General features: G+C 39.7%; 5 protein-coding genes and 1 pseudogene across 5 annotated transcripts; all 6 read left to right on the forward strand.

Moving 5' to 3' along the window:
- The first annotated feature begins 3,978 nt into the window (after positions 1 to 3,978).
- LOC131420307 (trace amine-associated receptor 2-like) lies at positions 3,979 to 11,404 on the forward strand. The gene is made up of 3 exons (XM_058566153.1): positions 3,979 to 4,002; positions 8,854 to 9,495; positions 11,363 to 11,404. The coding sequence occupies exons 1-3, from the start codon at positions 3,979 to 3,981 to the stop codon at positions 11,402 to 11,404; spliced, it is 708 nt and encodes a 235-aa protein (XP_058422136.1).
- Positions 11,405 to 19,396: 7,992 nt separating this feature from the next.
- LOC131420308 (trace amine-associated receptor 3-like) lies at positions 19,397 to 19,990 on the forward strand. The gene has a single exon (XM_058566154.1). The coding sequence runs from the start codon at positions 19,487 to 19,489 to the stop codon at positions 19,988 to 19,990; it is 504 nt and encodes a 167-aa protein (XP_058422137.1). The 5' UTR covers positions 19,397 to 19,486.
- A 9,384-nt stretch (positions 19,991 to 29,374) lies between these two features.
- LOC131420363 (trace amine-associated receptor 4) lies at positions 29,375 to 30,421 on the forward strand. The gene has a single exon (XM_058566250.1). The coding sequence runs from the start codon at positions 29,375 to 29,377 to the stop codon at positions 30,419 to 30,421; it is 1,047 nt and encodes a 348-aa protein (XP_058422233.1).
- A 15,129-nt stretch (positions 30,422 to 45,550) lies between these two features.
- TAAR5 (trace amine associated receptor 5) lies at positions 45,551 to 46,565 on the forward strand. The gene is given in 2 exon segments (XM_058566251.1): positions 45,551 to 46,027; positions 46,029 to 46,565. Coding segments are annotated over 2 exon segments (1,014 nt in total).
- A 4,224-nt stretch (positions 46,566 to 50,789) lies between these two features.
- Positions 50,790 to 60,365, forward strand: LOC131420309 (trace amine-associated receptor 6-like; annotated as a pseudogene).
- A 7,415-nt stretch (positions 60,366 to 67,780) lies between these two features.
- On the forward strand, positions 67,781 to 68,796 carry LOC131420310 (trace amine-associated receptor 7a-like). Its single transcript, XM_058566155.1, is given in 2 exon segments — positions 67,781 to 67,991; positions 67,994 to 68,796. Coding segments are annotated over 2 exon segments (1,014 nt in total).
- The last annotated feature ends 3,293 nt before the right edge of the window (positions 68,797 to 72,089 follow it).

A 72,089-nucleotide genomic window follows, 5' to 3' on the forward strand; every position in this document is an offset into this window, starting at 1 on the left:
ACCACACAAGCTTTCTTTTGATTTATATTTGTTCGGAATATGTTTTCTAGCTTTTTTACTTTCAAAATTTCTGTATTCTTATGTTTTAGGTGTATCTCTTTAAGACAGTTTACAGTTGGATTTTTTTCTATCAAATCTGATACTTTCTTTCTTTGAAGGAGAGTTATAGGAGATGAGGTCAAATAGATAGCCAGAAGCCAGATCATGCAGACCTAACCAAAATTAGGGTTTTGAATGTTATTCTAAGAATGCATGCCATTGGAGAGTTTTGAGCATGATGGTATCATGCGTGTCTTTATCCCTCCATCCTGCCTTCATTTCTTTTCTTCCTTCCTCCCTCCCTCTCTTTTTTCCTTCTTGCTTTCCTTCTTTAATTCCTCTCTTTTTTGTAGTATAAAAATTCTTTGTTTAAAATCTAATTTATTAGTGTGTGTTTGGCATAGAGAAGGATGGGGTAAAAATGAAGTGAAAACAGGGCATAATAGTGCAGTGGAGACTGAAAATCTCAATACGGAGCATTTGAGCGACAAGGAGAGCTGCCACAAGGAGGGCTTCAGGAATTCAGAGGGGTAGGAAGTCATTATCAGACTAAGGTAAAACTAATCCTATTTTTTGCAGATTAAAATGGTTAATACATATTTTAAGAAAACTCTTAGTGTGAATTGCATTTTCAGAAACAGTAAAAAACATTTCAAGCAAAGTCTCAGTGATTTGATTGGGTAATAAACTGTGGTATTTATTGTTTACAAATGCACATAAGCTACAATAAAAGAGACTAATTTTTTGTGTCCGAGTTAAAGACCGGCAGAAAGGAGTTCCCAAAAAGTTTTGAGTTACATCATCTCTAAAAGACTTCTTAAGTGTCATAAGAAGTATGAGTTTTGTTTTAAAAGGCAGCTTCATCATTTTATAATTATACTTCAATCGACATTGTTCTAAAGGTCACAAAAACATAAACGATAGACAAATTCAGCTATATGAAGGAACTTCTATTTATCAAAAAAATATCTGAAAAGAAAAGAAAAGGCAAACTATCCATTGGGAGAATGTATTTGCTATATATATAACTGATAAAAGGTTATTATCAAGGATATAAAAATAACTTCTATAAATCAACAAGAAAAAGAAAATGTGCAGAAGAAATGACAGGATTTGACAGAAGGAGAAACAAGTAAGGATGATAAATATATGAATAAATGTTCTACCTCAATGGCAATCAGGAAAATGCAAATCAAGACTATAATAAAATATCACTTTTCACTCACTAAGTTGTCAAAAATTTAACTCTGACAATACCATGTTTTGGATGTAGGTCAATAGAATTTCTACATATTGATTGTAAGAATGCAAATCAGTACAGCCATTTTAGAGTAAAGTTGGTCTTGTCTTGTGAAGTTGAATATTCATATTCTGCTTGACTCCTCAATTACTACCTCATGTATATTTCCAAGAAAATCTCTTGAATGTAAGCACCAGGAAAATTGCACCAGAATGTTCAAAATATCACTGTTCATAATAGTAACAGAACTAGAAATAATTCAAATATGTATTACTAAGAGGAAAAAGAAACAGATTATTATATGGCAGCGAAAATGAGTGAACTACAGCTTCATATAGTATAAAGTTGACTGGACAAATAACAGCAAAATAAATTCCAAAGGACAACAAAGTGCATGATCCCCATTTTATAAAGAGCTCTAAAAACAATCAAACCTAACAATATTTTGATTTAATTATACAAATACACATGATAAAGCTATTAAAGGAATACAAAAAGTGATACACACAAAATTCAATGTAGCAGCTACCTAGGGCCATGGGCAGAAAGCAGCATTATAGGACTATGTAAGCTGCTGCCAATCTAGTTCACAATCGTGGAGGTTCATGATGTCACAAACAAACAAGCAAGCAAATAAAGCAAGCAGGCCATGTGTGACATGATTAATTGTGATTAATTCAAATTCTGCACACCTGAGTTCCATTAAAAACTGTGAATACTTATGTTAGTGGTATATCCCTTTTCTTCAGCTCGAGGTGCAAAGATCATATCTCTGTATTATTTAAATTAATTATTTAAATTAGTTAGCCATCTGTCCCATTTCCCTGTGGGTCTTTTGGTTATATTCTCTGGGGACTGAATCCAAAGGTTCAGTTCTCCCAAACTGCCACAAGGTGTCACTGTTGAAAAATAGTTGGCCTCCCAGTCGGGTGATACCTTTCCATCTGCAAGATGTAGAGATGTGGGGCTACGAGGAGACGCTCTAGTTTCAAAGGGTTTAGAAAGAACAGGGGTGAGCTGGTGCTCCTTACACTTACATTCGCTAAAGACTTCTTACTTTCAGATCTTGCCCTGGGGATTAGAGAGGCTGGGTCAGAAGGCTCAGTCATATATCGTTCCTAGACTTTGGTTTTAACTTTGCACCGTCAGTCCTCCTTCTGCCCTCCCTCATGGCCAGTCCTGCTCAGGAAAGCCCTAGTGTCCTTTCTTGCCAGGTGATCTCAAGTGGTATATTTCAGTCTATTAGATATATTCTAAGAGCAGTGAGCCTCAAAAGGGAAGAGGACATGACTCATTCCTTGTGCTCCATGTAGGCTCCTTACCTCTTTAAAAACAAAAATTTAAGTTCTAACTTTCTCCTGCTACTTGTCTCCCAACTACAGAATTAAAAGAGAATGATTAAGTAATTTTTTACAGAACCAAGAAGGTTAATTCAAAATGACTTACTGTCTCCCCTAGAAGAGACAGAAGTTGCAGGCAAATTTTGAGTAATAACGTCTTCTGCTATTAAAAAAATTAAATTCTACCTTCTTGGCAAATAATTGTGCTAATATTTGTAAAGTTTTCTGTAAAAAGACTTTCATATACATTTTCTCATCATATCATAATATAAATATGAATATGCTCTGAAATGGAAAGATATTTTTTTCTGTTCTTCTTCAAGAAGAGCTCCTGAGAGAGATTGAGCCAGGACCAGCTACATAATTTGTGGGGCTCATCACAAAATGAAAACGCAGAGTCCTTTGTTAAAAAATTATTAAGAATTTCAAGAGGGTGACAGCAGAGCGTTAAACAAACGTGGGCCCTTTAAAGCTCGGGTCCCCGTGTGACTGCACAAGTCACATGTCCATGCAGCAGGCCCGAGCTGAGCAGATTGGGATCACACAGAGTAGGTATAACTTTAATTCATGCAGGACCCCGATGTCTTCTAGTGACCAGTACTGTATTTCATCTACATCCAGGGTATGTCGTCTCCCAAGGCTGTCCCATCAGGGAAAAAGAGATTTCACATTTTAAAAGAACACGAACAAAAAAGTAGACCCTTTCATAAATGAGTAGGTTTAAGCCAGGAGCATCTGAGAAGATTCTGGCATCATCAGGTGTGTTCCTTAAAGAGATAATAATTAGGCCCCATTCCTCCAGGTCTAAGAGGGTTGATGAGATTTGTTCTTTCAGTCATTTTTAAACAAAGGAGAAAAGAGAGAAACAGTGGGTGGTAAGATGTCTTCGCACAGCCTAGAATGTGAGACAAAATACGAACTATGACAGTCTCAGATTTTCCTAAAGAGATAGAGGGCACATATCCATTTTCTAGTTGAACCACTGACCCCATCTATATGCGGTTGGGATCAGGTTCCTTAGGGCCACCCCTGACTCAATGGTCAGATTTGCTTTACAGTCGTTATCTAAGAGTGGACTGAGAGCCTTCAGTGCTGTAGGTGAGGAAAACGTGAGCAGAAACTCCTGAGAGGGAGGAGGAGTGGTTTAGGCTCATTCAGCTGTTAAACTTTAGAAAGGCAAGGATTTGTTTTTGCTTTTTTTTTTTTTTTTTTTCAGTTTTTCAGACCCAATTCCCTTGAGACTAACTGTTAAGTTATAGATCCGCATCATTCACATAATTCAAGTCTTCTAGTTCCATATAAGCATCCACAATAGTTAGAAAAAAAACAAAGTTTCTTCGGTAAGGACTGGAATTAACAATGGCGTCTTCTACAGTGCAACAGGTATGTGGAGAAGGGATTAAGAAGGAAGATCTGTGCTTTCTCTTCCTCGAGGTTTTCTTAAGACATAAATTGTCACCCTAACAATGCAGTAGCATTGCTGGTGCATCGACTCTTCTTTTTTGCATTTTGGTCATGTGCAGAGAGAATGGGTAGGAGTGTGGAAGACTGTAGGTGCAGGACTTAATATGAATTGGTAATAAAAGGCAGAGCCTTTTTAATATGTGAACAGGATAGTGTGCTGCTTTTTGGCCAGTGCAGCATGTTTCCTGGGAAGAAGATTTAGCATCCTGGAAAGAGTTACCTCTTCATAAGTGGTTGAGTGAACTATTCATCACTTGTGTTCACCTAAGAGAAGCAGAGGGCTAAGGCAGTCACTGGGTCTTTTTACACACAATCCCATCCCTTTCTTAGGAGTAATCTTTTCTGGTCGAATGTATTTTTCAATGTGGTGTTTATCCCAACAAGGAAGGAAGGAAGGTAGAATGACGAGAGGAAAGTCTCCTTTGATAGTGCTCTTTATATGTCAGGCATTGGGCTAAGACTGTTCATAGGTATTATTTAATATGTTAAGATTAATTAACATTGAATATTTGATAAAAATTGAACAACTGAAAGAAATCCATAGGTTGGGTAAAAGGCAAAATAATTCAAGGAAACCAGAAAGAATGATTAGCAGGAAGAGGGACTTTGTAAAGTCCCATAAAAGTCTTACAAAATGGTTGCTAAAGCAGAGACATATTTAATATGGAAGCATTAATCAAATTTAATGAGAAGGTAAAAAGAAATGAAACCATATTAGAGAAATCGGAAAAGTCTTTATGATTGTGGTCATGGTCCTGCAGTTTAATCACTTCCTTGGGGATGTAGAAATCACTTTTATGTCAACAATTTAGTAGAATAAAGTTAGACATTCATAAGCTGGATGGGCAAGCAATTCATTATGTTCTAAATCTTTAATTTTCATGCCTGAGCTTTTTGTAGAAACATAACAGTAATGGAGAAAAGGCCAGGCTTTCTATATAATTCTGTTTCAATCCTTGTATCTGTATGTGCTTACATTAATAGATTTAAAAAATAGGAAAAAATGACACTTGAAGAATATAGCCATTGAAAATATTGTTTTTTGCATTTAGCTTTCCACACTCAACCTGAAAGATGTGGAAGATATGGCCATTGAAATGTATAAATAGATGACGGATCACATGTAAGAAACATGCCAAATACACCATGGAGAATGATGATGCTTAAGTGGAATTCATTTAAAAGTATTGTTTGATGAACTCACCAAATAGTCATCTAATGTGCCCCTTCCTGCTCTGTGGCCAGTGTATGAGGAACACAAACTTGTGCATCCTATTATGTGTTTCAGAGAACTTTATTATAGTTCTTAGAGTTGATTGGCTAATCAAAGTTCCTGAATGCTAGAAGGGAAGAGAGTCAAGCTGCATACCCTATGATTTGAAACTTAGAAGAATTGACTAAAACTTTTCCTAAAGTGGAATGATAGGATAACTAATAATATCAAAGTCCCTAAGCTAGGAACACAAAGAAGTTTGCAATTAAATGTTAAAATGTATTGTTGTAGAGTTGCCTGTAGCACAAGAATATTATGTGTGTATGTGCGTCCCATTTTCATTAAAATGAAATTATTTGTTATTTCTCTTAGCTTTACTTTCTAAGAACTCAAGTTATTTAAAAATAAACCAATAAAATTTTCCTTGGCTCTCCTGTGCTTTTCAATGAGCTTACTGAAGGTGCTTAGAACTTTCATTTCTATTTTATAAAACTGCATTTTCTCCCAGTATTTTCTTCTGTGCTGGTGCTTAACTGGTCAGCAAGTGGCTAACAAGGAATTGTAATTAGATGAAAAACTTGATACAGGATGGGGGAAAATTCCTCCTCTTGTTTTTTTCTCCTACCTTTTTCCCTGTGAGGATGTGAGCAGGAACAGGAGAGAAATGCTATACACGTATTAGAAACCCCTATTGTAGCTGCTGAAAATGAACACAGTTTGAAAAGCAGTTGTATACATTTTAGAAATTTTGGGATAAAAGTGTTTTGGGAAAACTATTGTCGGGGGAAGAGGGGGAATCTCCCTCTGCCCTTTTCCTTAAGGTTCTTATGGCTGGCCAAATAATTAACAAGACAGGTTAACAGGAGAAAATAATACCAAGTTTAATAACATGTATACATGGGAGAAAGCAGGGACACTGCGTTTCTCAACACAATAGCAGAAATTCTCGTCTTAAATACCATGTCCAACCAAAGACAAGGAGAATGTTGGGGGTGGGGGTGTCAGTTACAGGAGATTATCACTAAAGCACTGTAAACAAGAGTAAGGTTTATTATGCAGTTTTAAGGCCTCACCTTCCACATTGATAAGTCTCTAGAAATGAGGTCATCCCCCCTCTTCCCAATACAGAGAGGGAGATACTTTTAGAAATGGAGACTTCCCTTGTAAATGATTGTCTGGCAACTCCTCGCAGGGCCATCCAGAGAATGTGGCCAGAGAGATAGAACTTCCGATAAGATGGGCTTGTTGTTGCCTTTCCTATTGTAACCTCTATCCTACATTATCTTTATAGCAGTCATGACAATAACTCCTTCCTGAAACAGATCTTTTGTTTTAAATTCTTTAGGCAGTTTGGGAGGGGAAACTCAAATATTCTTCCTGAGTTCTCTGAGTCCTTATTGTCTTCAGCTCAAAATAATCCGCATACCAGAGTGGTGCCTCCTAGGGTAGCTTGCCCTGAGCACCATCACTATCCTTCAGGAATAAGTCTAAGGAATAAGTCTGTGTAAACAGCATTAGTTAGCATAGACCCCAAATGCAGCTGGGTGGTGTTCCTATTATGTGGTTGTAATCACTCATGTCCCAGATGTAAAGATGGCTCCTCTTCCGTCTTTAGTTCTGTTGCTGCAATGTGTGCTGTCACACAGTTAGCCATTAGTTCTGCACACGTGGGGACAGGACCCCAGACGAGGAAGGATAAGGAGGATAAAATTGCCTTGGACTTGACACTCAGAATCAGTTGGAGAAAGATTTTAATTTCAAATCTGCACTCAGTCTCCTGTAGCTAACTCAATTTCTTTAATTTTTTTCTTTTTAAAATGGCTACATAAATTTGAGGACAAAGTGGGAAAGCTCCTTTGACTCTATGCTGGCTGAGAACACCAGTTTGGGGAACAGTGAAACTAGAAACCTTCCCTTTCCCCACTCCCTTCCCTCTTCAACCCTCTTTTCTCCCTTGTATTTCAAGAATCCTGAGAATGACTTTTAAACCTCTCAGAACAACCTTGTGTCTTTTCTTCACCCTTTCTTCTACCTGGAATAGGCTTTTTGCTTTTCAGTTCAAATCCTACTCACCCACTGAGAGCCTGATCAAAAGCCCCACCGTCCCCCGAGCATTCTTGTCTAACCCAGCCTGAAATTCTCTTGACCACTTTTGATCTTTGGTGGCACATTTGCCTAGACCTCTCCTTGGTCGTTAATCTCCACCGTTGCTTTCTATCTGTGGTCCAGAATCATTAGGGTTTAAGAATAGATGTGTTTTGTCTCTTCAGTTGTTTTGTAAACTCTGTGGCCAGGGACTAGCTCATGCTCTCTTGTTTCTTTCATTGTGTCTTGTGGGCACTCAATAAACAGTTATTGATCTGTGTGTCATGGTGCTCTTATATCACAGAGGCTGAGAATTTATTGATTTGCTCAGGTCTGATATGTGTGAAATCACGGACGGCTGAAGGCTTTCTGCAATACTTATAGTTAAGCTTTGTATTTAGATAATGATTTTTTCCTTAATGTACATTAAAAAAGAAAGTTATCCTAATTCATGAACATGTTACGTTCCAAATATACATATAAATGGTAGCATGCCGATTTTTATATGCAAAGTGAAGATACTCAGCCAGCACAGGGAGGGCAGGTGCTGTTTGTTTTTCTGTAGTAGAGACGGCTTGCTTTGCTAGAGCTCACTACCCACCTGCTCCTAGCCCTCTGTGTGACCCCCACGCTGGGACTTCTCAGGCTGCCACTACTGCCTGATGTGGGTTGCGCAGGGCTTTGAGGACAGGCACTGGGGCGCTGCACTTGCTCTTCGCAAAGAAGGGGGGAGTCCAGCTTTGGCCTCCGCCCACCTCTGATTTAGCTGCTCTGGCTGGTAAGATGCTTATCAAGTCTCCATGATCGGCTGAAGAGGATGATTCTACCAGATCATCAGACGGCCTTAAATGATTCTTCCCTCTTCAAACAACCTTAGCATGAAAAAACTGAATCACACTAAAAATATTAGAACACGTGAATGAAAAGGTTCTCAAATAATAACCTCCTGGTCCCGCAGGGCAATAGAGTCCAATCAAATCAAATCTGCTTATGTGTTCCAGAACCATTTGAAGAAGCCAATGTACTGTCTGATAGAGATCTATGTGCGTAAGGAGGATCAATTATACGAAGCTCAATAATTAACTTGCTTCTCCCTTTTCTCCTGTTCCTTCTCCTCCTCCTCCTCCTCTTCCTCCTCCCTCTGCACCCTCTCTCCCCGCCTCGCTCCCCTTCCTTCTCCCCGGCTCCCTCCTCCTCTTCTTCCTCTTCTTTCTTTTTAATTTCAGGCCCTGGCATACACTAAGGGCTCACTAAATGTTGGTGGTATGATTTCAATCAAGGCAAGTATAGAAGAAATAATGAGCATTTAAACTCATTGAGTTAGAATTCTATAAAGTTGCAAATAAAGGTTATGATAAATAAATGAAAAAGATCATAAGTAATATTTCAGCCTAAAGAAATTATCTTCCTTTTCTTCTGTGTCTTTCTTGAGTTTTTCTGTGAAAACTTCCATCTTCTTGCTTTTTCTGAAGGAAAAATTGGATTGTTCTGAACATGGAAACAGACCTTGCTCAGAAAATGAGAGGGCACTGGGCGTCCCAGCCGCCGTGTATTCGTTTACGGCGGGAACCATATTCATCACGGTGTTTGGCAATCTTGCCATGATAATTTCCATTTCCTACTTCAGGCAGCTTCACACACCAACCAACTTCCTCATCCTCTCCATGGTGGTCACAGACTTCCTCCTGGGGTTCATCATCATGCCATACAGTGTGATCAGATCGGTGGAGAACTGCTGGTATTTCAGGCTTACATTTTGCAAGATTCATTATAGTTTTGACATGATGCTTAGCATAACGTCCATTTTCCATCTTTGCTCCGTGGCCATTGATACATTTTATGCTTTCTGTTACCCTTTGCATTATTCCACCAAAATGACGGTTCCAGTCACTAAACGGTTGCTACTTCTCTGCTGGTCAGTCCCCGGGGCATTTGCACTCGGAGTGGTCTTCTCAGAGGCCTACGCTGATGGGATAGAAGGCTATGATATCTCGGTGGCTTGTTCCAGTTCCTGCCCAGTGATGTTCAACAAGCTACGGGACACCATCTTGTTTATGGCGGATTTCTTCACGCCTGGGTCTATGATGGTGGGGATTTATGGCAAAATTTTTGCTGTATCCAGAAAACACGCTCGTGCAATCAATAACTTGGCAGAAAATCAAAATAATCAAATGAAGAAAGACAAAAGAGCAGCCAAAACTTTAGGAATAGTGATGAGTGTTTTATTATGCTGGTTTCCCTGTTTCTTCACAATTTTATTGGATCCCTTTTTGAACTTCTCCACTCCTATAGTTTTGTTCGACGCTTTGACATGGTTTGGCTATTTTAATGCCACGTGTAATCCTTTAATATATGGTTTCTTTTATCCCTGGTTTCGCAGAGCACTTAAGTATATTTTGCTAGGTAAAATTTTCAGCTCACATTTCCGTGATACTAATTTGTTTACTCAAAAAGAAACTGAATAGATGTATTTTGTATGAGTGAATTGAAGCAAAAGGACTGGAGCTTAGAAGAATGAAGCTGCTTAAACAGAGTGTGTGTGTGTGTGTGTGTGTGTGTGTGTGCGTGTGTGTGTGTGATTTTGGCTATCATGGAAAGATCTTAGTTTCTAAGACTTGAGGACAAAAAAGAAATCTTCTCTTTGAACCCAAAACTTCTCCTTTTCAGAGTACTTCCTACACCCACTATTTCCAGGGGTAGAAAAAAGAAGAAAATTAGAAGGTAAAGAGAAGATGAGGAAAAGCCAGGCATGGGATGAAGAGGACACGCAAAAACTTTTACACTCTTGGGAAGGGATCAAAACACAAGCCGAGCTTGAGGATTTCTCCCCCTCGCACCAGTACACACACTGTGGGATAGTCTCATTTACTTTTTCTTCCTCGGTGTCTGAACCAGAGATATTTCAAACATCAACAACTAAAAACGATAGGTAAGTAAATATGGAAATATTTTCAAAAAAGCATATTCTGTCAGGAATCAGTCATTTGTTAGCAGAGAGCTAGGCCTTTAGAAGATTTTACTGTTGCAAGATACAACGTTTCTTAAATGAAGGAAGAAAAGGAAACTGTGTAACAGAGGCCACAGATTTCACATGCATTTTCAAGTATTGTCTTAATCGTAGCCTTCTTAACAGCAGCCGCTGGCAACGTTCTGTGTTACTAGCAGGAGAATTCTGCAGTGCCTTCCTTTCTTCCTCAGGCTCATACGCATTTTGTATTGGTAATTGGTGTTCTGATTTTTAATAACTGCAAAGTATATACCAAAAAATATTGTGTTTTGAACCCAACATTCCTTTTTGCTTAATATTTACACACATATTTTTGAATAATAGAGTGGTGGGAGGAGGAAGCAAAGAAGAAAACTAATATTTATGTGGGGGGTGCTCTGGGTACTAGAAACTTTATATTTGTTATTCGGTGTCTTTTTAACTGTAAGCTGAGACCCATTAATAACTTGCAAAATCAATTGAGTCATCTGCAACCAGCGGTGTCCTGGTAAATGTTTATCACCTGGCTCTGAAAAGGAAAAAAAAGCCCTGATTTGTGGAATTTGATGATTTCCTTGGTATATATTTAAAAAATCTTCAGTTAGCTGATTTCAAGCCAATGTAAAGTCAACTAGCTCTCAAAATTCCTGAAAAGTTAACAACCTACTTTGCAAGTAGGCACAAGTGGCTCCAGTATGTCACTGGCTTCAAATAACATTTTCAATGAAAAACAAACTCGAATGGAAGAAAGTAGATAATCTCGGAAGATATCACTTGCTTTGAGGGTAAATATTGCCTTATGAAGTTTTAATTTTAGTTATATATGGGTATTTATTTATGTGCCTGCGTATGTGTTTTTGTATATGTAAGTGAAATATTTTTTTTCACCTTCTTCTTTTGCATTTTATCGATGAACAAATTAACATTTTTTTCTCTTTGTGGAAAAGTTTACACAATTGCCCACAAATTTGCTTTGATCTTAATTCATTGCACAGATCACAATTAAACAAACAGTGACCACTCAGCAGTCAGCTTAAGCATCAGTCTTGCCCACCTGCCCAAAGATGGGCTGGCACACATTGCCCCCCCATCCCTGCTGGCCTGCTGATGGGTGAGTCCCTCCACACAGCCCAGAGGGTAGAGAAGGAATAGTAGGGCTTCTTTGAAATGGTGAAAGAGACTGCAAGTACAAAATAAATGGAAAAGTGATTTTCCAAGAAGATAGTAATGAAAGCCAGGTACAGTTATGAGAGCTAATATGGTGTGTGGGATACTACTGAGTCTCTTTGGTAACTCTCCTTAAGGAAATGATGATGTTCATGCTGTTTTGCTATTTAAACACACACACACAAAGACTTTCTGTCTTTATTTTAAAAGACCGATTGCTAAAAAATGAGTAAAATGGATTTAAGCCTTACTGCAGAGTAGATTATTTTGAATTAATATTTATTGAATTTACCTCCCAATTCCTTAACATATGACTCTAGAAAATAAAACTAAATAGTTTTTGGTAAGGCTGCCTGTTGGCATTTGTTGAAAAGGAGTTCATAACTGTCTTTTTTTTATAGAATGATAATGTCTGCGGTGGCGGTTACTGTTTATGCTGGTTTTTACAGAGGAAATAAAAATTTGGCAGTCCTATATGGCCATAAAGTTTTTTATGATGCTTCTTCTCTCTTTCTATTAGAATCTTTTATGTATTTAAAAACATCATTCAAACAGCCCCTCTGTAAAGTTCTACTCAGTTATTCCCCTTTCATTGAAACAGCTAATTTTCTCCATACTTTGTCATGGCATGTTTTAGATTCAGGATGTAGGCATCCTGCTTGTTTGCTAGTGAAAGTAAGAGAGTGATCCAGCCTCCTGTGTACTGTCAGCTTTCCATCATTCATCCTGCTTTCATTTCCCACAGTTAGTAAAAAAAAATATCTCCCCTCCACACCCAGAATTTTATAGGAAATTACAGACGACAAAACTGAACCCAGAGAGAGTAATTGATTTGCCCTGGATTATACAGCTAATTACAGAAGCAGCACTAAATCCCAGCTCTCTTGACTTCTTATTCAGTGTTCTTTGTGTACTGAACTAGTTTTTTCCAAATTTGTGACACTTGAACTGGCTTTTTTTCTTTTTTTTTTACTAAGCGTTTTAGTCAAACTGGTACAAATCACTGAAGCAAAAATAAATACTTCTCTCCCACCCTCATATCTCCTCATTACATTTGGGAATCAAATTGTAAACAGAAACCATCTGTGATTCAGACAACTTTTCCTCTTTTGGATATCAGCCAACGTTTAATTCAGCCTACACGTGTCTATGTATTTTTAATACCTTATCCTCCCAGAATGAAGCCCAAATGACCACGAAATTGCTATGAAATTGTTTTCCTTCATTTGGAAAAAAAGAAATTGAGAACTATTGGGGACATTAAAAATAAGCAGAATATTTCAATATCCCCCAGGAAAGAGAGTTAAAAGAGCAATTCCACTGGGGTTCTGCAATTAGTTCCTCTCTTAGAGCTCCAGGATCTGAGTTCTCCACTTCAGTTCTCTTGAGAGCAGAGGGAAACTTATATGAACCAGATTTCTTAATCCTTAACACTGCACTTCCTAGAATTTCCTGACCTGAGGCCTGCAAAGCCACCGGAAGAGACTCAGTGATTCACAACTAACTTTTCAGGAGAGGGGAGGCACTGGGTATATAAAAAGAATTGGAAATGGACTATCTTTCTTTTTTTTTAAATTGCTGATTTATTCTCTTCTTCTAAATAATTGAACAGCAATAATTAAATTTTATAGAAAACCAGAAATTATCACAAATAGGATGCAATAGAGAAGGCAAGATGTTTTCCTTAACAGGAAAACAATTATTATGATATTTAAGTGAAAGAAGGTCTTAAATTTTCCACTGAATTTCATTTGGCAAAGTTTGTAAATTTCTATGAAGTGTCAATAAAAAAATGTTTTTGTAAAGTAGAAGAACTATGCGAGACATGATTTAGTAAATGTAAGGTACTTACCTATTTCAATAATGCTGAAATGTACTCTCCTCTTTGATAGTATATCTTCTTAATAAAAAATTCTTGTTCTCTGCTACTTAATTCACTGTCAGATACCGCATATTTCATTGTTGGTATTTTGTCTTTTGCAAGCAGCATTTACTTAAGATAGTCTGTTGTTCTTTGCTCCTCAAAATTATTCACTCATTTCAGATACAGAGTACCCAAACTAAAAATGCAGGTTCTCTATTGTCAAGAACTGTTCTTCTCGAATTCAATGGGTGTACAAATAACGTAGGCATCTTGCTAAGAAGCACATTTTGAGATGAGTCTGAGATTTTCATTTCCAAAAATGTTCCCAGGGGATGATGATGTGTCTGGTCTATGGACCATACTTTGATTAGCAAGGACTGGTTGGGAGAAACTATAAGCAGATGAAGCCATAGACTTTCTTGTTATCCAAATAGACCAGAAATGAATTGTTCCCCATTATTAGAGATGGTAAGGGGTGGTGGGAGGTTTACTGGAACAGGAGCCAATAGACTTGGATTATATTGTTGGTTCCAGCATTTAGTAGCAACAGCTCCCTCAAGACCTTAGTTATTTCATATACATAGAACTGTTGGGAGGATGCAGTGGAAATGTGCTTTTCAAGTAATTTAGAAACTTTAAGACACCCAGAATTTTTATTGTTGACTGGATTTCATTTGGAACATTGTTTGTTTTGAAAGGGGGTTTATTAGCTATTTTCTAAGCAGCTTTTACTATTCTCCTAATATTTTCATCTTTCCCAACCAGATGTCTCTAATACCATGAGACAAGATGCCTATTAACTGGGTTTCGTGATGCATTTGGAATTAATTTCTTTCCATTTAATTCAGCAAGTCGTTACTGTTTACCCACTGTGTACACGGCTCTGTGTTAGGGGTCGCAAGGGTTAGATGGTTAATGCGATGTTATCTCAGTAACTAAATTTCTTGAGAAATTTCTTAACTGTAAATTTTAAGATGGGGCAGTTTTAAAAAATGCTGTGCTAGAAGAAGGAAACGAAAGTATTTGAAATCAAAGTCAGCTGTAAGATGAGGCAGTGGAACCACCTCTCTAAGATCTCTGGCCACCCCAATGGTCTAGAATTGCATGAGATTAACTCCAACTGGGAGAGTCAAAAAAGGTTTCTGGAAGGAAATGATACTTGAGCTGAACTTTGAAGTGGTCAGAAATGAAGGGACTGACAATCTGGTGGAGGAAAGGGTGTTGGCCAAACCACATAGTGGGCATTTGCAGGGCAATGTAGAAACCACCATGGCTAAAGGTGGCTGGAGTGTTGTAGAATGAAGGCAGGAAAGGCTACAATCAGGGTGTTCATGCAAACGGATGCTGAAAAGACACATTTATAATATGCAAGGCTGTGCTCTGATGTTCTAGCCAGGGCGTGTTTTCCCAGCCCATTTGCTGGTGTCCACCAAAAACATATATGTGGGCTCGATAAAAGATTTATTTAGATCAATTCTTCTTGAGCCCCCTACTTTTAACACATTCTCTGATACTTAATTTTAGTAAAGACTCTTTGCTTGGTTTTAACTTTCACTCTCCTTTCTGCCCCTGCTCTCGGAAATGGAGGTTGCTCTGCCTATTCTGTGTGTATATTTATTGTCACTTAAAATGATTTTCCCACTCCCAGCTGCTTTCAAGAAGACAACATTTTCAAGACGTCATCTCTGCCCATTGCCAACTGCCATGTGGTTTTATAAGGTTTACTTATGAACTCAAGCTATTTGGAATAAATCAGTCATTTACATGCCAGATACTATTTTTACTTTTTGATGTCACTATGTGTAAACTACTATATATAGTTATAATGTAGATTTATGGAAGAAATATTTTTCTTCTGTTTATCTTAGTTTTCAGTGCTACATTAGAATATGGTCTACTTATTGTCATCCCTGAAATGGCTCCCAAGTAGTCTTTCTTAATGTAGTCTTTAAATATTCATTATCATCTATATTAGATATTAGAGAATTAACCAGAAAAATCCAATATAGTGAATTTTCATAAATTTCAAACCTTCGCTTATCTTCTCTATTATACTGCATACACCATTTATACTTTTGTAATAAGATACTAGTCTAAATTATGAAATTACTCATGAAATTGCACTGTCACCCCATTGTTTTTATTTAACAAGTTTAATAGAAAATTAACAGAAATCTGCCCCTTGGATGAATTTACTTTTAGTCTAAAAATGATTTTGGAATTTTGAAAATAGTATTTATGTTCGAGACCTTGTAGTTTAAGATCAATTTTTTTAATAGATTATATAAAAATTGACATTATCTTCTGACCTGTGGCAAGAGAAATGATGGAACCATCTTTGTCAATGTTAGTTCCAGGTCTTTAAATTGGTGCTGGTTTCGGGAAGAGACTTTTTCTCACCTGGCACACCATGAGCGGGCATTCCGAAGGGGTCAGAGAGGCTAGTTTGAAATTTTATGAGTTCTCTTAAGCAGTTATCTAATCAGTTGAAATACTTTAGACTGCAGCCTTAAATTCCAGGAAGCATGGAACAGCCAGAATTTAAAGGAGAAAAAGAAAGCACATTATTTATGGACATTACTCAAATTTGTGCTCAAATAAGAAAACTTTAAAATTTGCTTCTTATTACATTTAATTTGAGTCACTATATTAAAGAAAAATAACACTAATTGTTCATATCTTCCTTTGCTGATCATTCTTATCTGGTGTTTTTTCAACAAATAAAAATGAGAAAAATCACAATTTGGATTAATTTATATATCTGTACATACATACATACATAGGTGGCAATGGTAGCCTTAAGTTGTTTACCCAAATAGTTAGGTTCTAGAAGAGGGGAACGTGTTTTATAGCAATGGTGACACTTGTATTTGTTTGTGCCATATAAATAGCGTGTGCAAATATTTGTCTCCTTCTGTTAGAGCCATGGATTGTAAGTTTCCATTTTATGCCACATCTTATATGACATTCACACTTTAAGGCTATGAAAATTAGATTCTGAACCTAGAGTTTGCTGTTGGGCTACCTCTACCTCCTACTGAAATGAATGTGTCCAGCTCATTGAAGATTCTTTCCAATAATTTTTAGTTCCATGATACAATCTTGCATTGAAAATCTACTTCTTGCAAATGTATGTGACTGGAGATATGCCAACCTCAGCATCAGTCAGTACTTGAAACTGAAACTTGAGAGGGAAAAGGAAAAGATCCCAATGGGAAATTACTTGAAATTACTAGTGTTTGAACATTTTAACTTACAAAAAAGGCAATTGCATATAGGCTGTGTGGTTCAATGTAATAGATTACATGGAAGACTCAAAAAAAGGCAAAATTGAAGGAGATGCCATAATTCTTATGAGGAAACACAGGGAGGAAGATACGAATAATGCTAATGGCTTTAAATGTCTTCGTAGACAACTTCCAAACTTATAAGCACGTTACGAAACAAAGTTCATTTGAAAATCAGTGATTTGGAAATCAGAATATAGTTTTCTAAAAGAACATTGTTAGTTTGTTAAAGCTGGTTAATGTGGGTTTCACTGAGGGCTCGTTGGATGAATGCCGTGATTTTCATACATTATCTCTGATCTTTAAATCAAATGTGTGAAGTAGGGCACATTATCCCTATTTTATAAAGGAGGAAACTGAGGCTCAGGGACACTGAGAAACTTGTCCAAAGCAATACGGTTAATAAGTGGTGGAACCAATAATCAAACACAGGTCTGCCTGATTTCAAAGCCATATTGTGGAATGAAGACAGCCGGGGGCTGGAAACTGCATCACATGATAAGTCTTTGTAAACATTCCATTCGAGGTCTTCTCCGGTTCTGAAAGTACATGGACTTCCCCCTATATTAGTAGGAATTCACACAGTAGAAGATTTGATCTCATGTCAAAACACCTCATAGAACCCTTCCAATGCTTAAAAAATGGAGCAGTTACTTGTATGCAACGCTGCTGTGAGGTTGTTTCAATGACGCGGCTGTGATCGTTGAGATCACACGGACAGTTGAAGTGTGACAGAGTTTCCTGGATAATGATGTACTTTAACTGCATACGTCTTCATGGACTTGAATACTGTACAGGTTTAGTTGTAAGTCTGTGCTCTCCAACACAGTATTTTCTTTCATTTTTGAGAGTATGTGAGTTTCAGCTGGAAGAAAACCCCCCAACTCCCTTCAGTGGTAGGTGAGGTGCTAAGCATTGCATAAGGGACTGGAGAGAGCCAGTACAACCCCATCTTAACACAGCTGTGGAACCCTGAGGGGTCTCTTAGACCACCTCCCAAGTGCGTTTAGCTGAAACACTGGGCAGCTCTTTTTTCTTTTCCTAAAACCTTTGTATCTCTATCTGGACTCGGCGTTTTTAGTTCTCTTCTCACTAGCCTAAGGGATCAGCAAAACACGTCTACAGCAAATCTCCCAGCTCTGCCCATCTAAATGCTACTCTGGGGGATATTATTTTATAGCAGCATCAGAAGCAATTTAATATGGGAATATTTTGTGAACTGTGTGCCGAGCATGAATCCATTCATTTATAGCAAAGTTGCAAGCATTTTGAATCAATTACTTTTATTGGAACAATGCAAATATTTAAACAAATGACAGTAATTTGCCATTTATTTTTATATATATTCATTCAAAAAAATGTATCTATTGCCTGCTACAAGCATTAACCTGGGTACTGAGAATCTAGGGGTGAACAAGATAGACAAGTTCTTTGCCTCCTGGTAGTCTATCAAAAAGACAGGCTTGTGACCAACAGGAGTCATGTGAGATCTGACTGGGCCGAGTCTGAGAGTGTGAAATTTGTGATCCTCATGAGTCACTCAGGGATGGAGTATGTGACATGGCTCCACTAGTTAGAATTTCAGATAAGCAGAAAGACTCAAAAAACGCAGAGAAAGGGAACAAAGAGGAGAGGAGAGGTTGGGAAGACAGAGGAGAAGAGAGAAAGGGAAGAGAGAGTGGAGAATCTGTGAAGTGTTGACGCAGCAACACGGCTTAGCCCACAGGTACATGGCTCTCTGTATTTCAATAGCCATATGCCATTTACAGCTCTTAAGAAATCTGCAGCCTTTTTACAACTGAAGATTTCAAATTATTGAAAGAATGCATAAAGGAAACTTTGTGATTTCACTTAGCTTTTATGGTGAAAGAGATGTTAGCTTGTTGTAGTTCAACGGAGTTTCTATCAAAGCGGCTGGTCAAGGTGAAAGTCGACCATAAATTCTTTTTTTTTTTTTTTTTTAAAAAACAGCTTTATTGAGGTATAGTTGATAGACAAAGAACTGCACAGTTTGATGAGTTTGGACATATGCAAACACCTGTGATACCATCACCACAATCAAGGTCATAGACAGATCTACCACTTCCCAGAGTTTTCTGTGTCCCTTTGTTTTTGCTTTTGTTTTTTGGGGTAAGAACATGTAACATGAGATCTACCCTCAACAAATTTTGAAGTGCACACTACCATATTATTAGCCATTTTGTACAGCAAATCTCTAGAACTTATTCATCTAGCTTAACTGAAATTTCATGCCATTGAACAATAACTGCCCATTTCCGCCTCCCCCAGCCCCTGGTAACCACTATTATCTTCTCTGCTTCTATTAGTGTGACTGTATTAGATACCTCATAGAAATGGAATAAACTCTGGAAAAGCTTCTGATACAGTACCAGGAGTAAAGCAGTCGATAGACAAACCCATGTTGAATGAATAAATGGAAATAGATAAAATAGAATAAAACACACTAGAACATGAAAGATACACAGTTGAGATTTTTCATTTTCTAAGGCAGCAAATAACTCAGAAAGCAAGCACAATTGATCTAATTTTAAATATTTAAATGAATTATAATTGAAGTGAATTAACAGGTGACTTTGAACTTTATTGTACTATTAGGAGCTGAAATTTACTGGAATCATTTTTAAGAAATGAAGAAACATAAACTCATCTTCCTAGAAAGGAATTTGAAGATATAAATCACCACGGATATAACTTATATTCCTGAGGACCTATCCAGTTGTCCAAAATTTGGAAATAAGTCCTGTCCTCCCACCAACCACCCTTTCCACGCTCTAGTGATAATGTATTCGGTTATGACTGGAGCCATAGTCCTCACAATCCTTGGAAACTTGGTCATAATGATTTCCATACCGCAGTTCAAACAGCTTCATTCTCCCACAAATTTCCTGATCCTCTCCATGGCAACCACTGACTTTCCGCTGGGTTTTGTCATCATGCCTTACAGCATGGTGCGGTCAGTGGAGAGCTGCTGGTTCTTGGGGGACGGCTTTTATAAATTCCATGCAAGCTTTGACATGATGCTAAGCCTGCCCTCCATCTTGCACCTTTGTTCCGTTGTTGACCGATTTTATGCTGTGTGTTGCCCTTTGCACTACACGACCACGATGACCTCCTCCGTGATCGAGCGACTCCTGGCCCTTTGCTGGTCGGCTCCTGCTCTTTTTCATTTTGGTTTAGTTCTGTTCGAGGCCAATGTTCCTGGTATGCAGAGCTGTGAGATTCTTGTTGCTTGCTTCAATTTCTGTGCTCTTACTTTCAACAAATGTTGGGGTAGAACACCATAGTTCCAAATGCTAAGCCTCAAGGAGTTTATGTTGATAATTTCATCATCCATCCCGGCCACAGAATCATGATATTTAAACACACAATGCTTTGGAGGGCATCAAAGATTAAGTATTTATAAAAGTAGAATCAAATTATCCATATGGAAACTAACTGGTAAAAACTAACTTTATTACGCCCTCTGAGGATTTTCTTCATAAAATGAAAAGTCTTGGTGACCGGGAATTGTTGGAAGATGTTGGGTTTTTCTTTTTATGCTCATCTGGCTTTACAAAACTTCTCTTTCCAAACTTCTTCCCAGATAGAGAACTGATAACTTTGCAGTCGATTTTTATAAATTTTGACTGCATCAGTCAGTGTCCAGTCAGGAAAACAGAAAGGAAAATTGTTATTTTAACAGAAAGAAATTAATTTAGGAAATTGTTTTAAGAGGTACTGGGGGACTTAAGACCAATTAATGGCTTTAGGAGTCTGCCCAGGCTCGGGCTCAGGAAAGATGCTTCAAAGGTGTTCTGCTAAAGAAAATTATTTAGAATGAAGATCACTGCTCAGTGAGCTTCCGAGCTGACAAAGCACAAAGCACAGACTCTGGCTGTCGCAGGCGGACCCTGAGCTCCCCACCCCACCACCACAGCCCTTCTGGGGCTCCACGAGGACAAAATGACTTTTGGAGTCCCAGGACTTAATTATTACTAAAAATAGGAACTTCATTTGCAAAAGGAAAACAATTACTTGCTTTTGACATTAAAAAGATATTTTCTTTCCTTGACATTACTCATAAACTGCTCTCAGCTGCTCCTCCTCCGAGACCAATTAAGAAATATAGAACAAAAAATAAAGTGTAAATGAGAAAGTAAAATAAAAGAAATAAGAAGAAAGTAATATAGAATAAAATAAAGGTAAAATAATAAAGTAAATAAAGAGTAAAGTAAAAAAAAAAGAAAACTCGCACACCGGACCAACAGGTACTTATCAACTGAACACTAGAATTTTTAATAGGATTTTTCTCATACGCTAAATAACAAACAGATCTAAAATAAACACAAAGTTCAAATGGTTCAAGTCAGATATTTATTCTTCACTGGTCAAAATTCTTGCAAAATATATGTTAATCTGCCCACATGTTTTATTTTCCTGCACTAGGGTGCAAATTTCTAGAGGACAGGGTTTATTCTAGTTTATCACTATGTTCTGGGCTATATCCCTCTGGGTAGGCATCAATAACTAGTATTGCATTCAAGTGACTAGATGTGGAAATACAGACAGCCACACAGGGCTTTATAGACTTGATGCCTTTGGGGAGAATTTCAAAACTTTACCTCAGAGCAATGCAAAGCCACATTCATCAGGTGCCCAGCAGGGAGCAGCACAATCAGCCTGGGTGATGGAGGGTTTACGAAGATGTGGGCAGCGTTTAAGGAAAGCGGCAAGAAAGAGTTGAGTACCCAGGGGCAGCAAGAGCAGAGAGCCACCACCCTGGTTGGGCCCAAAGTGACAGGGGAGGGAGCAGTCATGGGAACTCAAGAGGAGGGCTGCATGGAGAGGACCCCATGTGGTCTTTCCTGGAGAAACACTGCCAGCCCGGGGCAATCTGGCAGGGAGGTTGCCTGGGATAAGCACCCCGATTGCACCCTCCTTCCACCCTATGGTCTCCTGCAAGCACTCTCATTGGCGAAATGCCATAGGACACCCCAGGGCAAGGAGCTCCTTAATCCCAATCCTGACCTGTGCCTCCCAACAAAGTGGGGGAGAAGGCTAGGGAAACAGAAGGGATCTAGCGCAGAAACGATGTAAGATATTTAAGGGGAAGTATCACCTTCAGATTACTGTGCAGAGTAGATTGGAAAGCTGTGAAATGGGAGTCAAGAACACTAGTTAACATGGGTGGGAGGGGAGGCTTATGTACAGACAAATGCTAAATAAATATTTATATTCTTTACTGAGTACTCAATATTTATCTCAACGAATACGGACAGTTTTCCTATATACATACTTCATACAGCTAGCTAGCTAAGTCTATTCGAATAGATTACCCCATTTATATTCAGATAGATTTATATCTGCATACAGTCCTCAGTCTGACAACTGCTTGCCAGTGTCCCCCATACTAAAGCTGCCGTCCCTATACTCTCCCTTTCCCCTTTGAAAACCTCTCACACTGCTTCCATGGGAAGCATATGGACACACACACACGACAAAGACTCCATTCTCTGACCAAAGTTTAATCAGGCTCCTCTGAGCCCTCTGCTTGACCATGCCCGACCTCGGGCTTCCCTCTCAGCCCTTGTAGCATCCAGTTTGAGCAAGAATCCTGCTAAATCAGTTTAGCACAAATCCCCCACCCTTGGTATCCAACCAGCCTCAATATCTTGTCGCTCTGGCCTGCCTGGAGCAAAAACTCTGTTGAGTCCGTCTAGCAAGAATCCTCCTTTACCCTAATGTTTCCTCTTAGTCATTTTCTATGCACTGCCCCCGCCCTGGGTATAAATCTCCACTTGACCTTGTTGGAGTCAGAGTTGAGGCCCATCCCTCTCTCTTACTGCAAAACCCCCTTGTCATAACCTTCCTTGAATAAAGTCAGCCTGACCATCTTTAACAAGTGTCATGAGTAATTTTTTCTTTCGCACACATACACCATGAAGTTTTTAGGGTAGAGACATAGTTCGGAAGTAGAGAAACAAATGAGACTTTTTAAAACAGGAACTGAGAGGAAGCCAAAAGCAGTAGAAGGATCACTGGACATGAAGTGTCTGTCACCACCAACTGGGGCAGGTCAATTTTGACGTCCTCAGCTGTGAAGAAGAGTTGTGATTGGGCGACATTCAGGGTCCTGTGAGATCTCTGGAAGAAGGAACCTGGTGGCACTCTCACGCTCTGTATCTCTTCCGGGACTCAGCCTAAAATGTTCTCCTCAAGACCAGCAGTTAGTAAGTACCCTTTGGTAAACGTGAAAATACTTCATGGCCGTCAATTATGCATTCATTATGCACAATTGCTTTTCTGCTAGCAAGTACAGGGAATGAAGACGGTAATGACAGTGAATGGGAGTAGTCATTACTGAATCATATTGTCCTTCGAGCCACAAGTTGAGCTGAGTAATTTTCCTTAGTTGGATGTAGGATGTAGGGTGTCCAGGGATTTGGAGAGAAGGGCTTAGAAGAGAGGAGGGAAAAAGCCAAAGTTAAATTTTTCTATTTGAGGTTTGACCTAAGACTGAATTTGGATTCAGTAACAAGCTGCCATCCATCTACTCCTCTTCCCCCTCCCACAGTGTAATCCCAGGTATGAGAGGACGAGGACGTGATTGTTATGTTACTTCTGTATTTCCCAACCTGTCAAATAAAAGAAAGGTTCTATTTGTCTCAATGTTTCACAGAAAAATCACTGGAAGGATTTTCACCAAATGTTAATGATCTGACTTAAATAACAGGCATTGTGGTGTGGATGAAATTTATCTGGTGAGACCCGACGGCAACTTTCAGAGACAGTAGTTGAAATAAGTAAAAGAAGAGGCCTTGTGATGCTGGCCAATGGTGTAGATACCCCAAGCAGAAGGAGAAGCTAGAGACAGGAAACAGGAAGTCATTTCCAATATAAACCACAGAGTGAAAACTCACAAGAACAAAAGGTCAAACTGCAGATGATGCTGTGTGATCAACTGCTTCTCCTGCCAGCAGCTCTCTGTAGTGAGCTTCAGGGGGTCACGGAATAATTGAGTAATTTATATCATGATGGCTAGTAATTCTCCCAAACCAAGTGATAAGGTGGACTGCTAGTTGGTAGTGAAGACCAACCTTATGTCACACTTCCTCCGTGGATCCACAGTCACGATGACCTTTCCTCTTCTGAATTCCTAAAGTGAAATCAGATAGGAGTTAAAATCATTAGCACTTTATTTTCTTTATTCCTCAGTCTTTAATTGTCTCGTGTGTAAACTGAGGCGAACCTGTTCTGACCTACGTTTCATATTTCTTTTGTACATTTTTTCTCACAGTCAGAAGTGAGTGTCGATTGGATACAGAGTTCACGATTAATAAATGATTGATTGATTGACTGGTCAAAGAAGTTGAATGTAGCTTTTGTGCAAGTTACAGAACACTTATCTGGATTACTGAAATTTAGTAAAATAGTATTTGCAGTGATCTGGGGATGTAAGGTATGCGCTTCAGGTCAGAATAATAGTCTCATTTTCAATATTCTATTTGCTTTTGTGCTGGGTTTTTTATTAATGGGCTTCAGGAAAGAGATTTGCAATTTCTGAATGGGAGCTAAATACTTTTCCTGACACTGTGTACTTAAGTGCTTTCCGAAACCATGGATAAAAAAAGCCATGAATGAGGGGGTTGCAAGTGGAATCGAAGTCACCAAGCCACACTAAAAGATCAAGTACTATTACAGGAGTGGAGTAGTCTAAATACGGGTTGATCAAAACAACAAGAAACAAGGCAACCAGCAAGCCAGAAACACCCCTATTAATATACCAAGGGTCTTAGATGCCTTCCTGTCCTTTTTCTTAGATAAGGTTTCTGCACTTCACCCTTTGTGTTTTCAGGCATGTTGCTGATGACTCGAGCATGTTGTTTGGAAACGATAAAGATTTTGCCATAAATACCAACCATGATGGAGCCAGGAGTAAAGAAACACGTCGTGAACAATATTGTTACCGGAAACACCTCCCCCAGGTGGATCCCCAGGGCTCATGAAAATACCTACATGGTGATGGAAGTTTTCCCTTTTCATTTGGTCGGTTTGAAGCATGGTTCTTACTGCTTTCTGTTTGAGCTAGGAAAATTATAGACTTAAAGAACTGCAGTGTGAATGAATATCACTGACTTGTGCATGGTGCAAGGAAAAGGTATAAATGAGTCAAATTCTCTCTAGGGATTAAAGAACTCACTATTCAAAACATCTAGCATTTGGTAATAAGTGGAGTGAGCATTCGCTGGATTTGAACTAAATTTTTTCCTTCTTTCCTTCTTTCTTTCCTTGCTTTCTTGCTTCCTTCCTTCGTCCCTCACTCCTTTCTTCCTCTCTCCCTTCCTTCCTTTCACTTTTTTAGTCTTCCCCACTTTGGCCTTGTGTGAGGCTGGTCGCTGTGGTCCCTCTGAAGTCACAGGGACGATAGCACAAAACGGATTCACCCTCCCAGAGCCAATTCTCCTGTGACTTGCTGTCATCTCTTTGCTGGCAGCCCACTGCAGGTTGTTAAAGGACACACCTGTCAAAAGCAGGACACAGGTGATGCAGCCTCAGGAGGCATGTTCTGTGTATAAACACTGACGACAGCACAGCCTGCCAGGAGCCACCTGTAAGAGCTTGGGCCTCCGTGCCTTTTCTCGGGGGGGAATCAGCAGGGAAGATAGCGGTGGAGAACAATGCTCACATGCACATGGTAAGAATCCTTAGCACAACAGGTAAGCCACCTTTCAGTGATTTTAGCTCCAAATTACCTAATTAGCAAAACAAATTCTGGTAAACCAAAGGAGAATATATTAAGACATGAAAAAGATCAGATAGATTTATCTTTTTTGTTGTTGCATGTTGAAAGGAACCAAACTAAAAATATTGATTTACAAAAATAAATTTACATCATTTTAAAAAATCACTGAAATTCTAAAGATACAATGATAGGAAGACCCACATCAGATCTTTCTTAAATTGAATTCAAAAGTAATTTCCTTTACCTAAGAAAGTATTGTATGAGTGAGCTATATCAAAGCAAGATAAAATCATTATTTCCAGAGAAAGAGTCTCAGGCGGAGAGTTTGAGCTATGCAACCAGTAAGAGAAGAAAAACTCCTGCCTGATAAAGCAGTTGTGATGTGTCCTCTCCTAATTTTTCACTTTATTTACAATACATTATTGAGCTTGTTGAATATTTTCCTCTTTATTTGAGGGAAATACATATACATTAATAAAATTTTAGGTATTTAATATCTGACGAAAAATTATTACATAATTGCCTTTTCATTTTTTCCTTGAAATTCTGAAGATCTTTTACATTTTCAAAATCATTATTTTGGAGTCCTCGTGTCTGTTTCCTTATTCTGTAATCTTTTTCCTTAAAGAACTAAATTTGAACTAAAAAACAATGCAATTCTTGCTCTTCTCCAGAATTGTCCCCACATGTTTCTTTTTATCTCCTGGCAAAAATAATTAACATTTTCTATGCTTTCATTTGGTGATTGTTCGAAATGTTGTCATTAATTTGGTCCTTTGTTGAAACGCTATTGGTAAAAAGAAAAAATGGTGTAACAACAATGTCCCATGATAAAACTGAGATGTCACAGGAGGGTTAAGTTTATTTTATTGTATTGAAAAATTACTGCATGTTTTTTGGAGGAGAATCTTTAAAGGAAAGGAATCTCTATTTCTGTTTAAGTTTTAAAATAACAAACAAAACCCCAACCACATTTAATTTCATGACAATTTCCTTTTTTAACAGAGCAGTGGACTGGTAGTCCTATTTGTGTGTGCTTACTTGTGTTTGTAATTTTTGGCTGAGAGTTTAAGATAGGGGCTTAAAGGTGTTATCATCTTCACCACTACCTTAACAATCCACCCAGGTAATAACTTTTAAAATAAATACATGTGTCTTACTTTATCTTTTTCTCTTAATCTAACACTTAAATGTTTGACTATTTCCCTGATATCTATAACCATGCATCAGAAACATGAGACAATGCTGTTAATTTCTAGCAGCTGTTTCATACATGTTTTCTACACACAAAAAAATAAATAAATAAAATAAAATAAAGGAAATTCTCTTTACAAACCTAGGAGGTTAAATTACATCAATCCTTTCAGAGATTAGGTTTTCAAAAATTAAACTTAAAACTCCAAAAATTATACCATGGCACATTGAAGGGGGTACTATTTTGGGTGAGGAATGCTATCTCTATGGAGATTTGGTGACAAAGGCTTGAGTAATTTTGTGGTAGTTGTTAGCTATTTTTAAGGGTAATTTTTAAAAGATTTAAAGAAAAAAATTGTTTTAGTTCACAAAAGCAAGGAAAATAAAAGGTAGAATAAAGTTAACTTAAAAGAGGTCAGGTATTTAATCAGTATCTTAGAAATATCGATACAAATAATCCATAGTCAATCTATAAATCAAAATTGGGGTAAGTTTATTATGAGCCAAGTTAGAGGACTATATCCAAGGGCCTACCTTCCCCAAGGAAGGACGGGCACCGAAGAAGTGGGGTGTACAGAGCGGTTATATACCGTTTTGGAATAAAGAGCATACATCACATATGACAGGAACATCCCTTTCACTACTGTCAAGAGACGCTTAGCTGGCACAGCAGGTCGGTGGTCACAAGGTGAGCACAGCAAGCTGGTAATTAATTCTTGGTTTCCAAGAAGAGATGCTTATCCTTGAAGAAATACCGATATGTGGGGAAGCTACATCCCTATCTTTAAAGGCATCATTTTCGTCTTTGGGACATAGGAAATGTTTAAAGCAGATGTACAATGCATGCTTGACAGGCCACGTCAGGCTCTTTTGGGAAAATGAGCTCAGGCCGAATTAGTTTTACGCCAAATGTCTTCCTCATATACTCCAACATATCCCATTGCTTTTCATTTATTTATCAGAGCTTAGGAACCAAAGTGATAAGTAATTAAACAATTTGTACTGTGTGTTCTAAAACTGATAGTTTATAAAGGAGTTGCATAAGTCTTTGTCCTTTTTACATTTTACTTCTGTATGTTTTGGTTTCTCAAGTTCAACTCAATTGAATAGTTTTTGACTGGTACAATTAAAATATATCTAAATAAAAATGCTAATCTGAGAATTTGTTACTATATCCAGAGCAAATAAAATGTGCCATACTGTTAAGATTTCAAATAATAAACATTGGAAAAAATTGCTGAGCTATAGCAGTAGCTACTATAAGTATTATTTCCAAAGGTACTTGTATTCTCATTAATGTCTTTTCCAAGTAAATCTGGTGAGGATGTGCTTGTGGGTTCGTGTTGGTGATGGACTAGTGAGTTTTAATCTATTCTCAGGCCAAAGTTCACTTCTCGAAACTGGCCTTAGATCTGACTAACACTTGTCATTGGTCATCAGGGCTGCGCATCCAGTCCCAGCACTGGAAAAACAAACCAAACCCAGGTCATATTCTGGGTGATTCAGTCCCATTATTTTCACATTTTAAAGGCAACAGCATGAATTATATAAAGTGACAGCTTAAACAATGAGCATGCCAAATTTGTAACCAATGTAAGATGAAATCTGTGGACCAGACCACCTCAACCTGAGTTTGAGTTCATGAACGAATGCAGCTCTTAATGAAAGGAGACAACCCATGAGATGTACAGAGTTAATCGTTTGAGATATTTTTCCTTTTTCTGAGATTATTCATGTATAATCTTGTAGGCTTTAGCATAGTTTTAATTTACCATATTCTCTAAATTCTAAAAACTATATTGTTGACATTGCATAGAGAAATGTTTCCTTAACTGAACAGTATGTATTAAGTGGCAGGAGCCAAAGCATTTACAAATACTCACAGGAGAAATTTTAAAAAAAAAAGAAGCACAATCTTTAGATTGCAATTATCATTTAATCTAAACATTAAATAATAGTTCCACAGGTGCTGGTAATTCTTGAAGGACTTTTATTCAGCAAATTGGTGAATAAAAGTGGGACAAGGGAAATTCTTGACCTGCCTACAGATGGAATCCCGAGTAAGGGTTACACGTTCGTGCAATCAGATCATGCATTTACCTGGGTTACTGAGGTGGTTTTATCTGGGTTACTTAGATGTTGGGTGACAATATACATTCAGTTGTCTTTAGTCCCTTCCTAGTCAGGGGATGGTCTTAGACTAGCAGCATGGGCATCTCCTGAGAGCTGGTGAGAAATGCAGACTCTCGGCCCTCACCCCAGAATCAGAATCTGTGCTATAAAAAGATGTGTGGGTCGGGCCCGGCCCGGTGGCGCAAGCGGTTAAGTGCGCACGCTCTGCTGCGGCGGCCCAGGGTTCGCTGGTTCGGATCCCGGGTGCGCACCGACGCACTGCTTGGCAAGCCATGCTGTGGCGGCGTCCCATATAAAGTGGAGGAAGATGGGCACAGATGTTAGCCCAGGGCTGTCTTCCTCAGCAAAAAAAGAGGAGGATTGGCGGATGTTAGCACAGGGCTGATCTCCTCACAAAAAAAAAAAAAAAAAAAGATGTGTGGGTGACTCGTACGCACATGAAAATTTGGGAAGCAGCGTCTGGTTAATAGAGAGTTAACCTGGGATTGGAAATGCAGCTAGCTGGGCCTCTCTGAAAAGTTGCACCGCCAGCGATTTTTATTATTTTTCCTCTTTCTTTCACAGAAAGGAGAGGAACACAGTACTTTTGCGAAAGACTCATAGCACCCACGGGATAAAGATGATGAATTCATCTGACCTTTGGAACCCCCCAGAAGCACAGTTTTGCTTTCCTTTGGTTAACAATTCGTGCCCTAGACATGTGAGGTCTGTGCTGAGTGTCTGCGCCATGTACGTTGTCATGACTGGTGCTATTGTGGTGACCATGCTGGGCAACCTGGTTGTGATCATTTCCATCGCCCACTTCAAGCAGCTCCATTTCCCGACCAACTTCCTGATCCTCTCCATGGCCACCACTGACTTTCTGCTGAGCTGTGTGGTCATGCCCTTCAGTATGATCCGGTCCATCGAATCCTGCTGGTACTTTGGGGATCTCTTTTGCAAAGTCCATAGCTGCTGCGACATCATGCTCTGTACCACCTCCATTTTTCACCTCTGTTTCATCTCTGTGGACCGCTACTATGCTGTTTGTGACCCTTTGCATTATGTCACCAAAATCACCGTCCCTGTCGTAAAGGTGTTTCTATTCATCAGTTGGTCTATTCCAATATTTTTTGCCTTCAGCCTGGTATTCTCAGAATTAAACATAATTGGTGCAGAAGATTTTGTTGCAGCCATTGACTGCACGGGTTTGTGCGTGTTGATATTTAACAAGCTCTGGGGGGCCCTGGCCTCCTTTATAGCCTTCTTTCTCCCTGGGACAGTGATGGTGGGGGTTTACACGCACATTTTCACAGTAGCCAGGAAGCATGCTAAGCAAATCGGCACGGGTCCCGTGATGAAACAGGCTGGATCAGAAAGCAAAATGAAGGCATCATCCAAAAAAGAAAGCAAAGCCACCAAGACTTTAAGTGTAGTCATGGGAGTGTTTGTGTCATGCTGGCTGCCCTTTTTTGTCTTGACAATTACAGACCCTTTCATTAATTTCACAACGCCTGAAGATTTGTACAGTGTCTTCCTCTGGCTGGGTTATTTCAATTCCACTTTCAATCCCATTATATACGGCATGTTTTACCCTTGGTTTCGCAAGGCATTGAGGATAATTGTCACAGGAATGATCTTCCACCCTGACTCTTCCGCCCTAAGCCTGTTTCCCGCACATGCTTAGACAGTGCATTCTCCAATCTCTAGAATTCTTTCCTGATGGGGAATCTTGGATGCTCTTTCCACCCAAAGATAGGGACATGGAGAGATGAGATAAGGGTATTCTTCCAGTTGGTGTAATAGACACCTAAGTAGGAGCATTAGATCTCGCCTGCTGGGTATACCAAAGCTACCAAAGTGGCCAATTTCTGGGATTCTGGAGAAGGCACCTCCAATAATAAGAAACTCTCTCTCAAGGCTTGCTGATTCCTGAATTTCCAAAATAAGAGACTTAAAATTTCACTTCTTTGGTTTAAATCAAATAAGAATAGTCTCCTTTTTTTCTTGTAAACATCAGAAGAGGAGACACAGCTGGTCTTCACACTCATTGACAGCCATGTATAACTGAGTTTATCTAAATCTTTCTGGAGATTGTTGTTACATCTTAGAGGAGTGGGGAGAGGCCTTGGGAATACTGGGAGCCTGAATTATGGAGCATGTGAGTAACACGGAAGGGGAGAAGGAAGCACACAATTATAATTACTTCCAATTTAATTGGTTCTGACTTAAACTTGTTTTCAAAAAGAATTAATGTGAGGTTTGCAATATTTTGATAACATTGGACTGTCATTAAATGAGAAGAATGAATAAAGAAAGAGTTTAGAAATATATATTCTTTCTTTCTCTCAGTACATACTTTTGATCTATGTGTACAGGTGGCCTGAGTGTGTACATACAGGTGGCGTGTCCATCTCTTCGGGCGTGTGTGCACATACCAATACTCACCAAGACTGAGCTTCATTCACAAACTGAAGTTCTTTCCCTCCCCGGAGTTTTAGGACAATATTTATTGCCTCAATGAATTCTGTTCTCTTTGTCCTTTTGTCTTTCTCTTCCTTCTCCTGCCCTATCAATTTATTTCACCAAATTTTGTCCTTTACAATCTTCTTTTCATTCTTCACATCATCTCTCTGTCTCTCTAATCTACTGGTCCATGACCAGGGATGGTTTTGCCCCTTGGGGACATTTGGCAATGTCTAGAGACATTTTTGGTGTCACAATGGGGAGGGAGTACTGCTGACATCTAGAGAGTAAAGGCCGGGATGCTGCTAAACATCCGACAATGCAGAACAGCCCCCCAACAAAGAATTATCTGGCCCAAAACTTCCACAGTGCCATGGTTGAAAAACCCTACTCTAATCTTATCTAACCTCACAGCTTCAATTATCACCTCTATATGGATTTCTCTCAAGTATATTTATTTTCAGCCCTATCATTTCCCCCAAATTTGAGTTTCTCATCTCTCACTACCACTGGAGTATCTTTTTGGATGCTCCAGCAAGATCTTAAACTCAACATATCTAGTGTTTTCCTTCTATGCCCACCCCACCACACCACACCTGGCCCTTCTGACTCCTGCTTTGTACTAGGGTTGGGTGTACACTGGTATGTTGGTTCCTTGTCTAATCTATAAGCTTATTGTGTGTGAGACTGTGTCCTGATATTATTCATCATTTCATCCCACAGTGCTTGGCATGGTGCCTTTCCCATAAAAATCTCTGAACATAGTCACTGGATAACTAAAGCATAGAAACTTTGAGGAAAATGGGAAAGAATTACTCAAATTCACAGTATAACAAAGGATGTTGGACAACAGAGACTCTTTCCTCTGGGAGGGATGATGAAGGAAAGAGCCTATTTGTAGGGAAGAAATTGAATTGATTTGAATTCCTCTTCTAACGGGCTTTGGTTATACGTGCACAATGTTGTGCTGGGGAACCTGGGGACACGGCCAGCAGAGACACATAGTGGAAAATGACTCACCAACTCATAAATCTTTGCAACAGTCAGAATGAACTTCATGCTCATATAGTGAACTTTCTGAGGATAGAAATGAGGTCTTCTCCTCCCTTTCCTAATGCCTCAATAGTGCAAGTGTTTTATAGAAAGGTTTGGTCATATAGAAATATTGTTCACTATCCTGTGTATTGACAGACTGGGAAATTTACTAAATGGAAATGTTCAATAGAAGAACTCTTCCAACCCAAACTTAGATGCTCACAAACTTAGAATCTGTTTATACATGGCTGGAGTAATTTATTCATCAACATTTGCCTACTTTTGCAGGAACTAAGTTTGCTTTTCATAACAAGAACCTTAAGACACTGGTAAATTGCAAAGAGAAAACTTTTGTTACCATTACCATAGGTTTTAATGTTTAGCATATTTTAAAACAGTAATTCTTATAGTAATATCAGAATACTTGATTAACCAAACTCCCTCCATTCTCTGACCTGGCCAAATGACATTACACCTCCGTGTAGAACATCTAATCCTAGGGTTTCTAATGTTCGCATACATAAATCCTTAGTGCTTTTATGAGCCCTTTTGCTTTTCTGAATCTACCCTTGCTCCAGTCTATCTATAGACTCATTACTCCAAAACACCTTTAATAACATCTCTAATTCAGTTGGGAATTGTCCATACCCTCTTGATCTATGTGTTCTGTTGAACATTTACAGCTTCTCAAGGTCAGTACTTGTAATTTGATAATTTGAATATAGTATTTATAGGTCCTGAGACGTTGCAGTAAATTACCATTATCACAGGACAGTATTTGAAATCAAAATTGGGTTTTAAGAAGCTTAACGGGGTATTGGTTTATTCTCTTCTGATTGTGGTAATTTAATCCTTCAGGAGATTTCCCCTTCCCCTAATCCTGGAGGCAATATTCAGAGGCTAAAGTATTCCTTCCTTTTGAAGAATCAAAGGAACAGGAGGAGTTCTTCAGGCGTCAGGCCAAGTTAGACCTCCTTCCAGGCCCTGATGGGGCAATAGACCACCCTATGATGGCAGGAGCACTTTACAATTTGCTTTGCGTGATGAGCCTCCCTTCCTCTTTGGGAATCCAACAGACATTTGGACTGCTAAATCTGAGGGACTGAATAGGAAGGGCAGCCATTCATTCAGCACATATTTATTTTCTCATTTGACCCTCAGAAGAACATTAAATGTGTTACTTAATACAAGGAGCTTGGGTCTGAGGACATTTTGTAGATCAGCATTTTCTTTTCCCCACTAGGAGCAGAGCTAATTAGAGGAGAAATGAAGGAGCAGGCGAAGCTTCTACTGCAGTCATAATCATTCCTTACCTTAATCAAGGACTTTTGTAATTTACAAAGGGTTTCCACAAACATTAGCTCATGTTTCTCAAAACAGCTCCACGTGCTCTTCCCAGGCTAGTCCAAGGAAAAGTGAACCACCCCATCATTATTCCTAATCCAATGCTCTCCTTTCCAGGACTCATCCAGGTTGAATAGAGCAGCCATTATCTCAGGAGGATGGTGACTGCCATGGACACCTTCCTCCCTGTAGAGGAGTCTGTAGTGAGTTAGCTACTGCCTCGGTGGGTCCTCCCCCGAGAGTTTGGTGGGAGTGTCAGCAGACAGGAGTGAGGCCAGATGGAACACGTCAGGTGCCCCTGTCTGTCCACCACTAAGCCTGCCTGCAAACATCTGCAGAATAGTGACTGCACTTCACTTCTGCTTTCCAAATCTCCCCAAAGTTCCTCTACCTTGGAGTCATGCAGGTAAAGAGACTCTGGAAATGCAGTTCTCAGCTTAGGTCGGCAGAGCACAATTCATCACAGGAAACAAAATGAGCAAAAGAAGCAGCAGGATACCTGTGTGGGAGCAGAATCAGTTCAGCCACACGATGTGGGGAGATGAAGCTGCGAGAATGTCAGAGGTGGACTGGGCGCACCTTGTGTGCCCCGCTACAAGGCTTGATTTCCCCATCAGGTGAGGGGGAGGCATGAAATAGACTGAAATTTCCAATACTAGATTTTAACTGTTTCCTCCTTGCCAAATTATGTTTTGGTTTTAATAGTCAGATGAATGAAGAGAAGCAAATTAAAAAATCAGTATAAATATAACGCATAATACAATACCACCCCTCCAGGACCATTGCCGAGCTAGAAAGTGGCTTCCTATAACCTGTGTTAGTTGCTTCAGTCTCTCATTACACACTAATAAAAGTGATCCATGTGGGCTCTTGAATGGCCTTTGGGATAACAGGCATGGCTTGTTTAGAGGAAGGAGAATGGAAGAAAAGATGTAAGATCAGGAACTGGCATCTTTGGACGGTCTGTCTAGTGGTCTCACTTCAGGAAACATTGTGGGATCTACCTCATCGAAACAGCAGGAACCTGCTCCTACGTCTGTGCTGAACAGGAAAAGCTTATTTTTTTTTATTTTTTTTTTCCGGGCTTTTCCAACTTGGATCTATTTTTTTTTTATTGATATTTTAATGGTTTCTAACATTGTGAAATTTTGGGTTGTACATTTTTGTTTGTCCATCACCCCATATATGACTCCCTTCACCCCTTGCGCCCACCCCCCACCCCCACTTCCCGGGTAACCACAGTCCAGTTTTCTCTGTCCATGTGTTGGTTTATATTCCACATATGAGTGAGATCATACAGTGTTTGTCTTTCTCTTTCTGGCTTATTTCACTTAACATAATACCCTCCAGGTCCATCCATGTTGTTGCAAATGGGACGATTTTGTCTTTTTTTATGGCTGAGTAGTATTCCATTGTATATATATACCACATTTTCTTAATCCAATCGTCAGTCGAGGGACACTTAGGTTGCTTCCACTTCTTGGCTATGGTGAATAATGCTGCAATGAACATAGGGGTGCATAAGCCTCTTTGGATTGTTGATTTCAGGTGCGTTGGATAGATTCCCAGCAGTGGGATGGCTGGATCATAGGGCATCTCTATTTTTAATTCTTTGAGGAATCTCCATACCGTTTTCCATAGAGGCTGCACCAATTTGCATTCCCACCAGCTGTGTATGAGGGTTCCTGTTTCTCCACATCCTCTCCAACATTTGTTGTTTTTTGTCTTGGTGATTATAGCCATTCTAACGGGCGTGAGGTGGTATCTTAGTGTTGTTTTGATTTGCATTTCCCTGATGATTAGTGATGTTGAGCATCTTTTCATGTGCCTATTGGCCATCTGTATATCTTCCTTGGAGAAGTGTCTGTTCATTTCCTCTGCCCATTTTTTGATCGGGTTGTTTGTTTTTTTGTTGTTCAATTGTGTGAGTTCTTTATATATTATGGAGATCAACCCCTTGTCAGATGTATGTTTTGCAAATATTCTCTCCCAGCTGGTTGGTTGTTTGTTCATCTTGATTCTGGTTTCATTTGTCTTATAAAAGCTCTTTAGTCTGATAAAGTCCCACTTGTTTATTTTTTCTTTAGTTTCCCTAGTCTGGGTAGGCATGTCATCCGAAAAGATTCCTTTAAACCCAATGTCAAATAGTGTGTTGCCTATATTTTCTTCTATGAGTTTTATAGTTTCAGGTCTCACCTTCAGGTCTTTGATCCATTTTGAGTTAATTTTTGTGAATGGCGATAGCACATGGTCCACTTTCATTCTTTTGCATGTGGCTGTCCAGTTTTCCCAACACCATTTATTGAAGAGACTTTCCTTTCTCCATTGCATGTCCTTAGCACCTTTGTCGAAAATTAGCTGTCCGTATATGTGTGGTTTTATTTCTGGGCTTTCAATTCTGTTCCATTGATCTGTGTGTCTGTTTTTGTACCAGTACCATGCTGTTTTGATTACTATTGCTTTGTAGTATGTTTTGAAGTCAGGAATTGTGATGCCTCCTGCTTTGTTCTTTTTCTTTAGGATTTCTTTAGCTACTCAGGGTCTTTTGTTGCCCCATATAAATTTTAGTATGCTTTTTTCTATTTCTGTGAAGAATGTCATTGGGATTCTGATTGGGATTGCATTGAATCTGTAGATTGCTTTAGGTAATATAGACATTTTAACTATGTTTATTCTTCCAATCCACGTGCATGGGATATCTTTCCATTTCTTTATGTCATCGTAGATTTCCCTCAATAATGTCTTGTAGTTCTCATTGTATAGGTCCTTCACCTCCTTGGTAAGATTTATTCCTAGGTATTTTATTCTTTTTGATGCAATTGTAAATGGTATTATCTTTTTGAGCTCTCTTTCTGTTAGTTCATTAGCATATAGAAATGCAACTGATTTTTGTAGATTGATTTTGTACCCTGCAACTTTGCTGTAGTTGTTGATTGTTTCTAACAGTTTTCCAACAGATTCTTTAGGGTTTTCTATATATACAATCATGTCATCTGCAAATAGTGAGAGTTTCACTTCTTCGTTACCTATTTGGATTCCTTTTATTCCTTTTTCTTGCCTAATTGCTCTGGCCAAAACCTCCAGTACTATGTTGAACAGGAGTGGTGAGAGTGGGCAGCCCTGCCTCGTTCCTGTTCTCAGAGGAATGGCTTTCAGTCTTTCCCCGTTGAGTATGATGTTAGCTGTGGGTTTGTCATATATGGCCTTTATTATGTTGAGGTACTTTCCTTCTATTCCCATTTTATTGAGAGTTTTTATCATAAATGGATGTTGTATCTTGTCAAATGCCTTCTCTGCGTCTATTGAGACGATCATGTGGTTTTTATTCTTTGTTTTGTTGATGTGATGTATCACGTTGATTGATTTGCGGATGTTGAACCATCCCTGCGTCTCTGGTATAAATCCCACTTGATCATGGTGTATGATCTTTTTAATATATTGTTGTATTCGGTTTGCCAATATTTTGTTGAGGATTTTTGCATCAATGTTCATCAGCGATATTGGCCTGTAATTTTCTTTCTTTGTATTGTCTTTGTCTGGTTTTGGTATCAGGGTGATGTTGGCCTCATAGAATGATTCAGGAAGTGTTCCATCTTCCTCTATTTTTTGGAATAGTTTGAGGAGGATGGGTATTAAATCTTCTTTGAATGTTTGGTAAAATTCACTGGAGAAGCCATCTGGTCCTGGACTTTTATTTTTTGGGAGGTTTTTGATTACTATTTCAATCTCTTTACTTGTGATTGGTCTATTCAGATTCTCCATTTCTTCTTGGTTCAATTTTGGGAGGTTGTATAAGTCTAAGAATTTATCCATTTCTTCTAGATTGTCCAATTTGTTGGCATATAATTTCTCATAGTATTCTCTTATAATCCTCTGTATTTCCATGGTATCCGTTGTGATTTCTCCTCTTTCATTTCTAATTTTATTTACTTGAGCCTTTTCTCTTTTTTTCTTAGTTAGCCTGGCTAAGGGTTTGTCTATTTTGTTTATCTTCTCGAAGAACCAACTCTTTGTTTCATTAATCCTTTCTACTGTTTTTTTGGTCTCAATATCATTTATTTCTGCTCTGATTTTTATTATTTCTCTCCTTCTGCTGGCTTTGGGCTTTGTTTGTTCTTCTTTTTCTAGTTCTGTTAGGTGTAATTTAAGGTTGCCTATTAGGGCTTTTTCTTGTTTGTTAAGGTGGGCTTGTATCGCTATGAGTTTCCCTCTCAGGACCGCTTTTGCTGCGTCCCATATGGTTTGATATGGTATGTTATCATTTTCGTTTGTTTCCAGATAGTTTTTGATTTCTCCTTTAATTTCATCAATGATCCATTGGTTGTTCAGTAGCATGTTGTTTAATCTCCACATTTTTGTCACTTTCCCAGTTTTTTTTTCCTGGTTCATTTCCAGTTTCATAGCCTTATGGTCTGAAAAGATGCTTGTTATGATTTCAATCTTCTTAAATTTATTGAGGCTTGCTTTTTTTCCCAACATATGGTCTATCCTAGAGAATGTTCCATGCGCGCTTGAGAAGAATGTGTAGTCAGCTGTTTTTGGGTGGAGTGCTCTGTATATGTCTACTAGGTCCATCTCGTCCAGTTTTTCATTTAAGTCTAATATTTCTTTATTAACTTTTTGTCTGGATGATCTATCCATTGCTGTAAGTGGGGTGTTAAGATCCCCTACTATTATTGTGTTGTTGTTGATTTCTCCTTTTAGGTTTGTTAATAGTTGTTTTATGTACATTGGTGCTCCTATGTTGGGTGCATATATATTTATAAGTGATATGTCTTCTTGATGGAGTGTCCCTTTTATCATTATATATTTCCCTTCTTTGTCTTTCTTAACCTGTTTTATCTTGAAGTCTACTTTGTCTGATATGAGTATGGCAACACCTGCTTTCTTTTGTTTGCCATTAGCTTGGAGTATTGTCTTCCATCCTTTCACTCTGAGCCTGTGCTTGTCTTTAGTGCTAAGATGTGTTTCCTGAAGGCAGCATATTGTTGGGTCTTGCTTTTTAATCCATCCTGCCACTCTGTATCTTTTGATTGGAGAGTTCAATCCATTTACATTTAGGGTAATTATTGAAATATGAGGGTTGAATGTTGCTGTTTTGTCACTTATTTTCTGGTTCTTTTGCATTTCCTTTGTTTCTTGTCCCATTTGTTTTGGACTGCCAATTCAGTTTGGTTGTTCTGTCTTATGATTCTTCTAGTTTTCTCTTTGTTTATCATATGTGGTTTTAATTTGATTATTTGTTTAGTGGTTACCTTGAGGTTTGGGCAAAAAATCTTCTGTATGAGATAGTCCATTATCTGGTAGCCTCCTATTTCCTTATACTAAGTCAATTCAGTCACTTTCCTCTTCCCCTTCTAAGTTGCTCTTGTTATACCTTATTCTATCTTGTGTTGTGGCTGTGTGTTTACAGTGATGAGGTTAAATTTATTTTTGGTGAATTTCTTCCTTTGATCTTTGAGTTTAGTATTTAAGTGGTTGCTAACCTATTCCGGTAAAGATCTACTATTTCTCTGATTTTGTCTACCTACTTTTCTCCTTACTCCAAGCTTTGTGTTCCCTTTCTCTTCTTGTTTTCAGGCCTGAGGGCCTTCTTGAGTATTTCTTGTAGTGGGGGTCTCGTGGCCATGAACTCCCTTAGCTTTTGTTTATCTGGGAGAGTTACTATTTCTCCATCATATTTGAAGGATATTTTTGCTGGATAGAGTATTCTTGGCTGAAAGTTTTTGTCTTTTAGTATTTTGAATATATCATTCCAGTCTCTTCTAGCCTGAAAAGTTTCTGTTGAGAAATCCGCTGAGAGCCTGATGGGAGTTCCTTTGTACGTTATTTTTTGTTTTTGTCTAGCTGCCCTTAATATTGTTTCTTTGTCGTTGACCCTGGCTAGCCTTACCACTAGGTGTCGTGGTGAAGGCCTTTGTCTGTTAATATATATAGGCGTCCTGTTGGCTTCGCTTACTGGTATTTCCTGCTCCTTCCCCAGATTTGGGAAATTTTCAGCTATTATTTCCTTGAATAGGCTCTCTGTTCCTCTTTCCCTCTCCTCTCCCTCAGGAATACCTATAATTCTTATGTTACATTTTCTAATAGAGTCCGATATTTCTCGGAGTCTTTCTTCATTTCTTTTTAGTCTTAGTTCTCTCTCTTCTTCCATCTGGAGTATATCTGTATTCCTATCCTCTAAAGTACTAATTCTTTCCTCCATATTGTCAGCTCTGTTCTTTAAAGATTCCAGATTCTCCTTTATCTCCTCCATTGTGTTCTTCATCTCCATCAGCCCTGATAGGTTTTTCTTTATGATTTCAATCTCTTTTGTGAAGAAACTCCTAATCTCATTTAATTGTTTGTCTGTGTTGTCTCGTATTTCGTTGAGTGTTTTTATGATAGCTATTTTGAAATCTCTGTCATTTAGTTTATGGATTTCTGTGTCTTCGGGGTTGATTTCTGGGTGCTTGTCATTTTGTTTCTGGTCTGGTGATTTCATATATTTTTGCATTGTGGTTCCTGTGTTGGTTTTGATTTTCCTCATCCTGGAAGTCTCTGGTTGCAATTTCCACCTGCCGCCACTGTCTGGTGGTAAAGGGCTGTGTAGTCTAAGCCCCCTGTGCTCTGCCCCAGTTTTTCTGCTGCGATCCGCAGTTTTGTTTTGTTTTGTTTTGTTTTTTTTCCCCACTGCGATGCACGGGTCCAGTCCAGTTTATTTAGGTCTGCCTCGGACCGCTAGATCTGGTCGAGCTGCAGACTCCGGCTTGCGGGGAGGGGGGAGCTCTCTCTTTTGCCCTCTGGGTCCCTGACGTGGGAGGCTTCTCGTTTGCCCCTCTTTATCCACTCTCTGGGTTGCTCAGATGTTGACGGTAGCCCTGTGGCTCCTCTGAGCCCTCTGTGCGGGAGTTTCCCACTGGCTGAGAGAGCCCGAAGAGCTACAGTTTCCCGCCGAGGGCCGCCCCTCCCCCCTCTCTGGGAGCCGCGCAGACCGGATCGCTGATCTGATGGGGAGGGAGCGGAGTTCTCCTTACCTCTTCCCACTTCCTCCGGGGGCCCAGCAGGTTCCGCTCTCAGATGTGCGGCAGTGTGGATCCCTCCGCTCTAGCTTTTGACTGTCTGGGATTCCGTTGTTGGTCTGTGGCTGTTGCTTTTGTTGTATCTTGTGGGGGAAGAATTCACGGGAAAGCTCACTCCGCCATGATGCTGACGTCACTCTCCTCGAAAAGCTTATTTTTTAATACCCATTATTTTAGAGATAACAATGTATGCAAATGATATTGAACCTCCAGTTCTCAGGACAAATTGATTATGTGACTTCCTGTGTTTGCCTTTTACTCCTCAGTCCATCAGCTCAAAACCAGGCTTTTGAAACCTAATCCCGCTTCTTCTCAGTGATTCCTCTTTCCTTTCTCGTGCAATTAACAACGACCTGGGGTAATCAGCAGAAGCTGTTTGTAGACAAGAGGGAATGAAATTGTTGCAAAGATGGAAAGGTGGTTGTTCAAGACGTGCCTCCTTTTGAGATATAACATAGTAGAGAGGGCTGGGTTTGGGAGTAGGACAGGTGAGTCCCAGCTTGCCCAATTGCTCAGTGAGAGACCTTGGGCAACCACTTTACTTCACTTCCTAATCTGTAAAATGAGAACAGTATTCCTTCTCTGTTGTTGTGGGGATAATGGGCCTTGCAAACAAGAGAGATTCAATAAATTCTTACCATTATTAATTTTTTCTCTTAAAAATTTTTAAAAGCCATTTCTTTAAGAGGAGAGATTTTTGCCACAGATCCTTTTAAGGGTGGAATAAAAATTGTAAAGACTTAGTGGTTTTTCTAAAATATGTGACAAGTGATTGAGTTAACTAACAGATGCTTTCAAAAGTGAGTTTTGTTAAAATTTATTTTTATTTCCATTCAGAAAGTATGCTAATAGCTTTTATCACATTTAAATGTGGAAACGTAAAATCTCAGTGAATGATTGAAAAGATCGATTTTGGGGAATGGAGAACTATTCTGGCCTAAGTGTTCTCAAGGACAGGCAAAGACTATCCATAGACAACATTCTAGGACAGAAGAGTCTCTGAACCTGCAGCAGGTGAACCAGTTTGAGCTTCTACAAATAACACCTCCACCCAGCTTCATAATTTCAGGTTATTATAATTAAGGCAGAGTCTCTTTATAACTGATTAAAGATTGGAGTGAATATGAAAACAAACTTAGTTTCTAAAATTTGATAGTAGCATTTCTGGTCATAAATGGTAAGTAACAATTTCTAATGTCTAATGAAATCATTATGAAAAATAAAATTTGGCCAAATATACACTGGCATGTTCAAAATTAGGGGAGCTATGATAATTGGATACCATGTGACTCCATTTTGGGCCTGCTGTTTCTTTTTTTAACAGGCTATAATGGTAAATAAGGCACAGTCCCTCATCTCATGGAGAAGATACTTAGTGGGGGACACAGGAAGTAAACAGGAAACTACAGCCCCGTGTCTTCAGAGCTGCCATAAAAGAAGGAAATACAGAATGTTAAAGACGCACATGGGTGGAACACATTATCAAATCTTTGGAAATTGGAGATGAATCATTTAACAGGAAAGCACAGTGCAGTGGAGGCTCTGCAAGATGCAGTGGGGAGACTTTCGGGAGATAAAAAAGTTCCTGTATTCATGATGATTACTAGCACTCTAAAATAAAACGTGAATTCCTTAAGAAACATTTACAAAGCAACATGAAAAAAGAAATTAAAAAAATAAGTAAATACCCCAAAGAGGGTACATAAATTCAGAGAGAATGCAAAATAAAGGAGAGGAGAAATTAACTGATATTTATTGAGCATCTACTATGTTCCAGATGAGTAGTATGAGGTATTTTACTTAATCTTCTTAACACTTCCTATAACCTCTAGATTAGAAAACCCTATTCCTCCAAGAGGTTAGGCAAGATTTCCCAAGATTACAAGATTCAAGACTAGGTCTATCACTCTGCAAAGCCCACACTCTTTGCCTCGTCTACTGCGGACCAAGGTTTTCCTCTTCATCTACACTTAATTGATCTTGATTGGATTGCAGAAGTGCTACTAAAAGCAGGAAGTCTTGTCCTCCCTAAACAGACTCTGGAATTGCTTCTTTATTTATATCTTTAAGAGAATTGCTTTTACTATTCTTTCTGTTAAAAAAAAGTCCTCACGCCCTCAGCCCTTAGTCATCAATGGTGATTGCTGTTTCGGATTGCAAATACGGATAGAGGCAATTCTTAACTAAGAACTGACTAACCGCCTGTCTGTCCCAACACTGCTGAGGAGATATGGGTTCCTGGAGGGTCTTCAGTTAGATTTTTCTTTTTTTAGAATATCTCCTAATAGCCTTTCTCTCTCCTTGACCAACACTGCTCTTCACTGGCAAAGCATTAACATTCCTGTCTTTCTTGCAGCCCAGCCTGTTAGTTTAGTGTTGTTAAGTAGCAAGATGAACTGTTAAAATAAAATCCTAAATCTCAACAACACTTTTGACTACCTGATAAATATTTCACTTACCTTTATTTCCCATTTCTAAAATACACAACCACTTTGAGGAAAGCTTTGGAAATGGAGCATCAATGAATCCCAAGGTAAAGAAGAAAAAGAAGAAGATCCAAATCCAATTATTTTTGCTCCTAATAGTTATGTAACTGGAAAGTATTTCTGAAAGTCAGTGGAAGAAGGGATAAGAGCCATAACTTGGGAAGGTTAACAGAGGATCTGGACTAAATATCCATTCACACTCTCATCTGGCATCTCGGCTTACTCTGTGACAGCAACTGTTCTTAACACCTTATGAATTTTAGCCCATTAATATTCACAACAAAATCGTGGTATAGGTATTGTATTATACTCAATTAATAGATAAAACTGGGTGCAGAAGGATTAGGTAATCTCAGACATAGAGATCACACAACCAGAAATAGTCTTTACAAAATTCTACATCTCCAAATATATTTGTGACTGCATATTGCATTTCAGGTTTGATGTAATATATCCCAGAACCAAAAAAAACTTTCTGAGAGTTTTGTTCTTTAGGACTTATTCCAGCTGTAAGACATTTGTCCCTATTTTTTACAGGTACCTGATCAGATTAGCTTTAGAGCCATGGGACTCCCTGGTTGATTGCATATGGATTATGACTTGTAAGTTAAGGGGTGTCATCGTATGTAGTAAGGCAGGATCCTTCCTGCTCTGATTAAGTTCTGGAGTCAGAAATCTATTTCCACTCATATGGACTTGATACAAGAAGGCAAGTTTCCAGCAGTCACCACTGGGTTTAGCCTGGGTTCTTCGGAGAAGGTGGAGGTGCATACCAACCTCCTTCATTTTTTTTGACCTCCTCACCATCTCCCACAGGCCCCACTGGCATATGTAATCTATTGCCACCTTTAGAATTCTGTCATTTTTGCAGCATCTGTTTGACTTATATTCTGGAAAAATTTCTCCAAGGCCATAAACAGGCATTCCATCTTCTGGAGGTTTGGTACCAAGAATCAGAGAGGGAAGAATAAGATTGAATGTGTTATTTTCCTCAATAACATCCCTGTGAGGTGCAGACACATGAATCTACCTGTAGGTAGTCTTACCAGTGGGGAGATGGAGGGAGGAAGAGGATAAGTGATGAGCAGAAGTGGCAGAACAAGAATCTAACTCTTCTGTGTCCAGGTGAACTGTTTCATCTACCGTGATTCCTTTAACCAGCACAAAACAGAGCTTAAAAAAGGCATCATGATGAATTTGATGTGGGGGTCACAAACCAAAGGGCTTATCATCAACTATTCTCAACTATTTCTCATGTTGAGAGAAATGTACACAAATAATTCTGAAGCAGCAGGGATGTATGGAACTCACTAAAAATAACACTAAACAAAAGAATATATAACTCCAGTGCCTTTGATTTTCATCTCTCATTAATTGGCAGGATAAATGATCCTGTATTGAGAAGGAAACTTAAAGTACCGAGACTTGTGAATAGTGCAAATTAGGTCCCTTGGTACTGCTTCAGCACTCATTTGCATGACATGCCACCTGGAGGAGTAGTTTTCATTTGGAGTATAAAATCATCAACTGATTGCACATCTGTCATCTTTGCTGATGGAAGAGGATTCTGCATAGCTATGTCTACCTGCTACAAGAAGGACATGTTATGAAGTGATTCTGAGTCCTATCTCTGTAAGTAGCTTAGAGACCTTGAATTCAATTTATTAGAACTTGTTTAAAATTTCATAGACTAGTGTCAGATAGATCAAATACTTTTCGCTATCAGATAGTTCTTCCAAGATGTACAACTAACTTTAGAAATTGTACAGCATGCAAAACGGAAATAGGCCAATTCTCTACTCTTTTAATTATGCGTATACTGAATTCTTTTCTTGGGAAGAGTTCACATATAATTAAAAAGCTTAATCTGCTCATTTCATTGTCAATTTATTTAATTCTTGAAGGGAGGAGCCGGAAGTTACTCCTTTCCCAGGTAATAATTTGTTAACAAGAATTAATTCTTCACTTGGTTCAGACTCTTAATTTTAAAGCTCACTTTACATTTGACAACAGGTAATTTATCCAAATGGAAGAGATATTCTCTCAATAATTGTGTACTACCTACTGTGACATAGTCAGCTTTTTCTTTGAGAAAACATTTAGCTTGCATTCTTCTTCTCTTTCCTTCAGGATATTGTCTGCACTAGTTTCAAAAGTGCTAGAAAGAGTACCATTTGTCCTAGTTTCAGACAAAACAAGAGAAGCAGAAGCAACACTTATGAGACCTTGAATCCCATGCTGCATTTGATTTTCAGGTGCCTTTGATTCAGTACCGAGGGAAATCGTACTAGGTTCCAAACTGCCCTATAGTTTCTCCTCTAGATCTCACTTTCTAATTGTTTAGCAGACAAAGAATTTTTTTTTTTTTTTTTGGATGGGACAGACGGCCAGTTCCCAGAGAGAGAGGAAGAGTAGAAACCATAAATGAGCGCTGTCCTCGACCAGGGTGCTAAAGAACACCCCACAGCGTTCTGCTACCAGGTGAATGGGTCTTGCCCCAGGACAGTCCATCCTCTGGGTCTCCAGTTGGTGATCTACCTAGCCTGTGCAGCAGGCATGCTGATCACAGTCCTTGGAAATTTGTTTGTGGTACTTGCTGTGTCCTACTTCAAGGCACTTCACACTCCCACCAACTTCTTGCTGCTTTCCCTGGCCCTGGCTGACCTGTTTCTGGGTCTGCTGGTGCTGCCCCTCAGCACCATTCGCTCCGTGGAGAGCTGCTGGTTCTTCGGAGACTTCCTCTGCCGCTTGCATACGTATCTGGACACCCTCTTCTGCCTCACCTCCATCTTCCATCTCTGTTTCATTTCCATTGACCGCCATTGTGCCATCTGTGCACCTCTGCACTACCCCTCCAAGTTCACAGTCAAGGTGGCCCTCAGGTATGTCCTGGCAGGGTGGGGGGGTACCAGCAGCTTACACTGCCTTCCTCCTCTACACAGATGTGGTAGAGAGAGGGCTCAGCCAGTGGCTGGAAGAGATGCCTTGTGTGGGCAGTTGCCAGCTGCTATTCAATAAGTTTTGGGGCTGGTTAAACTTCCCTATGTTCTTTTCCCCCTGCCTCATCATGATCAGCTTGTATGTGAAGATCTTTGTGGTTGCTACGAGGCAGGCTCAGCAGATCAGTACCTTGAGCAAAAGCCTGGCTGGGGCCGCCAAGCGTGAAACAAAAGCTGCCAAGACCCTGGGCATCGCTGTGGGCATATACCTGTTGTGCTGGCTTCCCTTCACCATTGACACAATGGTTGACAGCCTCCTTAACTTCATCACACCTCCACTGGTCTTCGACATCTTCATCTGGTTTGCTTACTTCAACTCAGCCTGCAACCCCATCATCTATGTCTTTTGCTACCGGTGGTTCAGGAAGGCACTGAAACTCATTCTGAGCCGGGAGATCTTCTCACCCCAGACGCCCACTGCTGATTTGTACCAAGAATGACTCCTTGAACTGAATGCAGGCAATGAGTAGGGCCTTGCAGGGAAGATGAGTGATGCTGTGGCAGTGGGCTGTGTGGTGTCATGAGTTTGTGGGCACACTTCCAGGGCAGCATGGGTTAAGCAGAGGCAGAAAAACAACTTCTTAATTTGGAAAGAGAAATAGCACTCCCTTCATTCAATGTTTCTGTGGTGGATGGTAGGAAAAGGAGAGAGTGAAGTCATCTAAATATTTATTGGATAAGTCAAAACTTTGTGCAAATATTTGGCTCCTCGTTCATGACTTCCTTGAGACAACTGAGATGCAGAGGTGGAGGGAAAAGAGCACTGAGGTCAGGATTTCTGAGTTCCTGTCCGTGGTCTGCCACCTGGCAGCATCAGCTCAGACTTCGGAGATATTTAAATTCTCCCTCCCCCCATCACAGTTTCCTCATCCAGAAAACAGGGAGTTTGTACTGCTTGTTCTCTAAGGTGTTCTTAAGCTCAGCTATTGTATAAACTAACTTAGGGAAACATTGTTTGAATCCTAATTTCATATCATTTTTTATAATCATAGCAACTGTCTGGAGTGTCTCTTTTTCAAAATATTCCTTTTAGAATCCCTGTCTCCTTGGAACCCAACCACTAAAGAGCTTTGTAAGCCATTGTCCATTTCAGTGATTGCTGAGTAACCGTATTATGTTCTTGAAGGAATATTTTCTTCCCTATCTTTAATAATTGAAACTTGAAAATATGTGGAATATGTTGTAAAATGATAACAATTCACATCTCACCATTTTAATACTTTCTCCTTCTCTTAATAGCACAAATTAGACCTACTATCTTTCCGGGGACATCAGCATATAGTTTTCTTTGGAAAAGCAAGTACCTATGCCACATGCTTTCTCGGAATTGAACCAAATGTTTCTCAGGAACTGTTACTAGTATAGGTACTGACAGCTTTTATGTATATCACGCTTCTGTCTTCTTCCTAAATCTTTTCCTACAGGTGTCTAGTCACTAGACTTCTACATTTCTTACTGAAATTTTTCCAGGTTAATAATTGCTTTTTTGGAAACTTATTTGTAAATTAATTTGAGGTCTCTGTGGAGTACAGATGTATAGATAGATGTAGATACAGATATAAACATAGATATATCGATCTCAACAAATCAGTGAAAAGTAAAGTCGTATTTTGTCAATGCAATTGGCTGAAATTGATTTATTCCATTTATTATTTTTTTGCTAGAAACATAACTTCTATTGACCTTGTTCTTTTCCTAATTTTTTTAAAAAATAATTTTTCTATGTAATTTTTAATGCTTAATTTTTCTTTTGAAGTAATTATTCTTTCTTTTCCATTTAACTCAAACATTGTGAGATAATTAAATTACAAATAAATTATAAATTTAATTTTTTCCTAGTGTGTACAGTTTTGAGACATAAAGGAACTCGGAACATTATGCCTTACATGAAGCAATAAATATAATTTACAAAGTATAAGTCAGTCATTACTTTAAAAAACACATTTCCCTCTTTCCTTCCTAAAAATAAAGTCACATGCATTCCCAGTCCACTGGGCATGGCACCGTCTGTCCTGGAAGTAAGAAGATGGAGCTACATCACAAGGCGGAATGCTGAGTTTAGCCTCCGTCACAGAAGCAGGAAATGATTCTGCTTCTTTCACATCTTACTGTTTTCCGTTAGGGGGAAAAGGCTGCACTAGCCAGGATAGGCTCCAGGGTGAAGGGAAGGGAAGGATGGAAAGAGAAGTAACTAACATTTACTAAGAACCTGCAGTGTCTACATCTCACTTGCTACCCACAAACCCTGCAAGGTGGACATTACCAACCTTATGTTACAGATGAGGCACACAGAGGTTCGTTAATTTACTCTCCCCTTACTTGAAACTCTAACCTATCCACTATATCTCTGAGATATTAGAGGAGACTGGACAGCTAATAAACCTGTGAGGGACTAAAATTCAACAGTAGGTAGGAAACTTCAGCTTCTAGTGAATCAGAAACATTAGAACACAAGTGTCATGGCACAATGTTATGTCACCCATGAGCCAGGGTGGAGTGAGAACAAGAATCACATCTGGGGTGGACCCCACAGAGGGCAGCGTGAGCTGATGGGTTGACGGCAGGCTCCTGGCCCCAGGACTTGAAGCCCAGCTCCTTCATCATCTTTGGTATGAGGACAGGAGGTAAGAGGCAAAACTGCTGGGTCCAGAAAATCTGTTGAGGCCCTTGGACAAATAAAAATCTATGCTCAATGATATTTGCCCTGAGGAAAGAGTAGACCGTCCATGGTAACGGGGAACTTCACTGTTCCGGGATAACAACCTCACTCACTTTCTTCTGCTGAGTGAGAACTAACTCCACCTAAGGCGAGTGCTCCTAGCTGTTTCTGCCAGGAACTCCTTTGGCACTTTGGTAATGACCATGGAGCCTGTCTCAGAATAAGACTTTAAAGTGGACAGAATTTTTTTAAAAACATAGGATTATAAAGGAATACAATTATCTTGAAATACAGCTATTAAAATATCTTTTAAATAGCCAAGTTTGTGATTATGTAATGTAATCATATATGTGCTTCTTTATGAATAACAAGATCTGAGGCAGGTGCAATAACTCATTTCAAAGTAGTGATGAGCATAAATGAAATCTCACGACATCTGCAACAAGTACACTGCAGTACAAAAATAGCGATTTCTCCTGGTGGCAGAAATCAGAGGTAGTGCTAATATTACTGTGGTTTTTGCCTACATTCGAAACGGAAGGAAATGCTAAATTCAAGGTGATATTAGTGACTATAAAGACATAATATTTTATAAGTTCATGGACACCTGGCTAAAGAATCCCCTTTAAATGTGAACACCAGGCCGCTCTTCTGAGCATGACAGCTTTGTGATAAAAGGTGGGCAGAAAGCAGTGGCATCAGATGTCACCAATAACCGCTGATAGCCTGCAGGCTGTCACACGCTCGTCTCCACCAGGAGCATTCCCCTCAGACATAGCTCAACAAGCACAATAATTTCCTGATGTTTTTGTACTAGCTTAGAATTCTTTTGTCTTTTTTAAAACTTCCTGTTCCACAAAACATATCAGTGTGGTTTCAAATTCCAGGATGGGTCTTTCTTGTTTTTTATGAAACTGACCATTATTTTTTCTTTCTAAATCTCTCTCAACTTAATTATATTGTTTTCTTACAACTTAGTTAAACCAGGCTACAGCTCACCCCAGCATGTGTGAATATATAATACACGGGAATACATATGTGTATATGTGTATGAGTATAAACACATGACTTGTATGCCATATATATGGGCGAGGATTTTGAGCAGGGCAGTTTCCACAGCAAGAGGTCACACTAATGGTGGCCCACGAAGTGTGTGAGAGAATCAGGCCCCTCTCTTGCAAAGGGCCTTGCAGTTTGCACAGCCTTTCTCTGCAACAGGTGGCTGTAAAGTTGACACTGTGGGGAAGGCTTTGATAATCAAAGAGGAGGGCTTCACATCCTCAGTCCTGGCCTTTGGAACTCATCACATGATGCCACTGAGATTTGGTCTTCTACACGTCCCATCTCTACTGTATGCTCCTTTCTCACTGTCGTCTCCCCTGCTCCCTACTCCACTGGAAGGAGCAAATGTCCCAGATCCACTGATGTTGGGCTTGGCCACGTGACTTGTTTTGGTCAATGCAATATGGACCAATGGGGCCCTTGTCATGTTCAAACAGAAGCTTACATGTAATTGCGTGGTCCAGCCCAGCTCTTGAAATTCTGCCCTCTGCCATGAGGGCACATTGTGTCAATAGGACCTGCCCCTTCAGCCTGGGCCCCAGAATGAGAAGACACAAACAGCAGACCGGTGGCTGACCTGCAGTTGAGAGCAGAGCTGCTCACACCCTGCAGCCCTCCTGTAACATGAGCAAAAAGCAAATGTTTGGTGTTGTAAGCCACTGAAAATTTGTTATGCTGGAAAATTGTCTCATATACGCAAAATTCCAGTGACTGTCTCATGCTGCCCTCACTCTGTCCCACTCTGAACTCGACATTGAAGTGCCTGCCAGTCTTGAAAGCGATCTTTCTCTGTTTCCACATTTGACCTCAGCTAAGTGTCTTACGAGGTGTAACACCAGTCCTCCTGGAATAGTTTGGAGTCACAGGTCAAGCTTGCCTAAAGACAAATATTTTCTGTGTGCCAATTCAATTCTTCCTGCTGAGGAGAGCTGAGACTCCCGCCATGGATGTGGGTCCTGAACAGAGAGCCCAGGATTGTTCCCAGGGCCTGACATATGCTGCTGAAGGTCCCAAGCGTGTCGCCCTGACCTACCTCTCTCAGGAGAGTGCAGCATCACTTCAGGTACCTCAGATGTGATATTTTATTCTGCCAACTAACGTTTCTTGAGAACCTATGCTACGTGAAGATACTAAACTCTGTTGGATCCAAAATTCCTGAAATGTCATCATTGCACTCAAAAGACTACTAGTCCAAAGGCACAAAAACACCTACAAATAAGAACAAACAAAGCAGAATAAAAATCAGTTCCCAATGCAGTTACAACAAAGAGCTATAGAACTCAGAGGAGGGAGCCACCACTTATCTGGAGGGATCAGTGTTCAAAAGTCAGGGCTGAAGCGTCAGAAGGGCCTCACCGAATTCAGATTTGAGCCATCATGTCATGTCACCTTGGGCAAGTGATTTACCTCCTGCGCCTCAGTTTTCTCACCTGTACAATGGAGGTAATATACCTGTCCCTCAGGGTCCTGAAGATGACGTGAGATAATCTTGCAAATGAAGTGATTGTCATAGCCCCCGGCACGTAGTCAGTGCTCTGTACATCGTGGCAATCACAAACATCATCACAATCACCAAGAGGAAGCGGCATTTGAGCTGAGCTTTAAAAACGTGTAGCTTCTCAACAGGTAGAAAAGGTAAGGAAATGCATTTTAAACAGAAGGAGCAGTATAAAATTAATAGCTACTATTTTAAAAAATCTACCTTTACAGAACTTGAATACTTAGAAAATCTCTGCAGAGAGACAGGTTTCAGCTAAGTTAAGAATATTGGCCTAGGTCCCAAAGTTAGCAGAGAACAGAGCTGAGAGCTGAACCATCCCTGCCCTCCCACAGTGCCGATGTGCCTTCTACGACACCAACCTGCCTCTTCCAGGAGCAAAATTTGAAGATCCTCTAGGTTGGGTCCTTTGCGACATGGTTACTGTGTACGGAGCTGGGTAATTTAATGTACTTGAGGCAATACAGACAGCATGTCTCTTTACTTTTTATTTTTCTTTTTAAAAATAAGTTCTTTCCAATTATAAAAATAATACCGTTTATTACAGAAAATTTGGAAAATACCAAGAAGCACAGAAAGAGAAAAAAATCTCTCTAACTCCCACTTTCTAGGGAAAACTGGTGTCAACATTTTATATATTCTTCTAGTCTTTTCAGAAACTCAAAGTATACTACTTTGAGATACAGTATTGTGATTTATCTCTCTCTATGTATTTTGTTCTGGGCTCAGGGTAATTTGTGAATCTGATATTCACTTGCTTGATATCCAGGAGAGGGTGGTAGTGACAGACCCATTAAGGATTCCAGAAATCTCAGCATGTCAGGGATGGAAGCTGGATAGACTTTAATGCCATCCTAGCTAAAAGAGGGATTGTAGCAAAGGCACTGTATTCATTTCCTATTGCTGCAGTAACAAATTACCACAAACTTAGTGGTTTTAAAATGGAACAAATTTATTCTCAAGCAGTTCCGGAAGTCAGAAGTCTGAAATGGGTTTTATAGGGTTAAAATAAAGGTGTCAGCAGGGCTGTGTTTCTTCTAGAGGGTCAAGGTGGGAATCCATTCCTCATCTTTTCAAGCTTCTAGAGGCTGCCCGGATTCCTGGGCTTGCGGCTGCATCACTCTGACCTCTGCCCCCACCGTCACCTCTCTTCTGACTGACTCTCCTCCCTCCCTTCTTCCCTCATAAGGACCCTGTGATTACACTGAGCCTATGTAGATAATCCAGGATAATCTCCCCATCTCAAGATCACATCAGCAAAGTCCCCTTGCCAGGTAAGGTAACATATTCATAGGTTCTGAGAATTATGACAAGGACATTTTGGGAGGCTATTGTTCTGTCTACCACAGGCACTTAGGATTCCCTTCTCTTCTATTTAATCCAAGATCTTACGGTTTCACTATTAACAACATTAAAGGCTGTACTAAGGCCACATCTCCATATGCCCTTGACTGAATAATGATGGAATTTCCTTGACTTCCAATTACATATTTTCAATTCTAGATTGAAATAAGGTGGGTTTAGCCTGAAAGCACAGCACGCCTGCTAACCAACACTAAAGAAACCAGAAGTTCGAGCAGGGAGGCATTTCAGTGGTCAAGTGTGTAAGCCCCGTTTCCTGGATAACACCAGCCTCAGGAACAATCGGCAGCTGAAATAACGGTTATAGAGTGTTGATTCTCATTCACCACACAGTTTAGTAACGGGGCTTCATTTCATTGGTTTGCCTTTCCCCCAATATAATCCAGGGCCTATATCCGTGTGTTCCTTTATTTTAGGAAAAGGCATTAGGAGGTAAAAACTCCCCAGGTCCCACCACCATTGTTTTCCATGGATCCAGGTAGCTCATGTTCTACTTCTGCCTTGGCGTTGGCCACCGGGGCCTCTGACATGGATTTCTAACCCTACTACAGCCCTCTCTACTCTCCTTCTCTACCCTAATTTTCAAACTGCTCCACTTCATGCTGACTGAGTCACCCCCGCAGAGTGTGACAGCTCACTCCAGCTACCTTAGATCAGCTGGTTCCTCTTTTACTCTCCTTTGATAGTGGCATTTTCAAGTTTATACACTAAACTCTGAAGGGATAGAAGAGTTCTTTGTACACCTCCACTGTCTGTTATATTCTGGTCCTTCTAGATATTCTTGAACCATTCTCTCCATGGCCTCCTGGATCTTTTCACCTGTCCATGCTTTCGGGTGAATTTTCTGCCTTCTTGGAGCACATTATCCATTATTTCTTCCTCTGACAGTTCTTAGGGTAACCTTTCTCCTCTTTTTGTTTTGTTGTGTTCTTGTTTGTTTGTTTCAGTCTTAACTCTGATGATTAAGGCTGTGATTTTCAGTCCCAAAGTCAACCTGACTATCTTTCAAGTAACTTGGGTTATCATCACAATGGGCTCCCCAAAGCTTGCCTTGGGGCACCAGAATTCTCACTGTGGGCACACAGAAAAAGCCCTGCATGTTACTCCCATGCACTTGGGATTAGCATCACTAGAACTGCAGGAACTTCACGGGCCATCGATTTGAGTCCTATCATTTCACACTCGGGGCCACCAAAGTGAACTAACTCGTCCAAAGTCCCAGGAACTGTGAGTGGCAGAGCCAGAACCTAGAACCCAGATTCCTAAGGCCCATCCATTCCCTCAGGCTGCTTTGAAGGGGGTAACACAGCAGGTACAAACACGACCTTCAGAGTCAGACGGACCCGGCTCCAAATCCCAACATGCCCCTCACCAGCACCATGCTCTGGACCTGCTGCTGGACCTGTCCAGGCTTCCACAACCTCCCCAGTAAGAGGGCATAACGGTAACCATTTTAGAAGTTTCTCGAAAACGTTAACAAGCAAAGATAATGTTTAATTGTGATGAAAATACACTCATGAAAGGTTCAGCCCTCAAATATTTTCCCATAAGCTCTTTAGAGAGGTTTTTTTATTTCAGAGAGTGAGTCTCTTGAAACAATGTTCTGTGGTCTTTATTGATTGAGTCCTAAGGATGACAAACCTTGCTGAACACCAAATGGCCAAAGATTTAACGGCTCATTCAACAATGGTCTTTAGACAGGGCCAACTATTCTTTCAAAAAAAAAGCATTTACATGCATTCTCCCAAGGCTGGGGCATGGGTATCTATTGTATTTATCCACTCATTTATTCACTCAACTGTCTGAAACAAAACAACAACACAGGAACAAAGAAACAAAACAACAGCAACGACTGTCTGGTTTACTCACAGTGGTACTTAAGGAAGTACCTCACCTCATGGAGCTTACATGACATTGGGAGAGACAGACAGACAAATGCAAGCCAATAAACCAACAAATAAGATTATAACAAATTCTGATAAGTTCAATTAAGAGTAGGTAAATAAAAGGATAAAACAGGGATACCCACATTAGCTGAGACAGTGATTTTTCTGAGGTAGTGACGTAAAAGCTGAGGTCTGAAGGATGACAAGGAGCCAGGTCTGTGAAGATCTGAGGAAAGTGATGCAGATGGAAGAGAGCCTGTGCAAAGCTCCTGAGGCATCCTGTTGGGTAGATGAAGGGTTGAGAGTGAGAAAACGTTTGGAGCATAATGAACCGGGGGTCAGCGAGTTTTACAGAGTTAAGACTATGTGAGACCTCACAGGCCGTATTATTAGAATTTGATTCTAAATACAATAGGAATCAGGCTTTGGGACTGAATTATAAGCACATCACAGATCTCAGAGACAGACCAGGCTCTGATGCTGGAGTTAGTCAGGTGTCTATAGGACCAGATATTTCGTGTGTGTGTGTGTGTGTGCTGCTGTGGCTAAAATTAACCTTCCCTTCCCTCCAATAAAACCAAATAACTGAGAAAATAGTGAGAGTATCTGAGGGAGGAGCACCCTTCCCTCCCTGGATATGGTCTCGGTTGAGAGAAGGGGTAATAATTTGGCTGGTTGAATAATAGCCCCACAAAAAAGATCCACATCCTAATCCCTGGAACCTATAAATGCTAGTATTTTGGAAAAAAAAGTCTTTGCAAATGTGACTAAGTTAAAAAAATTTGAGATGGAGAAATTGTCGTGGATTATCCAGTGGGCCCTACATGCCATCCCCAGTGTCCTTATAAGAAAGAGGCACAGGGAGATAACACACGGAGAGGAGGAGGTGACATGATCTCAGAGGTAGAGATTGGAGTGAGGAGGCCGCAAGCCAAAGAATGTGGGCAGCCAACAGAAGCTGGAAGAGGGAAGGACAGATTCTCCCCCGGACCCTCCAGAGCGAGTGTAGCCCTGCTCACACCTTGACTTTGGATTCCATACTTCTGGCCCCCAGACTGTAAGGGAGTAATTTCTGTTATTAGATGCCACCAACGTGTGGTGATTTGTTACAGCAGCCACCACAAACCAATACAGTCAGACAGCTTTGAAGCAAGAAGATGCAAGTGCAGGGGGAAATCCTTCTCCATTTCCTGGACAGGACTCAGTGAGTATTAAATCACAGGGCAGAAATGGCTAAAGGTTGTCTCAGTGTGTGGCCTGAGACAGCCTCACAGAGCACCTCACTGCTCCGCCACAGTACAGGGACAGTGAAAGAGTCCTGAGCCCCCAAGGGGAGCATGGAGTCAGGACAAGTCCTAGACATTCCCACCAAAAGTCCCATGGCCCTTTGTGCCACGAGCATAGCTGAATGATCCCATTCTTCTGAGAAGGGCACTGGAATCGGCCGACAGGGAGCCTAAGGTAAAGGAGCCTTACTGCCAGCAACAAGGGATGGCTGCTCTGTGACACAACTGGACCAGCTTCTAGAGACCAGATAGGACATCTCATTGGACATCAGTCAAGGGGGGTGTTCATGCAGACCAGATCTCCACTCCACAGAGTGAGGGTTGATGCCTGTTAACTTAGGGGAGAAGAGAAAACCCAGATAGACTGAGATGAAGTTTCCATCTCCTGGAGGGGAGGAGGCTTGGCTCAGAAATTAGGTTCATCTACGGGCACAGAGCACTAGGCTCAGAACACAGAATCTGGAGCTAAGTTGCTTGGATGCAAATCCCCAAGTCCATCATTTACTAGAAGTGTAACCCCGAGAAAATTATTAACTTCTCAGTGCTTCAGTCCCTCATCTGTAAAATAGGGATCATAATAGTGCCAGCTTCATTGCATGTGACTTTTTTGCATGTGACAATTTAATGATTTAACACATGTAAACCACCTAGTTAGACTAGGTGTTCTGAACCTATTTGTTACTATATAGTGATGGTTACATTAAAATAAAGTCACAAGTTTCGCACACCTGAATCTGTGCTCCATGATGCATAGAAGATACTTGAGGATCTTTCTGGAATTTCTCTCATGTTGTAGGAGGCACATATCTGTACCATAGACTAATTAAAGCCATCACGTAAGAGCTATGACCAAAATTCCAAGAAAATTGGTGTAAAGGTGTAAGGAAGGCGATCTGAAGTTATGTTGGGGTCATCAATGTCAGGTGACTGTGATGAGACAGTGTGAAATTTTCTACTTCAGAATGTTCCAGTTTCCTGGACAAACACAGAGGAGCTTAGGGGTGAGGGAGGGGTGGAAGGAGGGAGGTAAAGTAGAAAGAAAACTTATAAGCGCGCTTTGACTTCATTGAAATCTCTGAGTCTTAGCTGAAGACACCAAAAAGACACCAAAAAGGAAGGGGCTTGAAAAGTAGAAAACTAAGAGCCCATAATTAGTCTCTAAATCTCTATAAAAGTGGAAACTTTTCCTAGTGGTAGAGGGAAGATTGATGACAGTACATTGGCTCTGAAATCGGAAAAAGCCAAAGCAGCGTGCCAATGAATGAGCAACACGTGGATGGTCTGGAGCACGTGCAGAAGAGACCACCAGATTCATAGTCCTTCCAAGGCCCGGAGGGGATATTGTCAGCTTATTGTTCTGAGCTGAGGGTCATGTGATCATCCTTTTTCCATTATGAGAAAGATGGCCATTTCATACTAGATGGAAACTACAGAGACAATCCCAATCTACTCATGTGGAAGCTAGGCAGACTACACAGCACCCTGGAATTTAGACTCAACCCTGGGAGAAAGAGTGGGGACTCCAAATTGACTGAGCTTAAATTTATTGCACCCCATAAGATAGGGGCTTATAAGAGAATTAAGGATCAGTTACAGAAAAACAAGCAAAGTGCATTCTGACCCACATGAATTTGTGGTAATTGAGATTTTTACCTACTAATAAGTAGGTTTTCTCTACACCCATGCACTAATTATAAGATAAAATCTAAAATGATTATTGGGGTGTAAAAAGCTGTGCACAGTTTTGAAACTTTTCCCTGTTATTTACCTCAAAATTTTCCATTCATCATTCTAAACCTGGCACTACATTTATATCCTTAGTGAATTCTTGTCATTCATCCAATTTTATTAGTTGTCCCTGTGTCATTTCTCACTTTATACTTTTTACATGTGTTAATTCTGGCTGGAAGCATATTGTATTGCTACTACTGTATATGTCTCTCTCTCATATCACACGGAGACCTCCACCCCCAAGGGCAAGAGATGTTTCTTGTTTATTTTTTTTATCTTCAAGACCCTGATACAAATAGATGCTTAATAAATAAACAAATATAAATGTTGGATACATGATATTGGACTGCCAGTGGATTTATGGACGTCTTCAGAAGACTTATACCAATTAATCTTCTGATTACTGAAGCATCTTTGCCTTGATACTCATCTTAAAGAGAATGCTCTCAAATTTCACCATTAGGTATATCATGTGTGATGGGGCCTTTTAGCAGAGACATCGATATGTACAAAAGATATCTTGAAGTTTTACTTTGCTAAAGTAAGGAATAAATGTTGAATTTTATCAAATGCTTTTTTGCATTCCTCAGATGATTATAAATTTGAATCTGTTAAAAAGGTGAATTATATTATTTGATTTTCTAATGTTAAAGCAACTTCCACTCTTTGCACAGATTCCAGTCATGATGTGTCATCTCTTTATGTATTGCTGGGAATGGTTTGTAAAATATTTGCTTAGGAGTTTTGCATCTTTGTTCATGGGTAGGAGTGTCCTCTCATTGTTGTTCTTCATATGGCCCCTGCTGGGGTAGACAGGCCATTCACATATAAATATAAATTTTAAGTGGAGATTTTTATTATTATTTTTTAAAACGTGTAGATTCTTTTATTTTTTTTAGGAAGATCAGCCCTGAGCTAAGATCCATGCCAATCCTCTTCTTTTTTTTTTCCCCCTTTTTCTCCCCAAAGCCCCAGTAGATAGTTATATGTCATAGTTGCCCATCCTTCTAGTTGCTGTATGTGGGATGCCGCCTCAGCATGGCCGGACAAGCTGTGCGTCCCAACCAGGGCCGCCAGCAACAGAGCACGCGCACTTAACTGCTAAGCCACGGCGCCGGCCTCTGGTGGAGATTATTAAATATAAGTTTTTTCTCACTGTTCACATCTTGTATTACAGGGATCCACCTAGGTGACTTTGGATATGGGGTTTGGCTGTGCTTCCTGGGGGTTTGTCATTAACTCTTCGGACAGTCTTGCTCCAGGTGGGAGGGGTGGGTAGTAAAGGTAACTAATAAAACAAGTCAATACATCTCACTAACTTTGACAAAGAGGAAGATCCTCTGTATCCAGACCAGGTTAAAAAAGATGTTTGATAAATTTCAAGGCTAGAAATCTTTGTGTCAAACACAGATTTACTTGAAGTTAAATTCTTATTGGATTTAGAAAATTGTTTCCAATTATATTCTAAAGAATAAGAATAAAAATGGTAATAATTAACAATAGTTAATATTTGTTGAGCACTTAAATTGAATATATGATTATTTCATATGTTCAGAGCCTAAAATTAAAATGGACATGTGACAGGCCACGGAGGTAACATCTGGTAACCATAACATGGATATTCAGTTTTAAAAGATCCTATCTCTCCTTTCAGGAATATAAAACTGCTCTACTTTGTGTGATTGACAAAGGGCAGAACTTTTCCCAGTGTTTGCCTGCTGTTCACAGCAGCATCGTGAGTGGCCACCCGTCCCCGCCTGCAGCGGAGCAGCTCTGCTACGAGAAGGTGACCGGATCCCGTGTGAGGTCTCCCTACTCGCCCGGACCCCGGCTCCTCCTGTACACGGTCTTCGGCTTGGGCGCTGGGCTGGCCGTGTTGGGAAACCTCCTGGTGATGATTTCCATCCTCCATTTCAAGCAGCCGCACTCTCCAGCCAACTTGCTCCCGCCTCTCTGGCCGGCGCGGACTTCCTGGTGGGGGTCACCGCGATGCCCTTCAGCGTGGTCAGGTCGGTGGAGAGCTGCTGGTGCTCTGGGCGAAGCTTCTGTACTCTCCACAGCTGCTGTGATGCGGCATTTTGTTACTCTTCTCTCTTCCACTTGTGCTTCATCTCCATCGACAGGTACATCGCTGTCACCGACCCTCTGGTCTATCCCACCAGGTTCACGGGGTCTGTGTCGGGGATCTGCATCAGCCTCTCCTGGATCCTGCCCCTCGTCTACCGCGGCGCTGTGTTCTACACGGGTGTCCACGAGGATGGGTTGGAGGAATTAGTTAAGTGCCCTCAGCTGTGTAGGTGGTCGTCAGCTTGTTATAAATCGGGATTTTCATCAATTTTCTATTATTTTTCATACCTACATTTGTTATGATGATTCTGTACAGTAATATTTTTCTTGTGGCTAGAAAATAGGCTAAAAAGATGGAAAACATGAGTGGCAAAACAGGATTATCAGGGACATACAAAACGAGGGTGGCTAAGAGAGAGAGAAAAGCAGCTAAAACCCTGGGCATCACGGTGGCTGCATTTTTAATCTCACGGTTACCGTATATGATTGATTTATTCATTGGTTGTTTTCTGACTCCTTCATATGTTTATGAGGTATTTTGCTGGTTCGATTGTTATAACTCTGCTCTAAATCCTTTGATTTATGCCTTATTTTACCCTTGGTTTAGGAGAGCGATAAAACTTGTTGTAACTGGCCAAGTATTAAAAGACAGTTCATCAACTATAAATTTATTTTCTAAAGAGGCCTAATTTTCAAATTGAGGAATTTGGTGATATTATAGGAATTTCCCTATACTAAATAGTGGTTGACACAAGGTTCATATTTTCCAGTTTCCTCAAATCTGGGCACTCCCCTGCTCTGTCAGTTGTTTTTCTCCTCTTCCAGGCTGCCTTTCGAGGTTCCTCTCTGTCCCTGTCAGAGGTTTCCTGTTCCCTGTTCCTGGGAAAGTCCTGTGTCCCCGTCTCTCTCTGGACTCGGTTAACTTTGCTCTCATTTCAGCAGCTTGTTTCTTGGGGCCTGGTCTTTCTGGAGTCCCGAGAGGTCTCTGAGCCACACACATCAGCCATTTCAGACTCAGGACAGGACTCACATTTTATAATTGGGGGAGATTTTGTAAATGTGGGAACAACCATGAGCAGATGCTGCAGTTTCCACAGCAGTGATTGTCCTTTCCTGTGATTGTTTCCTTGTTTCATGAGACATGCTGTTTTACCTTCTCGTCTTGATGGAGGAAATTTTCTGTTATCTTTTTTCTATAAACACTATCCAGAATTTGTACATTGTTGATGACAAAAATAACAATGTATTGTAAGTCTTGGGAAAAGGATGGATTATTCAAGATTTGGTGATGTGGTATACAGCTTTTCGGAAAATCATGTTCAGCATCTTGCCTCGTATCATTCATAAAACCAAAACTAATTTTTCCAGATGTTAAAAACTACATGAAAATATTTCTTTTATAATTTTTCATTGGAGGAATCATGACAGAAAACCCATATAGATTCAAGCATTCAATTTAAATTTTTTAAAATCAAAAGAAAGCAAAGCTTAGTTAAGAAAAAAAAGTCTAACTTGGAAAACTACTGGCAGCACACACGGTAGAGAGAGGGTTAAAAGATTTAAAAATATGAGGTTCTTTTATGTAACAGTAAGACAGAAACAAACACCCCACTAAATAAATGAATAGGCAGTTTCTCATAGAAAAAAATAGAAATGGCTAGTAAATACATGAAAATGCGAATTTACAAACAATCAAAAATGCTAATAAAAGTGTGATAGAGTTTCATACGTCAAGTTGGGAAATATTAGAAGGACCAATAATACTTGCTGTTAAGTGGAATGTGGGAAAATGAGCACATTCACGAGAGTTGAGCATGCTTGCACATGTCTCCAGAGAATGTAATTTAGTTTCTCCTTTCTGAGGGGGATTAAAATTTTTATAAAAATTCAAAACATACATGTCACTTGACTCTGTAGTTCCTTTTCTAGCAAATAATCCTAAGAAAAGAGACAGACAAGTAGGCAAACATAACAGAGATAATCATAATGTAACTCTTAATTATTAACTGGAAACCTAACTCAATATGGGATAAATTAAATAAATTATGCTCAAACTATGTAATGTAATGTTATGAAGTCATTAAAAAGCACTAAGAATTTCTGCATATATTGACATGGATAGACAACCACTATATATTTTTTGACTAGAAACAACAAGATGAAAAAACTCTGACCCAGATAATAAAACAGTATATATCATATGGTCCCCAGGCATGTGTATACTTCTCTATGACTTTACAAAGTCTAATCTTATGTACAATGGACAGTGTGTGTGTGTATGGGGGGTATTTACTTTGTCATTTATCTGTATCATTTGAAAATTTATGATGAAATATATCAAACATATCGAAATTGATAGTAACATTTCACATATTTCTTTTCTACTTGAGTACTGAAGTTAGTTTGTCTGTTTGCTTGTTTTAATTGAATGAGAATATTTTTTGTGTAAATATCCCTAGTATATTTTTTTCCTACCTAATGAAACTAAACTGTAGCTGCATTGGTGTATTTTGGGAACTACATCTTAAAGTGATTAAAGTATCCTAGGAATTACATCTCAGTGTTATGAAAGCATTTTACCATTGTTCTGCAGCATGTCTTTAAGATCCTCCAGCTCTTCCTTCACTAAGTATTAACTATGTGCTGCTTTGTGGGTTCTTATCAATACATTAAGCCTGACCCCACTTTATATCCCTTCCACACTGATATCACACACTTGAGATCCATTCTCTCACATGTTCCAAGAGTTTCTGCTCATATAGATTGGCAAAATCATGCATTCTTCTGTTTTGTATTGTATGTCTTCATGGGTCACAGTTTGTAATTCACCCTTTGGGGTCTGCTGGACCAGAGTCTGATTACAGGTCTAGAGGCAAGGAAAGGTGTTAGGGGAGCTCCTGAGGAGAGTCAGGGTGCACTGCAAGGCAACTGTTTCAGGGGAGGCCATCATAGCTTCTTTGGACAGGGTGAGACTGAGCTCCTTGGGGAGCAGTGAAAGGGCTGCTGTGCTGCCAGAAAAGGCTTGATAGAATTTAGGGGTTGGAGGTAACCAGTTTCATCAGGACCTGCCTATATGTCACCACCCTAATTTTTAGAATCCCTTTCCTTTCCAATCAATGCCAGAGTTTTAACAAAAGAGGCCCTGGGAGTTTGAGAATTCACTTTGCATTGTAATTCCGCCAGCTACAGAATTAGGCTTGGGGTTTGGTTCTCAGAAACTCAGTCCCGTGGCTCTGGGAGATGACGGGCTCTTTCAAGGCATTCACTGAAGCTTTCAGGTCCGTTATATGGACGTTGAGCTGGAATTTAAAGCCTCTAGAATCATCATTTTCCTTCCTCACATTCTCCAGAGCAATTAGAAGAAACTAACCAACCCACTGTACTCCTCATTCTTAACTGAAATGCTGTATGGCAGCAGGTAGTTGGTCACCCAGAGATTTTCTTCTGTGGGCACTTGATTACAGGTATCTACAGAGAGTAATTTGGGTAAATGTTTTTCCGCTGTAGCCCATGGTTACCATTCCCTCTCTACCACTGGAAACAGGGTCACTAATGCCTTCAAATAAAATTATATCCAATACCCAATTCCAGGAAACCCAGAATTTACTCTGAGTACTCATCTTAAGGTTCAGTTCCTGTGGGACACGGTTCTTTTATCATCACATGATGTCCCTTCTTATTTTAAACTAGGATTTGCCATGAGTCCTGCATTGTCTGATATGTATATAGCCACAGCAGCTTTCTTATGCTGGTTATTTTCCATAGTATATCTTTTCCCATTCTTTTTTCCTTCAATCTATCTGTGTCTTTATACTTGATAAATAAATGACAAGCAATAGGATATATTGGAGGATATGAGGAAGCCGTTTGGATTAAAACTAATTCGTCCTGACCTTGTTTATCCAAAAGGACCTGATGTAGCCTATTGGGCATGCATTGTATATCTGCTTTAAATATTTACTATGTCTCAAAGACAAAAACAATGACCTCAAAGATGAGAATGTAACTTCCCCCACATAGGCATTTCTTTAAGGATAAGCATCTCTCCCTAAACTAAGGATTAATTGCTGACCTTCTGCAGCCACCTTGTGACCACCCACCTTGTGACCATCAGCCAGCTGTGTTCACTGAATGGCTGCACTGGCAGAGCAATCCAAGGCTACTGTAAAAGGAACATTCCTATCATATATGATGCATGCTCTTTGATGGTATACAACCACACTGTGCACCCCACTGCTTTGGAGTGCTCCCTTCCTTTGTGAAAGGACTGTCCTAGGCTATGTGGTCCTCAGGGTTGGCTCATAATAAACTCACCCCAGTTTTGATTTGTAGATTGGTTATGGATTATTTGTGTTGACATTCTTAAAATTTGTCTCCCATAGGCAGCATGTGCTCAAAATTTGCTTTTTTATACAATCTGACAATTTCTATTAATTGGCAAGTTTAATCCATTTACATCTGATGGGATTTTTTATGTATTTGAGTTTAATTCTTTTATCTTGATATTTGCTTCTCATTTGTTCCCCTTATATTTTGTTTCTCTGTTGCTCCTTTCTTGTCTAACTTTTCGCTAAAATAATACTTTTAGTTTCCATTTTTTTCTTCTACTAGCTTCCTAATGATGGAGAGATATAATATGTATATGGCTTAGTAGACTTAATGTTACTAACCAATCCTTCAACGTTACCAGGAAAATATAGCAATCATAAATATGTATGCAGTTATTTTCAGAGCATCTAAATTCGTAAACCGTAAATGACAAAAGTAAAAGGAGAAATGAGCAAGTTTATTGTTCTGATCAGATATTTCAGTACCTCTCTCCATAATTGTTTTATAGATTCAATTTTCTAACAATAAACAAGCCATGGGTTTTTTTTCTGGAAATTGACATGGTGATTCTAAAAGTTATATGAAAAATAAGACATAGAATGGCCAAAACAATTCTGGAAAGGACAACAAAGAGGAAGACTTACACAACCTGGGTTTAATAGTTACTATATAACGTTTCACTCAAGACAGTAAGGTATTGGCTTAAATATAAACATATATATCAACAGGATAGAATAGAGTCCAGAAATAGACTCACACATATGTGGTTGATTGGTCTTTGGCAAAGGAACACGCATCATTCACTGGAGAAAGAATGGTCATTTCAAGAAATGCTGCTGGAATTGCTGAGTATCCATTTCCACTACTACTAATAAACCTCAGACCCTTCCTAATATGACATGAATCATAAAACTAAACCTTAGAACTAAAATTATAAAAATTCTAGAAGGAACAGGGAAGAAAATAGTTGTGACATCGTGTTAGACAAAGGTTCTTAGACAAGAAACAAAGGCACTAACCATAAAAAAATAATAAGTTGGACTTCATCAAAATTATAACCTCCTACTCTTCAAAAAACACTCTCGAGAAAATGAAAAGTCAATATTCCAAACATGTCTTTAGAAAGGTCTTGTACCCAGTCAACTCAATAATAAGAAAATTTAAAACTCAACTAAAAATGGGCAAAAACGTTAATGGAGAGTTCTCCAAAGTGGACGCATTAATGGCCAGTAATAACATGAACAGAGTCTGAACATCACCATTCATTGAATGAGGAACCTGCGATACCACTACAGACCAACTAGCATGGTTAAAATACAAGAAATGGCGATAGTAAGTGTTGATGAGGACTTGCAGCAATTGGAACCCTCGTAGATTGCTGGCGGGAGTGTAAAATGGTGCAATTGCTTTAGAAGACCGTTTGTAGCTGCTTGTACCGTTAAACGTACACTTCTTATGTGTGTATGGAACAAAATTATTTTTGTTCAACAACAATTCTTTTTGTTCCTCTCTGTTCAGTTTGTTAGTGCCCTCCAGTGGATTCCAACTCCTACCGCCCCTGTGGACAGCAGAACAGAGCCCTGCCGGATTTTTGCACCAGCCTCTCACCTTCCAGCTCTATCAGTACTCTAATTTATTTCCGTTTCCAAAATGTGGCCAAGTCTGGAAGATCCACTGAAACGATGGTGACCATGGCAGCTACATGTTGCTGTGATGCTGAACGCTGCACTCAGCTGCCACACTGTGACAATGGACAGACGGCGCTGTGGTTCCCTGAAAGGGCCACGAACCTGGGCCGTGGTGGTGAAGGTGCTGGATCTTAACCACAGACCACCGCTGGCTCCAGCAATCCTACCCTTAGGTACTTACCTAGAAGAAATGAAAACATATGTCTGTGCAAAGAACTGCATATGAATGTTCACAGCAACACTATTAATAACAGCCTCAAACAACGCAGTCTAAATGTCTATCAATAATACATGAATGAAATAATTGTGGTATATTCATACAATGGATTGCTATTTAGCAATAACAAAGAATGAACTTCTAATATCCCCAAACATGGATGAAAGAATCTGGACACTGAAGAGCACATAGTGCGTGGTTCTTTTCACAGGAGATTTTTAGACCAGGAAAACTAATCTGTAGCCACAGAAGGGAGACCAGCGGTTGCCTAGGGCAGAGGGGAGATGTGGGGAGAGGTTGACCGTAATTGTGTGGAAAGGGCACCAGAACTACTGGGGTTTTAGAACTATCTACACCGTGACTGCGGTGGGGGGTGACATGGGTGGATACATTTATCATAAGTCATCAGCCTGACACTTTAAAAGTGTGGACTTCTCAAATATAAATTATACCTCAATAGCAAAAAGATGATTTTTAAACATGACTAGAAGTCATTCATCAGAAAAATCCTCTTCAAAACCTAAGTTGAGTTCTGTTCTGCAGCTTTAAGAAGAAAGGGAAATTTGTCAAAGGTAAAATACAGATCAAAATATTGAAATCTCCATGTTTCAAAGATTCTTCCTTATTATTATTTCTTTAATATCTTCCCAACAGTTCCCAGTCAGAAACAAAACCCAAAAAAACAAAAAACCTTAGCAGGAACTACATTTTATGTGTACTTAACACTTCCTTTTATTTTTCCATGAGGAAAACATCTTGTATTCTCCTTCCCCACTTTTCCAAATCAGAATTATTAAAACCAAACCTGAAACATTCTGGGGGCTGGCTCAGTGGCACAAGCGGTTAAGTGCGCGCGCTCTGCTGTGGCGGCCCGGGGTTCACTGGTTCGGATCTGGGGCGCGCACCGACACACTGCTTCCCAGGCCATGCTGTGGCGGCGTCCCATATAAAGTAGAGGACGATGGACATGGATGTTAGCCCAGAGCCAGTCTTCCTCAGCAAAAAAACTGGAGGACTGGCAGATGTTAGCTCAGGGCTGATCTCCTCACAAATAAAAAAACAAACCTGAGACATTCTAGATTTTAACATATGATTCTGCATTTAATTTCTTTAACACAAACCAGTACTGAGTGGGATAAAGAGCTTATTTGAAAAAGTGTTAGTGACATCAACCAGGAATCATAAATAAATGGTTCTTACAAAAATAAAAATGCAATCTCTGATAATTAGTAAGAAAAAACAATGTGGCTTTTAAGTTCCAGACAAAGGTTTTTAGACAGGCACTGTACCCATTTCTATTTCATGAAAAGGCAAATGCCATCAAAATAGTAGAAGAACATAAACTTATTTTTAGCATAAACAATCATTATTTAAAAGTTTCTTTCTTCCATATCTTGCACTGTGGGGATTCAATCTTAAGAGCTTTGGGTATTTGGAATTATTTAGCTACTTTCCTGAGGAAACAGAGTGTTTTGGGCATTATCCTCACTCTGATAAATAAGGAAAAGAATGCTAACAAAATGTGGCACTCAAATATTCAACATGTAACAGCTCCTTGAAGACAAGTGCTTCTCAGATATGTAGAACTAGGTAATGCAAAGAAAGATATTTTTTAATTAAAATAAATAGCATTTTATGTAATGATGAAAATTAACTGCTTATTCACTTAGAATGAATTCTTTTATGAGATGAGGTATGACTCACTTTCTAAACATGAAAATAAGGATTTGTACTTAAAAAGAAACAGGGACAGAATGCACTGGCAATTACTGAGAAGTTGTATTTATCTTTTTTTTTAAGGACTTGTGAAAACCTGAATGACAGCCTTGGCCACAGACCGTGACAGCTTCTCCCAGTAACAAAGCGGAGAATGACGAGCGGGGACTTGCCCCCTCCCGCGGCCGTGCGGCTCTGCTACGAGAACCTGACTGGATCCTGTGTCAAAACCCCCTACTCGCCAGGCCCCCGCCTGCTGCTGTGTGCCGTGTTGGGCTCGGGAGCGGTGCTGGCCGTGTGTGGAAACCTCCTGGTGATGATTTCCATCCTCCACTTCAAGCAGCCGCACTCTCCTGCCAACTTTCTCCCGCCTCTGTGGCCGGCGCTGACTTCCTGGGGGGGGTCACCGCGATGCCCTTCAGCGTGGTCAGGTCCCTGGAGAGCTGCTGGTACTCTGGGCGGACTTACTGTATGTTGCACTCTTGCTTCGATGTGTCATTCTGTTGTGCTTCCATCTACCACTTGTGTTTCATTTCTCTTGACAGATACATTGCGGTCACTGACCCTCTGGTCTATCCAACCAGGTTCACTGCCTCCGTTTCTGGCATGTGCATTGCCTTCTCCTGGCTCCTTTCCGTTGTTTATTCTTTTTCCCTTCTTGGCACAGGTGCAAATGAAGCTGGGCTGGAGGATCTAGTAAGTGCTCTCACCTGTGTGGGAGGCTGTCCGATTGCAGTGAATCAAAGTTGGCTATTTTTCATTCCCACACTCGTGATGATAATGGTTTACTCCAAGATTTTCCTCATCGCTAAACAACAGGCTAGAAACATTGAAAGGATGAGCAATGAGACGGCGAGATCATCAGACAGCTACAAAGACAGAGTGGCCAAGAGGGAGAGGAAAGCAGCAAAACCACTGGGATTTGCGGCGAGCGCTGTTCTGGTTTCCTGGCTGCGCTACTGCATTGACCCCGTCGTCGATGCCTTCCTAGGCTTCGGCACACCCACGTGTATGTAGGGAATACTGGTTTGGGTTGCTTACTACAACTCAGCAATGAACCCCTTGATTTATGCTTTCTTTTATCCTTGGTTTCGAAAAGCCATCAAACTCATTGTCACTGGAAAACTCTTAAGAGAGAATTCCTCAGCAATAAATTTGTTTTCTGGGTAAATTCTGGTTTTAGATCGAGGAAATTGAAAATAGATTCACAGAGAACATATCATTGGGGAGAAAATAATTATAACTGTGCAAGATTTTCTAATGTAAAATAATTGAATTATGCCTCAAGTTTGACACAAATACTTAATTCAGGTTCAATGTTCTTTGGTAAATATAACATCAAAACCCGACTGTAATGGAAACTGCACAGCCCTGGAGCCAGAAGTGCTACATTTAACACTGATCATGGGCTGCTTAGTTCTCTCTGAGCTTCACTGTATTTCTCTGGTTAACAACTCCTCCCTTGTAGTATTCTTGAGAAAATTTAAGAGTATACCTATAAAAGATCTAGTATATTTTTATCTAAATCCTGCCACTTATTACTTTATATTAGTTCGCTCCCTGGCCATATCCTCTCTCCGTTCCTTTGTAATATTTTTCTATTAAAATGTAATGCAGCTAGTTACTCAGAGAGGTGGAGCCTCCTTGCTCAGAGAGGGCAAAGGACTGAGTCTGCAGTGTCTGGTGTTCAGATTTGCGAGTCCAAAAATGTGATTTCAGAGTGAGGAAAAGTCAGTCAAGAGATAGATGTATTAACTGTAATGTCCATTCAATTACAAGCAGAAAGAGAACGGGAGTCATAAGTAAGAACATTCATTCATTCAGTGAGCTTCTTTCTGGAGAGTGAGGCTGCTCATAAAATGACACTAGAGACCAGAAATTTTATTAGTTAGCATATGTTTAAAGAAAGGGTTTTAAGATTGTCATTCATTGTTGTTCTTTATCTTAAAATAACATTATTTATTCACTGTGTGCATTGTTCCAAAAATTATTTACAAGGGCTCTCAAGGGTACACAAGTAGCATAACTTAAAAATATGTTCAAAAGTAGAAAGAAAACTAAAATGAAGGGCACAAAATGATGACAAGACAGAGGCCAGAAAATGCATTTCATTATGAAGCACAAATTTGTTTTCTACAAAAAAAGAGAAAATGAATAAGTTATGCAATGCACATTGGATAAAACCCAGCCGGTTATTTCAGAGATGAAGCCTTGCTCTTGGTACTGAGACCTGAGTGTGCTGCATGGCCCATGCACAATGTGAATAAATTACTTTCTTCTATTCTAGCTGAGTTTTGTTGCAATCAGACATTAATATTTTAAAGTCAGAGCATCATAGTCTTTGGGGCAGGAGTAAATACATATCAAAATATTCTTGCTATTTTCCTCTAATTTCTACCTTGGTGTAAATCAGCATTATGTATTAGCACATCGTTTCTGCTGTTATCACACAAAAGTTGTAAATTGTGAAACCTGTCCTCAGATAATGTCTTCTTCTGGTTATACTGTACTTATGAGAAACTGTCTTGTCTCTATTTGATAAGCAAAGATGAGGCAGATGGTTAAGGCTCCTGGACTGCTTAGTGTCAGTGTAGCCACAGTTCTCCAGTTCTGACACTAAATATCATCAATTTAATTGATTCTAGTGGTTTCAGTAGAGTAACTTTTTCTAATCCTGTTCCACAGGCTATAGAAGAATCATACAGCCTCATTTTAAAGATAAAGAAGCTAAAACCATAGTGTTTAAGCAATCTGATGAATGTCATAAAGCTTCTGGATTCAAATTAAGTACTTCTAACATCTAGTTCGATACATTTACGCTTGTCTTTCCTTTGTTCAGTGGCTTTTCAAATATATTAGACAAATCATCTACTTTTGCAACTTCCTTTCCTAGATCAACATAGCATTCTATCTATTTTCATAAATGTTTGAAAACTTTCATTATGAAGACACAAGCTACTGCCCCCATTATTCTCTTGTGTGAACTACTCTGGTTGTGTGGGGACTAGTCTGTGGCCTTTGCTTCAGTGAACGTTTATTGAGTGCTTCTGGTATGCAACACACGAGATTTGGAACTAGAAAGATATAACAATGAAAACAATGTAAACCTGATAATGTTCAATCTAAGTTACGGAACACTCATTATGGGCACAGGACTGCTTGACCTCCACTAGCTCACTTCATCTTCACAACAGCCCTGTGAGCAAGGGAATATTGTTACTGTGTTATATTATTCCTTCTACTTTATAAATGAGGAAGCTGAGGCATAAAGAGGTGAGTCACATGTCCCAAGGTGGCATATTTGTTAAACAGTAGAACCGTTGTTCACACCCAGGGATCAGAGAGGAAGAGAGGTGACCCCTAACTCTCCATCCCTCACAGGCAGACGTGGCCCAGCCACTGCACTCAAGTTGTCAGAGCAATTGGAAACACAAGATCTTATACAAATTATTTTAAAGGAAAAATTGAATCATTATAAAGAAAAGTATAACCAGAGTTCTTTTGGGACATGGGGACATTGGAGGGAGTAATTGATTTGCTCTGATACAACATTTTAATCTATAGTTTTCTGCTGATCTATATTTCTTCATTCTGAAAACAGTATTTTCCCGCACAAGGTTTTCTCCCCTGAGACTGAAGGGAGGGTCACTCAGATAAACCGTCTTAATTTCCAGGCAGGATTGCTCTGAGCATCAGGGAAAACCGTGATCTCGCTGTTTGATGGGATTCAACCCCTGGGTTCCTTCTTGCCTCTCCTCCACAACAGGACTGTTAACGTCAGACACTTTATCCCTCCTGCATGTTGTGGGTTTGCAAATTGCATTTAATATTTTCCATGGATTTCAAATACTATCATGATAACAATATGGTTATGTTTGCAACTTTTGTGCCCCTTTATTAGCTCATGTATTAACAGGACCTCGTACAGTTTGTCTTCATTTTTCCATGAATAAAATTTGAAAACAATAGAGATTGTGAATGCACGTCTATACAGCCCCACCTTCTCAGGAACAATTTTGTTCATTGTGTGTATCACACTCCTTTCTGGCATCTAATGAACTGTTGTAAGTATTTGTCTCCTCCCTCCGCAAATGTGTGTTCCTCAGAGGAAGGTCCTCTTCTTATTTTTATATGCACCTCCAAAGTGCACCTTCCACTGTACTTGGAATGTAGTGGAGAGTCAACAAATATTTGCTGAATAAATAAATGCATATTTCCTCTAAATATAGAAATAGTTTATAAGTTAGATAAGAGTGTGCATGGTCCTATAAAAGAAATGATTTTTATGCATCATTCTTTGTGCATGAAAGTGGTTATCATGATATTAAAATTGCAGACACTACGCATGTTAATTTGTCTCATATGAGAGTAACCATTCATGGAAATGAGTTTTGTGGGATCGTCCTCTGGAAAGAGCCTCCCTCTCTAACCGTCAGGCGTTGGTGGGTGAACTCAAGGGACAT

Source organism: Diceros bicornis, chromosome 23 (assembly GCF_020826845.1).
Source record: "Diceros bicornis minor isolate mBicDic1 chromosome 23, mDicBic1.mat.cur, whole genome shotgun sequence".
NCBI lineage: Eukaryota > Metazoa > Chordata > Mammalia > Perissodactyla > Rhinocerotidae > Diceros > Diceros bicornis.

Excerpts from the sequence above, each read along its gene's own strand:
- LOC131420307 (XM_058566153.1), top strand. The coding sequence starts at position 3,979 with ATGGCGTCTTCTACAGTGCAACAG. Across the intron at positions 4,003-8,853 it reads CGTCTTCTACAGTGCAACAG|GAAAAATTGGATTGTTCTGA; the intron begins GTATGTGGAGAA and ends CTTTTTCTGAAG. Across the intron at positions 9,496-11,362 it reads TTTATGGCAAAATTTTTGCT|ATCACAATTAAACAAACAGT; the intron begins GTATCCAGAAAA and ends TTCATTGCACAG.
- LOC131420308 (XM_058566154.1), top strand. The coding sequence starts at position 19,487 with ATGTATTCGGTTATGACTGGAGCCATAGTCCTCACAATCCTTGGAAAC.
- LOC131420363 (XM_058566250.1), top strand. The coding sequence starts at position 29,375 with ATGATGAATTCATCTGACCTTTGGAACCCCCCAGAAGCACAGTTTTGC.